At 53.2% G+C, this 60948-nt stretch overlaps 1 protein-coding gene across 2 annotated transcripts; it reads left to right on the top strand.

The window, feature by feature from the left end:
* The first annotated feature begins 13118 nt into the window (after positions 1-13118).
* Mn1 (MN1 proto-oncogene, transcriptional regulator) lies at positions 13119-57330 on the top strand. Of its 2 annotated transcripts, none has more exons than XM_004843359.4 (2): positions 13119-16932; positions 54526-57330. In XM_004843359.4, exons 1-2 carry the CDS (start codon positions 13119-13121, stop codon positions 54705-54707), a joined length of 3996 nt encoding a protein of 1331 aa, XP_004843416.2. In that variant the 3' UTR covers positions 54708-57330. The 2 variants fall into 2 exon arrangements, with proteins under 2 accessions (XP_004843416.2, XP_087054663.1); XM_087198537.1 differs by lacking the exon at positions 54526-57330 and adding an exon at positions 43637-54515.
* Positions 57331-60948: the final 3618 nt, after the last annotated feature.

The following is a 60948-nucleotide window of genomic DNA, read 5'->3' as shown; positions in this document are numbered from 1 at the left end:
CCCCCACCGGGGCACTGGGGATCCAGTGAAGAATGAGATAAAGACGTCAGTCATTTATTTATTCATGCTTTCATCCTATATTAGGTGAGCCAGGAGTTGGGGAATTCAAAAAAAGGAGTCATTCAGAAGGTAATGTGCTTTATACTCCATGTGCCTCGTGGTGTGCGGTGATACATAGACCTCAAGGGCTCAAGGAAAGGGGAGTTTTGAGTTTTTTTCTCTGTTGCTTTCATAGTGCTCAGCACTATGCCCAGCATATTGTAGGTGCTCAAAAAGAAACAACTTAATATACATGCATGTTCACAGCACTATTCAGAGTAGCTGTTGGTGGAAACAGCCCACATGTCCATCAGTGGTTGAATAAGCAAAATATGGCCCACCCATGCCATGGAATAGTATTCAGCCACGAAGAGGAACAAGGCACTGATACCTACTCTAATGTGTAAGAGCCTCGAAAGCATTCTACCAATGGGAAAAAACCTGCCACAAAAGGGCCTATCATGTAGGATTCCATTAATGTAAAGTGTCCAAAACAAGTGAATCCACAGTGACAAGGAGCAGATTGGTGGTTGCCAGGGGCTGGGAAGGAGGAGTGTGGGGTGACTGTTTAAAGAGCATGGGGTTTCCTTTTTCACACTAGATAGGCATGGGGCCAGGGATTTAGCTCAGTGGTTCCTGCCTTGCAAGTGGAAGGTCCCGAGTTCGATCCCTGGTACCAAAAAACCCCAAAAAACCAAAAAAATGAACTAGATAGACATGGTGGCTACAAAACATCATGGATGTACGAATTGCTATTGAACTGCTCACTTTGAAATAGTCAATATTATATGTGTTTTACTTGCATTAAAAAGTGACTTTTTGTAGACGTTTTAGGGATAGAATTTCAACGATTCCATCTTGCAGGTGAGGCAGAGAGGCTCTGGGAGGTCCTGGGCTGGCCCTCTGGCTGCTCCGTGGTCCGCGGTGGCCAGGCTCGTCTCCTGCAGGAGCTATGAGTCCCTGCCACCAGTCAACCCCTCTGCATGGCTCCCGGTGGGCAAGCTCAGGGCGAGGACTCATCTCAGCAGAGGATCTCGGACGTCTGGCAGGTCTTGGCTGTTTCATTGCGGTGTTGGGGATCGAACCCAGGGCCTCACGCATCCCAGGCAAGCTCCCCGCGCAGCCCTGCACCGAGCGCGTAAAGTCACGCCGCAGCGCCTTGGTGAGCCGTACTCATCAGCTGCTTTTGCGCGGGCCCATGATGGCCAGCAGCTGCCCAGAAGTCTGTGCTGGGGCTTTGCGTTTTTCTGGTAACCCCGGGCGGTGGCGTGGCGTCTCCCCTCCTAGCTGTGCTGGGAGGGTGCAGCCATTCTCTCTGCTCACAGCCGGGCCTTCCCCAGCGGGTATGGCGCGCTGTGGCGGCCCTAGGGGCAAATTAGGTTCTGCAGAGTGCGGAGCTGCTTGGGGTGGTTGGTATCAGTTGGGAGGCTTGTGCTGACAGCTCTCCTTTTTGGGGTTGCGAGGGGAGGGCTCTGATTTCTGGAAGTACCGCGTCAGGTCAGGAGGCGGGTCCAGCTGTGGTGCTGCGAGTCCTCCCTGCCCCAGGATGGCTGTGGACTCAGCCTGTCCTGCCCCGTGCCCTTCGCGGCAGCCATATTTTCACCACTCAGACCCAGCCCTTGTCCTGTCCAGGCCAAATTATTACGCACATTTAAAAAAGTTTTAGGATTTGTCCCATTTTCTGTGTTTGTACGGCTCCAAGAAATACAGTAACTTTTTTGGGGTGGAGATATTAGTTATCCATAGCATATGACTGATCAAAACAACAGAAATCAACTATATATTTTTATGCAATTATAAAAATATGTATTATGAATATTATAAATTTATAATAAGATATTTCTAAGTATTTTGAATAATAATCATTTATACTTAACCTGTCTGCAGTTGGCCTTGTATTTTTTCAATTAATAGGCTGATGTATGAGGTGGAAAGCAGACTGACTGTAACTGGAATGAAATTCTTTGTGATATCTCTGGATAAAATCTGCTTGAACACTTAATGGAATAGTGCACGGTGAGTCTGAACAAAGCTGCGTAACATTTTTACCCATCGGTTTGTGGGGATGGGTATCAGGGATTGAATGCAAGGCCTTCACATTGAGCTACATCCCAGCCCTTTTCATTTTTTATTTTGAGACAGGGTCTTTTTAAGTTGCTAAACTGCCTAGACTGAGCTTGAACTTGCGATCTTCCTGTCTCAGCCTCCCGAAGTGTCAGAATGGGAACACACAGTATGTGATCAATTAAAGCCTATTAGTTGAAATGAATTGTCTTGTGCAGCAGGCCTGACCTTGTTCTTGCTCTTCCCTGGGCCTTGGTTTGCTCACTACAGGGCCTCACTACAATCCAGTTCGTGCATTACCCAGAGATCGCTCACGTCTGGCCTATGTGTAGACTAGTGGCGGTCAGGCTGCACAGACTTCAGGGCTAGGAGGGCAGCCCAAAGTTGAGGTTATCTGGCCCAAGTGGCCAGGGAGGATTTCCCTGAGGCCCTTAGGCGGGGGATGGCTGGGCCTCAACTGGTCCAAAAGCCCTGCAGTCACTGTGATGGAGAGAAGAGCAGACAGGGCCGGTGTGGCTCAGCTGGAGGGACAGAGATGGGGCGGCAAGGTCACTGGACCTCACCGGCTGTGGTGAGGAGTGTATTGCTGTTTGAAAGCACCAGATACCCATGGTCGAGTTTAAGGATATGCGTGAGGGTGGGTCAGGGGCTTGTTCGGGACCTGACTTGATCAGATTTAGATCCTGGCTGTTGTCCAGGGAGGGAGGGTGGTGGTCGATACAGAGATTTCTACAGCACCTGAGAGTGGACAGGTTCAGTGTGGGCACCTGTGTGTGCATGCATGTGTGTGTGTGTGCGCGCGCATGTGCTTGTGTGTACACATAGACACACTTGTATGTGTGTAACCCGGTGAATGTCCAAGCTGAGGAAGGGCCCCAGGCCACCTTTCCTTTGTCTGAGACTCCCCTGGAGAAGTGGCAGTGGCCACACTGACAACCGGAGGAGACCCAGGGCCTGGGCACTCCCCTTCCCCGGACCCCTCCTTTGGAGCATTCTGGGTCCCCACACCCCACCTCCACCCCCACCTCTGATTCTCTCCCAGCTCCCTATGATTTAAGAGGCATTTTCCTTTTGGATGATATAGATTCCAAAACGCCGCATTCATCTCCTGGGCTTGGTGAAGCCAGCCTGCCTGAGTTATAGCAGATTGCCTTCTGCATGAGGAAGAGGGGCGGAGGGCACCCGCTTGCTCTTTATACTCCCTGGGCCTGGAACATTTGAGCAAACATTCCTGGCCGCTTTGGAAGTTACCAAACCCAGATGAGCTCATTGGAGCCAGAGGTGGGGGCAGCTGGCGCCTGGAGCCTGCCCGAAGCTCACCAGGTGGCCTGGTGGCAAACAGAGGCAGTGCCAGGGCCTCAGCTGGGGCTGAGCTGGCCAGAGAGGGTGGGTTCCCTGCCCAGCACTTCTCCTCATCGCTAGGGGCGTACTGGTGTGGCAAGGCCCTCTGACAGGAGCCAGGAGCCTAGGGTGGCACAGCCAGGGGCCAGGGGAGCGAACCCAGGCCAGAAGCCTCAACAGTTCTTCCCAGGGCTGGTGCAGGCAGCCACCTGCCCTTGGGGCCTCACTCCATGCAGTAGCTGCCGTTTATTGAGTGTTAACTATGTGCTAAGTGTTCTGCATGGGCTCACCCACCCCCTTGCTGATCCAAGGAACTCTTATTCTTCCCATTTGACAGATAGGGAAACTGAGGCCCAGAGAGATTGACAGTGACTGAGTGGCTGAGCCTGAGGCAGACCCCCATCCCCTACCTTCTGGGCCATACTGCCTTCCCGCTGTGCACAAAACAGCATCCCGAGGAAGAGCCGACAGGCGATCACCACTGAACAGCGGCGATGTGGGCACTTTTCCAAGGGTCTGCAGAAATGAGCGCATTACTGACTCTGGGCTCTGCGTCCTCAGCAAGCAGGGAGGGCATTCAAAGCCCAGCAGCCGTGTTGACTTTGCCATCCCTTAGCAGGCTGGGGAGGTGCAGGGGTGTTCTCCTTCCTGCCTGGCCCTTGGGCCTCTTAGGTCAGAGGATGTCTCCCCTGGTCTATGTCCATTCCCATCGTGAGGTCGGTGTGAGAATGCGAAATCTTCTGCCAGAAGGAGCCCAACATGCAGTGCACACTCAGAACCTGAAGACCCTGCCCTCATATTGTGGATTGCAAGTGTTCCACAAGGCACCTCCATCTCCTGCTTGCAGAAGCCCTACAGTGGACCATCTGTCTTCTTAGCCCCTTTCCTTTCTCCTGGGGCGACGCACGACTGTGATGCTTAACCCACACCATTTATCCCTCCTCCCAGCTGCCCTTCTATGAAGGTACTGCTGGAAACTGAGGCACAGAGAGGCGGGGTACTCTGTTGGAGCTTGCAGATCTCAGACCTGTGTGCCCCTCCCTGGTATAAAGAATAGGGTGATGCTGAGCTGACAAGGACCCAACAAACACCTGCTCCATCTCTCCAGCCACACTTGAGGTCCTTCCTGTGAGAGTGCTGAGGCCCAGGTGCTCCCAGGTGACCCCCTTGGCCCTGGGGGTGACTTTTCCCAGCATGTGCTCCTCACCCCAGCGGAGGCACAGCACGCACAGTTCTGCAAACTTCAGCCGTGGGCCTGGGGACAGAGGCGGGGTGGTGACGGCTGACAGGGTGACTTGAGAGGTGCTGGCCAATGACTGGCTTATTCAAGGTTTCCCCATCATATATGCTTATTTGGTTCTGTTTATGAGGCTGGTTTCCCAGTAGATTCTCCGTGGTAACAAGCCTGAATTGCTGATTGCTACAGGGATAGAAAATGAGGAGGTGGGAAGGGAGGGGTCACAATCATGCTAAGTAGGTTTGTTGAATAATTATGAGCTCTGCCAAACTTTTGCATTTTCTAGTTGTGTGGTATGTGATGTTTTATGTGTGATGCTTCGTTGTGTGTTTGTTTTTATTTTCCTTTCCTGCTCAGTGAGAACTTTTTAAAGGAGAGGCTGGCCTGAGCCTTGGAGTGTCAAGGCCTCACTTCCAGCCTGGGGGGCTGGTTTGAGTTATTTTGGGAGTAGGGCTTGGGTTCAGCATGCTCTGCTTAGAGAATGGAAAATAGAAGCTCATAGCTGGCTGCTGTCTGGAGGAAAAAAATCCATTTAGAAGGAGACATCTCCTAATGGCTTTAGGATCCCAGGGACCTGAGTTTGAAACCAGGCCCTGTCATGCACCAGCTGTGTGGCCTGGAGGAAGTGTTGCTCTTCTCGGAGCCATGGGTCCAGAGGATTGGGGAGGTGTAGACCTCCTGGAGTTGCTTTCAGGATGCAGTGAGGTCTAGGAGAGTTTGTATGCTTGGGAAAGGAGGTGGTTCTTTGTGCCTCTAAGCATAGTACTTTCTCTCTCTCTCTCTCTCTCTCTCCTTTCTTTTCTTTTTCTTTTCTCCTTCCTTCCTTCCTTCCTTCCTTCCTTCCTTCCTTCCTTCCTTCCTTCCTTCCTTTCTTTCTTTCTTTCTTTCTTTCTTTCTTTCTTTCTTTCTTTCTTTCTTTCTTTCTTTCTTTCTTTCTTTCCTTCTTTCTTTCTTTCTTTCTTCTTGGTGCTGGTGGTAAAACCCAGACCCTTCTGCATGCTGAGCATGCTCTAGTCCTGAGCTCTGAGCTCCACCCCAGCCCAATGATCCCATTTCTGATGCTCCGGGTCATAGCCAAGCGTGGTGATATGCAGTTGAGACATCGTATGAGCCCTGAGCTGGACTCAGGAGAACTGGATGTGCCCAGAGGAAAACTGAGGTGTCTTACAGAGCTGGAACCAGGAAGTCAGCCATGGAACCACAGCCCTGGGGATTGGGAGATGCCCCGTGGTGATCACAGCCCCTTCCTTGTGCAAGTAGCCTCACCTGACCAGGTGAGCTGGGCAACAGTCACTTCCTGTTCTGGGTGTCAGGCTCCCCCCAAGGCTTGTGGGAAGCAGGGAAGTAAATGAAGGAGTGGAGGAAGGAGGCCTTTGCCAGGGCTGGATGATTCCAGGAGCTCAGACCCAGGTCCAAGCCTCAGAACTGTGGGCCGGGCTTCCTCTTCCAGATGAGATCCCTGGGTGGGAACCAAGCTGACTGGTATGTGGGCTGATGATAGAGTCAGGCAGGGTCTAATTTGAGTTCTGACCCTGTCTCTCATTGCTGTGTGACTTTGAGCAGGTTTCTTCCCCTCTCTGTGCCTCAGTTTCTTCCTCTATAAAATGGGAAAGAGAATCTACTTTACAGGGTTTATTATATAATTATCTATCTATCTATCTATCTATATATCATCTGTCATCTATCATGTGGGCTGGCTGCTTTCCTGATACCCGGAAGCCAGGTGTTAATGTACCTGGTCAGGTGGTCAGGGGCAGTCCTGGCTTTGAACTAAGGAGATCAGGCTTCTTACAACACTTCCCCCAGCTGAGGGCTGGGTGGGAAATCCCAGTCATCAGGGAGCGCTGTCCATAGTCACCGAGCCAAGGTGGCTCTCTCTCACTGTGCAAACAGGACTGGGGCTAGCTGTGTGGGGACAGACTCAGGCCTCCTCCGAGGTTCTATTTCCAAGAAAATCAGGTCAAGGTGGTTTCTGGAGCCATCAGAAAGGGGAGACACTCAGGTGTCCAGGGACTTCAAGACATTTTATTAGTCCATGTTGCAGTACATAGTGATGACATTCATTGTAGGGAATTGTACATGTGCATAACACATCTCAATTCTCTTCCCCGTTCCCCTCCACTCTGCTTTTTTTTGGGAAGCATCAGATTCATTTATTTTTGTAAGTCCTTGTAAAGTTAATGATCATACACACAGATGAACAACCAGACTCACAGACCAAAAGCATATAAAACACATAAGACAATTATACTAAATCAAGGTATACTTTTAGATACATTGTCCATGCTGTATTACAATCACTCTCTCTCTTCCTATTATCTGTCTTTTATTTTGTACTTTATTTACATATTGTGTCTCTCATATAAGAGGAACCATGGAATACTTAAGCTTGTGTATCTGATTTACTTCACTGAACATTATGGTCTCAAGGTGTGTCCATTTGTCCAGGGACTTGCTTACCTGCTCCTGAGGTCCCTCTGATCCAGATCTCACTGACCTCTGGAGTTTCACTCACTGCTGCCTGAGCTTTCCACATCTCATCTAACCTGACTCTTCTGCTTGGAAAGTCCTTTGGCTATATCTGGTTGTCAAACTCCTACTCTACCTTCAAAACCTACCTTTAGGAATCCCCTCTCTATTTCTCCTCCCTCCCAACACAACTATGTTAGTTGCTTATTGATGTGGTTTTCATATCAACTACCAGATTTCCTTTGATCTGGTGTGAGAGGGACTGAAGTTTACATTATTTTCTGAGTTCCCAGACTGAACCCTGGCACACAGTAGGCACTGGGTATGTATTCATTCAATGGAAAAATGGAAGAAAAGAGACCCCCAAAACTATCAGGCATCATGTGTAGAGAGAAGGAGGGGATGCTATTGCTTAGCAACTGGCAGCCCATGGCTACCTGAGGGTTTCGTATGTTCTGACCCCCACTTAGCTCCTCTCTCTTATGTCCCAGCAACATGAAGGGCTTCTCTGAGGCTTCAGCACTGCATGTCACCTGGACAGGCACTAGGGTCTGCATTTGTCTACACCAGTAGAGGCCAGGAAGATTGGGGTGACCTGCAAAGGGAGTCACCCTTTCTCTTACAGCTTGCTAGTGAGTAAGGCTGGTTTGTCAAATAGATCAGATCTCTCTGGGATCATTATACTACTGCACCTTGGTAGATTCAAATGCTGAAGAAATAATGATGATAATAAGAAGGGCTACAATTTATGAATGCCTGCCATGTGCCATCCTCTGTGCTGCCCTATAAACATTGGCCCTAACCCTTACACCCTATACGAACTGTCTCTGATGTCCCTTTCCAACAAGGCAAACAGGTTCAGAGAAGGAAATATTTTGCCCAAGGTTGAACAGCTTTGAAGTGGTGAGGACAAGACTGAATCTAGGGCTGAAAGGCCAAAGTCCACTGGCTCATGGGAGGGCTTAATTTCTCATGGTTGCATGGGAGAAGATGACACAAATCTGCATCACACCCTTGATAACGACAGCAGTGGCAGTAAGTGGGCATTCACCATACTCCCCAAGCTGGGATGAACCTTTCCCTTTAACAATGACCTTCAGGAGGTTTGGACAGTGGTTGGGAGCCAGGCCCCAGTGTCAGCAGATCAGAACCCAGCCCTGCTGCCCATTCTGAGGCTCCATATCCTTATCTGAAAAATAGGCTCAGAGTCTTGACTCATGGGGTTTCAGTGAGGATGAGATGGGACCATGGATATAAGGCAGGTGATGCAGAGCTGGACACGGGGGAGGCTGCCATGCCAAGATGTGTGCTGATGGGTCTGCTGTGGAGGGGCATGTGTGTGTGTGGACACACCCCCTGGCAGATCACTGTGTGTTAGTGTGAGCCTGACAGGCAGGGGTACAGATGGTGTGCCCTAGGTGGAGGGCTTAGGTGCTGGTTGCATGTGTTTGGTTGAGTGAGGAGCCTCCCACCCCACCCCAGCAGCCTCTGGGGACCATTCCAGGTGGTGCCCCCCACACATGCCACCCTCTCCAGCCCAGGTGCTCCAGTCCAGCTGAGCCCCTCCTTCCACTGCCCGTGAGCTCCCTTCAACTGGTGCCATCTCTCTCTCCTGGGGGTGGTGCAGGGGAGGCGAAGGGAGGGGAGGCTCCAGGCAGACCCTGCCTGAGGATCCGGCAGCTCCGGGTCTGGCCAGCAGGGACTTTGAATTCAACTGAGCGCTAGGGGGCAATGTGTCTGTTTCCAAGAAGCTCCAAGGGCCCTTGCAGGTGGAGTGCATGCACAGGCACACGCAGGGGCGCCCATATCACGGAGGTGCACATTCCAGGGCACACATGGGCACAGATGGGCACAGGCAGAGACATGCGCCTTCACACTTGCAGTAGAAAACAGGACAGCAGAGGTAGAGGCACAAAAAGGCAGCTGGGCACACACAGAAACACATAGAAGGGTGCACACCCAGAGAAGCACAGGGCTGGGGCAACCAGCTTGTGCACACACAGACACCCAAAGATTCATGTATGCTTTGCACCTTCTGTGTACAAAAACATGGGACACACAGAGCTCCACCAGCCTAGCACAGCCTAAGACATGAAGGCTGGCACATGAGCACGTGTGCCACATTCATAGTCTTAAGGAAAGGGGATCCAGACACATGGCCTGAACAGCAACACAACCAGGCTCCAACTCACCCTCTTTTCAGATACTCACACACTGCAGAAAGCTTGGAAACAGCCCCAGAAAAATACTCCCATCCCAAGCCCACCCTGAGCACACAGAATTATTCCACAGGAAACCTGTCCAGGTGTTCAGGGGACCCCCGTGCAAGCTGATGTGAAATCATGCCACATACCAGTGCACACCCCAACCCGGGGCTCCCCAGACTGCAGGCCTGTGAGCCATTCTTCCCACCCAGCCCACCCCCGAAACCCAGACAGGTCCTTACTCCTCCCTATTCCCTGCAGACACAAGACCATTCATGCAGTCCCCTCTCCAGACACCCACAATCCACAGCCAAGTACGTGACCTGGTGTCACAGACTTTGCACGGGCCTTTGCCCATGTGGGATCCTCCTCTGACAACTGTTCCCACTAAGGGTCCCCTTTTCCACCAGGAGTTCTAGGGTCTCCCCTGCTCTGCCAGGAGACCCTGGACCCCTGGAGTGTGGGGGTCTCTGGGGGCCTGCCCAGGTCCTTTTATTTCTTTTTGCCTAAATCAGCCCAGCCTCAGTCTTTGCTCCAGCTCTCGCTTCCCTGTCACTTTGCTAAGTAATAATTTCCATGTCCAATTCCATTTCTTTTCTAGTTCTGAAACCTCTAAGCTATCAGCAAGAGGATAGTTCACATGAAAACTAATTACACAAAATCAATATTTAATCACAGACCAACAACCTGATCCTGCAGAAAAATCCTTTTAAAACTCCACCGCCCTGTACAAATACTTCTTCCCGTTGCTTATTTATGGACCCCATTTTTGGTGGGGGTAATTTTCATTTTTAATTTCAAAAAGAAAAAAATATATATCTGTAGACTCCAGAGGGGCTTGGATCTGAGGTTGCTTTAGCTTCCTAAGTTTTAAAGTTGTTTGGTTTTATTGTTTGTTTTCATTTGTGTGAGTGTGTGTGTGTGTGTGTGTGTGTGTGTGTGTGTGTGATGGGGTCCTTTGGAAGTCCCTGGAGACCTTGTGTCCTGCTCCCCATTTCTAAATTCAGCCCACTTCCTAGCTTGCCTTTCATGCAGCACCTCCCGGGAGTCCAGAGAGCAATGGCTCAGCTCGAAGAGGACATGGTAACTTTTAAACTCGTGCTCGCAATGGTGGAGTGCTTACTCTGAGGTTTTTAAATAAAAAGGGCTCAGGGGTTGGTTTTATTATAACGTTTATTTCATTTCAGATTTCATGCGCAATTTAGCAAACGCTAGACAGACTTGGGCGATAAACACTTTCTTTTGTGTGTGGGGGGGGAGGCATTTTATACAACATGCTTAATTTTATTTAGATTTAATAGCGATATCAGGGCCGCTTCAACGAAAGTTCTTTTTTTTCTCCCTTTCTCCTAAGAATGCTGGTCGGCCAGCAAAATTATTTCGTGCTACTTTATGGCAAAGAAAATTAAATGCTTTCCTTCTCTTCCTCTACTTACACTTTAGAAATGAAAATACACAGGAACGACCGCAGGAGCGGACACACACACACACACACACACACACACACACACAGAATAAACACTTCTACCCTCCATCACCTCTAACTTCCAACTTCTAATTGCAAGATAGATTTCAGTCTCGGTGGGGATCAGGAAGATCTAAACATTTTAACTAAGATTATTGGGATAAATATTTCATAAAGAGCAGGGCAGATATTAAATTACTCCTATTGATTTTAGTATCACAACCCAATTCTGCTCCTTGGCCTCTTCAGTTTAATTGATCTTTTAAGGAGGCTAACTTCGCTCCCTCCTGCAGAGGGCCTGAGGCTTGGGGCGGGTGGCCGGAGCCTGGTGTCCGGGCCAACCGGTGCACCCTCTTCTCCGAGTTCCCAGACGCTCCGCCTCGCAGTTCCCGCGCTGGGCTTATCCGATGTGCCCCCTACAAAGTGGCGGATTGCTGGAGGCTTCTCCGGGCAGAAGCCAGAGGCTGAGAACCGGAAACCCTGGACCTTGGAAATAGGGAACAATTGCGCGCGTCCTAGTGAGGGAGAAAGCAGGAGTCCGTGTCTCTCGAGAACCCTAACTTCGGGGTTTCCAGTCCGCTTTAACCTCCAGGAAAATCCCAGGGTCGACCACCTTGGGCGCCGTTAGTGGAGAGACTAGGGAGGGCTCACCCCAAGGGAAGCGCGGTAGACAGCGACTTTCCGCGAGTCTAGGGCCTTTGCTAGGCGACCTCATTGTCTGAGCGCCCCGCACAGCTCACCGCCCCCCCCCCCCCGCTTGCCACCCGGCGGGTCTTGCTTCAGTTGGGGGTGGGGAGTTGGAAACCGTGTGAATGGGGGGGCGGTGAACAAAGCCAAGCTCCCGCCATTCTCCTTTGCAGCCCCTTGCGCTCCGAGGCCAGGGCGCGCCCCCAGGGCAGTGGCGCCGGACTCCGAGGCGAGCCGAGCGCTGGGGACCCCAGAGCTGGGGTAGTTCAGGTTCCTGGCGGGGGCCTCCGTAGCCAGGACCCGGGACCACCTTAAGAGCGAGCCCCGCCCCTGGCCCGGAGCTTGGGCTGCGCTGATTGGTGCAAATGTAATGCCTGAAATTGATTGCTGAAATGCAAAACTTGTTGCTGCTTCTCCCGGTGCTGGGCTAGAGGCAGACACCGAGAGGGGAGCTGAGACCCTCGGAACGCCCCACGCAGAGCCCCCCCCCCCCCGCCATCCTGGAGAGGGGTGCGCGGACCCCCCAGAGCTGCCCCCGCCCCCTCCCATTCCCGGCTTGAACGCAGTCGGAACGCTTTAGCTCGCTGGCCCAGCGTGGCCCCCTAACCCGCGTACGCCCCCCTTCTCTGGGTCCGAGGGGGGACTGTCGAAGCACCTCGGCGCGGAGGCAGGGAACCGGAGCCTTGGAGCGACCCAGCCCCTCGCCTCTGTACTCGCCCGCGCCTGCAACCGGGTGCGGAGACTCCCGCGAACTCAGATCGAACGGCGGAGGACAGAAGCGGCAGGCGGCGGACGTGGCCGAGAAGCGGCGGGCTGGGGCGCAGCGCACCCGTTGCCGGGCAGGGGAGCGGCAGGGGAGCCGCGCCTTCTCTCAGACCCTCCGCTCCGACGCCGGCGCCTGCCGCCTCCTCAGTCCCGCTGCCTCCTCGGCTTGGGGGCCACCACAGCGATGCGGAGCGGAGCCTCTAGACCTCCGACTCGCTGAAGAAACAGCAGCCGTTCGCCCGGAGCCGACGGGGACAGTGCTAGCGGATCGTGCTCCGCGGAGGCTCGGGGCGCAGGGACTACGGGGGGAGGGGGAGGGACCGCTCTGTCGGTGCCCAGCGCCAGCCGCGGCTTTGAAGGGTTTTCCTCCTGGCCCTCAGCAGCTCCTCCGCGGACTCCGGGAGGCAGCGGGCGGCGTCCTGGGGCTCCCTTATCGACCCGATCGGACTTCAGAAGGTGATCGTTCCGCTTTCCCACTCCCCCTTCCCGCCCCGTTTCCCCCACTTAACTTTTTGTCTCTGTTCATCCGCGGCTCGATCCTCTCCCTGCAAATCCACCCGCAGCTGAGCCAACTGCCCGGGGCATGGGCCCCCCAACACGGCTTCTGGAGGCCCCGAGGCCTCGAAAGATGTGAGAGGCCCGCCCCGGGCTTATCCAGAGCTTTGCGAGAGGAGCTGATAGCCCCCGGCCTCCTCACGCCTGGCGGGGTGGCGGAGCGCGCTGCGCCCCCGCGGTGCTGAGCGTCCCGGAGCGCCCAATCCGAGGCTGGAAGGAGTCGCCGGCCGGAGGCGCGCGGCGGAGAGCAAGCTGTCATGCCCTATTGATCCCCCCCTGCCCCCCGCCAAGTATGTTTGGGCTGGACCAATTCGAGCCCCAGATCAACAGCAGGAACGCTGGCCAGGGCGAGAGGAACTTTAACGAGACCGGACTGAGCATGAATGCCCACTTTAAGGCCCCTGCTTTCCACACAGGGGGACCCCCTGGCCCCGTGGACCCTGCCATGAGTGCGCTGGGCGAGCCCCCGATCTTGGGCATGAACATGGAGCCATACGGCTTCCACACGCGGGGCCACTCGGAGTTGCACACAGGGGGGCTGCAGGCACAGCCTGTGCACGGCTTCTTCAGCGGCCAGCAGCCTCACCATGGCCACCCGGGAGGCCACCACCCCCACCAGCATCACCCCCACTTCGGGGGCAACTTCGGTGGCCCGGACCCGGGGGCCTCATGCCTGCATGGGGGTCGCCTGCTTGGCTACGGCGGCACTGCCTCGGGCTTGGGCAGCCAGCCGCCCTTTGCGGAGGGTTACGAGCACATGGCAGAGAGCCAGGGGCCAGAGAGCTTCGGCCCGCAGCGACCAGGAAACCTCCCGGACTTCCACAGTTCGGGCGCCTCGGGCCACGCCGTACCCGCCCCGTGCCTGCCGCTGGACCAGAGCCCTAACCGGGCCGCCTCTTTCCACGGCCTCCCCGCCTCCAGCGGCTCCGATTCCCACAGTCTTGAGCCTCGGAGGGTGACGAACCAAGGAGCCATCGACTCGCTGGAATACAATTACTCGGGCGAGGCGCCCTCGGGACATTTTGACATGTTTTCACCCTCTGACTCAGAGGGGCAGCTGCCTCACTATGCCACGGGTCGTCAGGTTCCCGGGGGCTCTTTCCCGAGTGCCTCGGCCATGCCCAGAGCTGCGGGCATGGTGGGCTTGTCCAAAATGCACGCCCAGCCTCCGCAGCAGCCGCCTCCACAACCCCCGCAGCCGCAACAGCAGCATGGCGTGTTCTTCGAGCGGTTCGGTGGGGCCCGAAAGATGTCTGTGGGTCTGGAGCCCGGGGTGGGCACCAGGCACCCGCTGATGCAGCCTCCCCAGCAGGCCCCACCACCCCCTCCGCAGCAGCCCCCGCAGCAACCGCCCCAACAGCAGCCGCCCCCGCCACCCGGGCTTCTAGTCCGACAAAATTCGTGCCCGCCTGCGCACCCGCGGCCCCAGCAGGGTGAGGCGGGCACGCCCAGTGGAGGCTTGCAGGACGGGGGCCCCATGCTGCCCAGCCAGCACGCGCAGTTCGAGTACCCCATCCACCGGCTGGAGAACCGGAGCATGCATCCTTTTTCCGAGCCTGTTTTCAACATGCAGCATCCCCCTCCGCAGCAGGCGCCCAACCAGCGGCTGCAGCATTTCGACGCGCCCCCCTACATGAACGTGGCCAAGAGGCCGCGCTTCGACTTCCCAGGCGGAGCGGGAGTGGACCGCTGCGCGTCTTCGTGGAATGGTAGCATGCACAACGGGGCTCTGGACAACCACCTCTCGCCCTCTGCCTACCCGGGCCTACCCGGCGAGTTCACGCCGCCTGTACCCGACAGCTTTCCCTCAGGACCTCCCTTGCAGCACCCGGCCCCGGACCACCAGTCCCTGCAGCAGCAGCAACAGCAGCAGCAGCAGCAGCAGCAGCAACAGCAGCAGCAGCAGCAGCAACAGCAGCAGCAGCAGCAGCAACAGCAGCAACAGCAGCAACAGCAACAGCAACAGCAGCAGCAGCAACGCCAAAACGCAGCTCTCATGATTAAACAGATGGCGTCGCGGAATCAGCAACAGCGTCTGCGCCAGCCCAACCTGGCCCAGTTAGGCCACCCAGGGGACGTGGGCCAGGGTGGTCTGGTCCACGGCGGCCCAGTGGGCGGGTTGGCCCAGCCGAACTTTGAGCGCGAAGGCTCCAGCGCGGGTGCTGCGGGGCGCCTGGGCACCTTCGAGCAGCAGGCGCCGCACTTGGCCCAGGAGAGCGCATGGTTCCCAGGTCCGCACCCGCCGCCCGGTGACCTGATGCCCCGCAGGATGGGCGGCTCGGGCCTGCCGGCTGACTGCGGCCCGCACGACCCGGGCCTGGCGCCTCCCCCTCCGCCCGGTGGCTCAGGGGTGCTGTTCCGGGGCCCTCTGCAGGAGCCGCTGAGGATGCCCGGAGAGGGCCACGTGCCCGCGCTACCCTCGCCGGGCCTGCAGTTCGGGGGCAGCCTGGCTGGCCTGGGCCAGTTGCAGTCGCCTGGGGCCGGGGTGGGACTGCCCAGCGCGTCCTCGGAGCGCCGGCCCCCGCCACCGGACTTCGCCGCGCCGGGGCTCGGGGGCCAGCCGGGCTTTCCGTTTGGCGCAGGGAGCAGGCAGGCCACTCCGCACAGCGGTCCCGGCGTCAACTCGCCCCCGAGCGCGGGCGGGGGCAGTGGAAGCTCCGGGAGTGGCGGGGGCGCGTACCCACCACAGCCGGATTTCCAGCCCAGCCAGCGCACCTCGGCCAGTAAGCTGGGTGCACTCTCCCTGGGCTCCTTCAACAAGCCCAGCTCCAAGGACAACCTGTTTGGCCAGAGCTGCCTGGCTGCGCTCTCCACTGCTTGCCAGAACATGATCGCCAGCCTGGGGGCCCCCAACCTCAACGTGACCTTCAACAAGAAGAACCCACCCGAGGGCAAGAGGAAACTGAGCCAGAATGACACCGACGGTGCGGCAGTGGCCGGCAACCCGGGCTCGGATTACTTCCCTGGGGGGCCTGCTCCTGGGGCCCCGGGACCCGGAGGCCCGGCAGGGACCAGCAGCAGTGGCTCCAAAGCCTCAGGGCCGTCAAACCCACCCAACCAGGGGGATGGCACTAGCCTCTCCCCCAACTACACACTAGAGTCCACATCGGGGAACGACGGCAAGCCGGTCCCCGGGGGCGGTGGCCGGGGACGGGGTCGCAGAAAAAGGGACAGTGGTCACGTGAGCCCTGGGACCTTCTTTGACAAGTACTCAGTGGCTCCCGACAGCGGGGGCGCTCCTGGGGTGAGCCCGGGGCAGCAGTCAGCTCCAGGCGCTGCCGTAGTAGGGGGAAGCTCTGTGAGCGAGGCTCGCGGGGCGCCCACGCCTCATGAGAAGACACTCACATCGCCGTCGTGGGGGAAAGGGGCCGAGTTGCTCCTGGGGGACCAGCCAGACCTCATGGCATCCCTGGACGGTGGGGCCAAGTCGAACGGTAGTTCGCCCCACGTGGGTGAGTTCACCTCCGACGAGGTGAGTACGAGCTACACCAATGAGGACGAAGTGTCGTCCAGCTCCGACAACCCTCCGGTCCTGGCCAAAGCCAGCAGGAGCCCCCTGGTGACTGGCTCACCCAAACTCCCTCCGCGAGGGGTGGGCACCGAACATGGACCGAAGGCGCCTCCACCCCCGCTCGGCCTGGGCATCATGTCTACCTCTACCTCGACCCCTGACAGCTACGGCGGGGGCGGGGGCTCTGGCCATCCGGGCACTCCGGGCCTGGAGCAGGTCCGGACCCCCACTAGCAGCAGCGGTGCGCCACCCCAGGACGAGATCCACCCTCTGGAGATTCTCCAGGCACAGATCCAGCTGCAGAGGCAGCAGTTCAGCATCTCTGAGGACCAGCCCCTGGGGCTCAAGGGTGGCAAGAAGGGTGAATGCCCAGTCGGGGCCGCGGGCACGCAGAACGGTGACAGTGAGCTGGGGAGCTGCTGCTCCGAGGCGGTCAAGAGTGCCATGAGCACCATCGACCTGGACTCACTGATGGCGGAGCACAGCGCCACCTGGTACATGCCAGCTGACAAGGCCCTGGTGGACGGCTCAGAGGACGACAAGACTCTGGCACCTTGGGAGAAGGGCAAACCCCAGAACCCCAACAGCAAAGAAGGTATATTCATACCCGCGGTCCCTTTCATTTCCTCTTGACCCAGCCATCCCCAGGGCAGACCTTAGCCACTGCCCCTGGGTCCCTCGGGGTTAGGAGGACACAGAGCTGTATACTCTGAGCTGGGTAACCCTACTTGGTTACCAAAAGGCTGCAGGGATGCCCATCAGCAAGGGTCGCCAGGTAGACGAGGGATCTACAGGATAGCACGAACTTAGCTGGCAGCTTTTGAGACTCATTGTAGAGTCAGCCCCACACCTGGTTTTAGCTGAGTAGCCCACCGTGCAGCACTCAGAGAAGGAGGCCCCTTCCCTTCCTCTCAAGATCCGTCCCCACCCTTCGTGTTCAGGCCAGTCCCCTCCTTAGGAGCTGTATGCCCCATTTCCTGGCAGGACACCTGGAAAGTTGTATTAATGCCTCCTCACCTTTTCCTAGTCAGCCAGCCTCCAGCTGGAGTTTTCTTAGGAGACAGCATCTTTACTAAAAAAGTTACCAGCGCCCGTGTCAGCAGCATCACTCGGAGGCAGTGCCCCATTTGACATTTGTTCCTAATGAATAGCTGTTTTGTCTCTTCTGGACTATTAGAGTTTTGTTGGAAAATGTAAAAATCAAAAAAGCAGAGACCTGTAGGTGTTGTCAGTGGTAGGCTACTTTTCAGGGTACATCTCCCTGACATTTGGTATGGAGGGGCTGGGGGTCTGTTTGGCAGACCCCAGACCCGTCCATGAGGACATCACTTGTGTATGGAGTATGGATATATATTCCTAAGACAAAAAGGACCCGCGTTTGTCAATATCTTGCTTGGCTTTGGTGACAGATGTCCAGTCCCAGTTCTAGTTTGCATCCTAAGCGCCCCTCCCCAACAGGCTTGGAGGCCTTTAAGGTGGGAGGGGTGGAGGTGAGTAGAGGGACCACCATTCCGGTTAAAGTCCTGAGAATTCTTTGAAACCAAAAGATGACTGGGCTGCAGTACATATCCATTTTATTTTAATGGAGCTTTTTATAAAAATAGAACTAATAGCTTCTGAAAATCAGATAACATCATGTCTCCCTCTCTTATCTTTTCTTTTAAACCCTAGTTGAATTCCTTGGGTTGCAGTGGGCAGAAGATTACTGTGGAGCTGGCGATTTAACACTGTCTTTTAAAAACGGTGCTTCTTGGTCCTTGCCATCTCTTCGAGTTTTTTCCTTCTCTTTCCCTAGGCCTCCTTACATCCAGCCATCTCTTAACCCTGGGATTAGGGTGAGGGTAGGTTTCAAGGGAACGAGCGGGGGTGGGGGTGGGGGCCGGGGAGGAGGGAGGAGCTGTCTGGGAACTGGGTGGTTCAGAAATCAGGGCTTCCAGGGCGGCCAGCCCCAGGAGCTTTCCCCCTTAGGTTTTCTAATTCATGAAAGCAAGCTTGCTGCTTTTCTCTTTGTTCGGATTACTGCCCAGCCCGGGACGGCGAGACGCACGCTCTCATTTGAAGACGGGTGTTTAGCATGCACAGCAGACACTGCGTCCATCCAGCATCGGCGTGCTCCGGGCTACTCCCAGGCAAGGCCGTAAATTGGTTAGTTTGGGACCCTCAGCTTTGTTTTTCCTTTTTAAAATGGAGTTGGATACACCATCCTGGTTGCTGCACCCTCCTCCCCTCTCTTTTATTTTCTTGTACACGACATCTTGATCTGGCCCGATCGATAGCTGGTTAGCACACATCTCAGCCCTGTCACCTCTACCTGGCCGGCCGGGCTGCCCCTTCCCCTTCTCTTTTTACCCCTACTCTCCAGTAATTAAGAACATATTGACCAAAATAGGGTGAGAAAAGTTAAAAAAAAACAAAAAACAGTTTAGTGAACTAATAAAGAAAACCAGTAATGCTGGTTCCATCCTCTCCTTGAAAGGGCTCTCCTAGGTGGAGAAGTATTGAGTGGTTTTAAGGAGATTTTCCTAAAGGAATCCTTCTAGCCTCTTGCCAGTTCTTCCTTTACTGGGTAGAGGGAGAAAGAGATGTAGGCTGTGAATGAAGAAATGTCATTGAAGAAACATTTTATTTTTTCATTTTCACAGTCAGATGAGCAAAAATAGTTTTTTGGAAACAGATGTTAGTCACTTCAGGGTTGATTTCCTCTATAAACTGAATGAAGCCCCCTCTGCATATGAGAAGACAGGGACTTCCTTCAGGGACCAGCGGGGCTGGCCACCTCCTAAGCACTGGCTGGCAGGGACACCCGTTTGACCTCCTTTGTTTTTCTCTCTGATGTGGGAAGGACAGTTTCCCAGATAAAGCCTGGAATTGAGGTCACTCCAAGCTTCTGCAGCCTTAGGCTGCTGTTGAAGGCTTTCTAAGGTTTCTGTGTCTGAGTCCTGCTCCCTTACTGGTAGTAAATAAGGATGATTAAACTTTTCATTATGATAACACCCTGCAGTTCCATCTGCGCACGTTGTATAAATAGGTATACAGAGCTTTCTACAGGTCCCCGAGTCCCCTGGCTGAAAATCAGAGTGAAGTGTGCCACTTTGAAATAGAGTCAGGGAAAAATTTCAGGCAAAATGTTCTGCTTTTCCTTAAAAACATGTCTTGTAGCCCCATTACCCAGGGAGCTGTGACGTCTGATGGCTTTGAATATACCTTCGCTAGGTTCCAGCCCCAGCCGGCACTTCCTCAGCCCTCTCAGCCCCTTTCAGGCAAAGCCCATTTTTGTAATGATATTTTATTTTGCTACACCCTAAAATACGCCAGTACTAATGTGATTAAACATTAACAATGTTTCTGAAATTCTTCATTCAGATGACGAAATACTCCTCGGTATTTAACAAAATGATCTGTGCTGGGATTGGAGGGAATGAATCGTGTTCAGAACTGTATGGGGCCTGCAGCCGCTGGGACGTGCCCAGCTTGTCTTAGGGGCTTTCGGTGTCCTTTGGAGGGGAGGGCACTTGATTGGCAAGTTGTAGCTCTTGTAAAGTCTAGGTCAGAATGACAAGCGATTATGATTTTTTTTATGTAACAGGAAAACAAGTTCTTCAAATTATTCTTCTCCTGACTTCTTAATCAACCCACCAAACAACTTTTATATAATGCAACTCTTTATCTGTCACAAGGCTCTGTTCACAGAAAGTTGGGGTGGGGGAAGGGTGAGATTATGAAAAGGGGAACCACACACGCACGCACACATACACACACACAACCAGTTTGAGTTTGTTCCTGTTCAGACATCTATTCAATCTATGTGTATGATGTGAATTTAAAAAGAGTTTGCAAAATCCTCTGTCCATCTTTGTAATAGTGTGTGTGGCTACCAACAAATTTCCAAACAGTGCCAAAAGGGCAAATAATGCTAGAGTATCGATAAGGATGTATAGATGATATATATTAAGGAAGATAAAGTATGCTTTCCCCTTTTGCCCCTTTACAATTTTCAAAACTTGAATAAATCTCTTCCCGTAATTATCCCTGCCAAACTTCCTTTCTGTTGGTCACTCTTTTTCTCAAAACCCAGAATAGTATAGGATAGTCTTTTGCACACTTTGAAAAGGGAGCAGCCTTGGTAGGCACTCTGCATCCAATCTTGCTCTTTTTGGAAGTCTGATGTTTTTCCAGCCATGTGGGGGAAATTTTTGGAATCTTGTGCCTCTCAGCATTCCATTTGGAACAGTTAAGCAGCGCTGAGAAATACTAGGTGGGCAGGAATTGAGCACTGCATTTCTTCAGCCATGGGGCAGACTTGGGAGGGAGGGAAGTCTTAGCCTCAGAGCAAAGCACTGTTGTTGTTTTTTCTCCTGAGTCTTCTTTTCTTCCTCTCTACACCATGCAGAGAATTTGTAAAGCTAACTTAAACTTGTTTGGGGAAAGCAAGGAGCATCTCAGTCCCTGTTTCTTCGCAGAACCACCCACTCTGGGACACATGCCTTCATGTGACTTTTGTGCCTCCGGAAGATGTAACCCAAAACTTCGCCCGTGTTAATCAGGGGTAATGTAAACAGATAGGGGCCCCCTTTGTGCAGCTGACGTTCGGGCCTGCCTGCTCTCTGGCTAGGCTAGGACATACAACTACTGTTCTTTGGTGCTTGTTTAATATTTCATGGCTGTAATAAACCTGTCTTCTTTGCCCGCCTCCCGACATAAAACCCCAACCTAGCACACATCTGCAATTATACATTTCCACTAAATATTAATAAAGGACAAGGATGTTTTAAGGGGCTGAAGCTTAACAGGGTTGAACTTGTCATGGTTTCTGCTACTGGATTTTTCTGGCCGTTTTGATTTTAAATAGCCAGTGCCTTCTAATATGCAATATATACTCATATATTCTCCAATATAGCCACATACACAACTTTTGTAGATTTGAAAGGCTTTCCTCAGGATAGCTTACTTTCTTATAAATTCATTTAGATTTCTTGTGAGGCTCCTTCAGACCAGAAGTGAGAGACTGTTAAAATGTTACTTCTATTTTATTGAGGGTTCTAGGAAAGGAGTGTGGGTTGGTTAATCTAATTTCTCTTTCTAGCAATGAAATTCTATGATTCCTGATATGATTTTGTTTGCCTGACAGAGGTATTTAAATTTCCACGAAGAATCTTAATAGATCCTGAAAATACAGCTGCCTTTGCCAAGAAGTTACTTGATACGCTCTGCTGATATAAAATATACATCTTTAATAAACAGTCCGGGAGGACCAGGTGAAATTAGAGGAGGAAAATTCTTCCCACTGTGGACAGGCAGACTTGAGTGTGTGGCTGGGATTTCACAGGATCTCCAAAACTCACTCAGTGCTGCAAAATTTAGCAAATCACTAGTGGCCCGTTTCTCTCCACTTGAGTGACAATAACGTTGGATTGTGTTCCTTGCCCAGGGAGCAATCTGCTTTGCCGAAAGCATTTAGGAGATAAATAGTCTCAGTCAGGAATACTGTGTTTACCTCTGTTTGGTTAATTTTAGAGATTAAAGGGATGTAGCTTTATAAAATAGGATCAGATGTCTGGGGAGTGTATGAGGACAAGCAAGACTCCCAAGCACATTACAGCATAAAAACACCAAATCCTTCCTACCAGAGGGGCCTTCGATTTATTAGGGGTCCCCTGCAACCAGTACATCTGCCTTGACCCTTTTCTCTGAGCCCCCTCCCTTGTCCTACCTAAAATCTTTGGACTGGAGGATCTGGAGTAGCCTGGCTTCAACATCTTGACTGCAGTCAGGATTTTGACTTGCCTGGGATGTGTTTGTGTTAGGACAGCGTCTATTTTTAGGTGCGTCTTGGGTGGACAGATTTGAGTGTGGGATTTGATTGCTTGTGGCAGAGATGTTGATATATACATGAGTATGTGACTGAGAAGAGAGACATTTGGAGGAATAATTTCAAGTGTCCTTTTCTTCTTGCACACTGCAGAGCCGAATGAAGTGGTCTGGGGGCTGCCTGAAAGAGTGTGGCCAGGGAGGGTGTGTGGGGGCCAGGGCAGGTGTCAGGTTTCTGGGTGAGGCAGCAGCAGAAGAGAGCAAAGGCCCGAGCAACGCAGCTCATGAAAGAGGCCCCCTCTGCCCAGCCATCCCGGGATGCGCACATATCCATATGCATGGCCAAGTGTAGTTCCCTGCAATCTGGAGTTACTCCTGTACTTTCCCTTAATCTGCTTTCCCAAAGGCGAGTGGGCAAAGGAGCTAAACCTTCTGTGTCAATGGCCTCAGCTGATAGATTCTGAGTCTGTAGAGGACTAAATGAGTGCAAGCCCTAAAAATAGAGGGAGGATTTTGAAGATCCTAATTATGAAATCTCGGCCTCCTGGGCCTCTTGGGCTGTGTGTGACTTTGATCTGGAGTATTTCAGTAGCAGACACACGCACGCATGTCACGCCTTGCCAGGTTTTGTGCATGAGCGTGCGTGGAGGTGCCTCTCCGCCAGGGTTCAGCCACCGATGGGGCTTCTGCATGGGGAGGAATCTTTGAATCAGCATCCCCTCCCCCATTTCTGCCCCCCCCCAATTGTGGGAAGCAGACGCTGCTTCTCATTTATGGAAATTCCTCTCCTTTATTGTAATCTTTTGGTACCACGACATGGTGGGGACAACACTGGGCTTTCAAATTAGTCACGGCCCTGCCTGCAGGGACCCTCTGTGTCCTGGTGCATAACAGCCCGGCCACATTCCCCAGCTCTGTCCGCTCAGGGTCCCAGAAGCCATGCATGCCATTTAAAGGCTGAGATAGTTCTGGGGTCCTGGCATATTGCAATGGATGAATCTCCCAGTGCAGAGGTGTCTGGATTGTTTCTTGCCATCTTCCACCAACACCCATTCAACATGTGGCTTTCCTGGATGTGTGTGGCGGGGTGGACAGTTATCAATTTGTAGGGTGTGAGTGAGAAGAAATCTTGTGGGTGTGTGGTTTGGGGGCCCAAACTCAAAACTCATTAGGATGGAAAAGCAGAGTTAAGTTTCATTTGCTTGAGTGGGGAGGGTTGTTTGAAAGACGTCATTTTCTAGGGGTGTGATGATTAGAAGTGCTGAGGCCGCTTTGTTTGCTGGGCTGCATTTTAATCAGCTGCCTCTGAGGTTTGGGAAGCAAGTAAAGTGTCTGCTCCCAACAGCTTTTGCCTAGAAGGCACACCCAGGGGACACACTGCCACAGCTTTCCTCAGGTCTTGAGACGCAAGGGTTTTTGTTTCAGGTCCCCAATAGTTTCCCGTATGAGCCTCGAAGGGCTGTGTAGGAAGGTACCCTTGGTACCTATTGAGTGAGCTTCATGGTAACCACGGCATCCCAGATTCCCAAATTCACAGTCTCCCTCTTGGCTGAGAAAGCTGGTAGGTCTGCAGAATCATCGCTTCCTTGTGAGGCTGGATCAGAGAGAGGGAGAGAAAGAACTTTATAGTGATCGTCTGCAAATCCTTTCACAATTTATACATCATTGGAGGGACCCAAATGCCCTTTAAACCTAAGGCAATTGAATTTAACAGTTTGGAGGTCTTAGCTCATTCATGCCGACATGCTGGCTCTTTCTAAACGCCCCAGAAGGGACAGCTAACATGAAATGGACTGGTCCAAAAAGTGGGGGGAAAAAACCATCCCAATAGTTGTCCCAGTACAAATTCACATTGTTAGTGGAGAGGAGTGGGCTTTTATGTTTTGATCTTCAAAGCTCAGAGGTTCAGAAAACTCATGTTACCTCACTTTCCTTAGAGTTTGTAGGATCAACTCTGCGAGTCCAAGCTGTGAATCCATCTTTCTTCTGTCTTTGGCCTTTCTGTAGAAAATACTGGACTTCTCCCAAGATGTTTGCTCCTGGGACTCTGATCCCTGCGTTGCCTCTGATTTTCTGGGTTGCAGTTTGACTTATCCATGCTAGTGTTTAGTTTGATTACATCAAGGTGTGCTAGAAAGGGGTTTAAGGAAACAGGGAGAGCCTATGACAGAAGTGTATGGGGACTAATTGCCTTTGAAGGTCTTTGGAAAATTGGGTACTTTGAAGACACATGGAAAAGAATCAGGTCCTTTTTTTTTTTTAGTCCTGCATGTCTCAAAAACTCTGTCCATAGCAGAAATTGAAAGCCATTGTGCCTTTGGAGGAACTTAAACTAACTCTGAGGAATTCCTGAACCTTTCTTCTGCTCTCTCTTCAAGTGGTCTGTTGTGTGACAACTAAGTTGCCCATAGGTGCATTCAATCACGAGGATTTAAATTTACTTTTTCTTTCTCAGCGGTGATAAGAATTTAAAGAGTCCTTGGGCATGAAGATTTAATTTGATCTTAAGGTTTGGGACAAAAATTTCACGGGAATGACATGATCTCAGGGCTTTTCTGATGCCACTGGCTTTGTATGGTATGATTGGGGAAATCTATTTATCCCACAATTGAGGGCCCCCTTGTGCTTCATCTGGTTTTCTTGGTTGTATTTGGGAGTTTCTGGAACGTGAGTTGATAGTTAATGAGTGAACTCCTCCACATATATGCGCGCGTGCACACACACACACACACACACGCACACTGTTACCCAGTCATTCAGGCCATGGTAAGGTGTCACAGAAAAGACATGACTCCTTTCAGTTCCTGGGAAGTTGTATTTTCAGATACCCTTGGATTTGGATACAAGCATTGTGGGATGATTGGCAATGACCACCAGGAATAAAACACTTCTGAGGGACCATCTTATGATCAGAGGGAGTGGTGAAGTCTTGCAGAAAACCCAGCCTACTACTTTGAAATCCCCAGGGCACAGTCTTCCACAGAAAGAAAGGGTTGGTTGAAAATTTGCTGAGAAATTAGTTGCTTCTCCCCTATCCTCGTGTGCCATTTGAAAAAACCTTGAAAATTTTAGGGCTTGAATCCTGATGTGAACATTCTGCCTTCCTTTGCTAGGAGCCAGAAAGAGAAACATCCCCAAGTTAGGAAGACTGGATGGAAACTGGGGTGCAGTTTATTTTCTTGGGATGAGGGCATGGTAGAGGGATGGATGGATCAGTGAGGGTGCATCCATAAGAGTTGAAATGTTATTTACAGAGCCTTGGGGTCTAGAAGTGGAAAATAATTTACAACTGTGGAAGTCATTATGACAGTACTTCCTGGGCAGGACTGGGGATGTATGAATGGCTTGGGGGCTGGTGTTGACCATCACAAAGAATGGAAAGTTCTTGGCTGAGCTTTCCCTACTGGGCTGGGGGCTGCCGTATAACCACAAGTGTGTAGGGGAAACAGGCAGAAGACCCAGCCAGGCTGAAAGCCCCCATGGTGGGTCTGTTAGCAATCAGGGCCCCTTTCTGCTTAGTTAGTGGCAAAGGCAGGCACAAGAGTGCTGAAGACCCAGCCGGGGAGTGTGTGGGTCAAGTCCCAATAACGTGGTACAGGACCTGACCTATGTGACCTGCAGCACATGCCTCCGAACATGTGCTCAGATCTGTCCATAAAAGACAGGCGACGAGGGTGGGAAAGGGGAGTGACTTTTCCACTGGTGACCTGTTTGGTCGCCACTGATGCTTCACTCTCAGCCCTGAACACCTCTGGCAAGATCTCTGCCTTTGCAGGCCTTGCAGGCAGGTTCCGCTGTCTTCCAACACAGGCACACCCCGGATGGTTCTCCCACTCCATAGACATTTTTTCTCTTTTCCTGAATGGTTATAAGTGGGGAACTAAAGTCAGTGGTGGATTCAGCAAGAGCAAGATTTCCTCAACTTGAGATAGGCCACATGGAGGAAGGAGCAGGAGAAATGAGAATCTGCTTGTCCCTCTCTTTTGGGGACCCAGGGTCAAGCCCTGGGGAAGTCTCCGTGCTTCTGTATCAAGGCCTAATTGGCTAAAAACAAACCGACCATTTTCATCCTCAGCAATATAACTTTTGGTGGTCTTTTAGTATCTGAGGGAAGGGAGGCTATGGACCCAAATTTGGCTTCTTTCAAAATGGGCGCAGTTTTATGATCCCTGCGCCGTGATTATTTCCAAATTGGGCAGAGAGTGGTGGATGCTCTCTGCCGGTTTCTGCTTGTGGGTATGATATGCACACACGCTCACAATCACACGGTCCTGAGAGGTCTTAATAAGAAATGAAAGAATAATTTTTTCCCTAAAGAAGAAGCTCATAGAAAGTTTTGCTCCTATTTGGTTTGAAGTAGATGCTTATTGATCTCTGTGTGGTCATTTTTTGCCGAATTTGTAATCCTGTTATGCCTCCGGGAAAGGCATGATGAATTTACTTGTACATTTCACTGTTTTGGGTCAGTTTAGTTAATAAGCATTTATTTTGTGCTCAGTGTGTGAGAAGCATTTTGCTGGGATTAGAAGTGTGTGCATGTGTGTGTGGGTGCGTTGCATGAACAAGGCCTGCTCACCCGTATGAGGCCTACTCACCCATCACGGAGTAGCAGCCCCCAGTCTCCGTTCCCACCAGCTCCCCAGGACAGGAAAGAGGGGGTGAGTGGTGCTCTTAGCTGTTGCTCATCAGGGTGGAAGGAAAAAGGCCCATTCGTTAGGGGCCCCAGCTTCCCAGAGCCTTGGAAGCTGCCAAAGAATATGAGCTTCCTTCTGGTCTCCGAGTGCTCGGACCCTCTGGAAGTTTCTAAGCATTAATTCTTAATAGACTGGGAGCTGGGTGCCAATGTGGACAAGAGGTCTCTTGATTCCAAGGAATCTTAAGCCTCTTTGGAGCACCTCCTTGCCTGCTGCTTTGACAAATGGAGGTGATGGCGGAGTGTGCGCGCGTGTGTGCGTATGTAACTTTTAAGAAATGCGTGGTTTGACTTCCAAAGAAGGAAGAAAACGCCTGCCGAAGTCTTAGAAGCTGGAAAAAAAAAAAAAAAAGAAAAACAAAGCCAAACAGCCCACGACTTTGGCCTTTCCTGCCACTGAGTCTCCAAAGGGGAGATGTGTGGGTACTTCAGCCAGGCTTCTCTGGATGCCCCCCTCTTTGTCTGGGGGCTTCCTGCAGCCTGCCTGTCTCTCTGCTTCCAGATGATGGGTTGAAATTCCACTTTTTAAAACCACCGCTGCCACCACCACCAAAAAAGCCAGGTTTGGCTCCTAACAGTTTTGAGCAGTGGTTTCCCGAGCGCCCCCACCCCTGCTAGCTTAACTCCTTACACACAGTTGCCACCGAGGCCTTGTCCCCGCAGAGCCAGGGCCTGGTGAACTATTTTCGGCACTGCGCCAGCCTGCAGTGAACTTGAGGAAACGCATTTGCAGCAATGAGGATACAATTTCTTTTTTTATGTGGGCCCGTTAAAGTGTAATGGACATCGGTGTCTGGCTTTAAATTTGGAGAGGGTCTTTATCTAACCCTTAAAGCCAGAGTCGTTTCCGGTAATTATGACACCCCAGGCCAGACCACTAAATCTTCCAGCGGCAAGTCTGGGGCCCTGTGGCAGGTGGGAGGGGCGGGGGCACACCTGTTACCTGGATCAGCTCTAATTATGACATTTCTGGACTCCTGGTTTTAAAGGAAGAATTTATGGGCCAGGTGATGCCGGAAGACAGCAGCCAGAGGCGTTCTGGCTGCTGGCAGTGAAACCCCAAGAGCCCCATGCCCAGTACCCATCTCAGCCCCTGCATTTCCTTAATGAATTAATTTAGTTCCCTGACGGTTGGTATTAGTTATTTTGAAAATCCAAGTGAGAAAGAGATGGAAGACTTTTTTTTGTTTTAAACATTTTGGACAAAAAGAAAAAGTACTGTAATCTGAAGTTTGAGATGACTGGGCGCTCAGGCACAGGGTGGTACGCGGAGGGCGCGTGGGGTGCAGTGGGGCCCAGTCTGTGAGTGGCCTGCCCCGGCCACCGGTGTCTGCTCGTCCCTCCGGAGGGGTTTTGCCGTCGGTTAACAGCGGTGGAGGTCATCACACCCCGACTCCCTGCAGCATATTTGGAAGTATTGTTTAGATTAATCTTGCTTTTCAAATTGAGAGAAGCTCGGTTTAATGGGAAAATAGCAGTATTGCTATCTTGGTGTGTTTGCTTTAGCATTTAAAAATAGTTTGTTTTGATATCCTGAATTTCATCCTTTCTCTGTTTGCTTGTTTGATGGAAACCTGTGTGTGTGTGTGTGTGTGTGTGTGTGTGTGCGTGTGTGTGTGCAAAACATTCCTGCACAAATATCTGTGAACATGCATAAGATGGTCAAATGGATACAATTGCACAACCAGAAAGGGATTGTAGTCTTACAGCTGGCTAAAGGGACCCAGAGCATTTGCTTTAATTTAAACCATCCCGTCCCTTCCTTCCTCATCAGCACCCCACCTCCACCCCGACACCAACAATATTTATTTCTTCCTTAAAAGAGGAATGTGGGCCTGTATGCTGAGGCCCCCGTTGGAATGGATTTCCAGGGGTCTGTATGAAATGTGTTTGAGCGTGATCTCAGCTCTCAGCCCGGTTGTCCCAGTACTAATGGTAGCGGGGCCTATTACAGAGAGGCAAAGAATATTGTAAATGGCTTATGCAGAAAAACCATTTAGATAAAAATGCAATTTTCCCTTCTGCATAGAGTGCTAAGAATTAATAGCACATTCTTTCTAAATGGGTATTTTTATATTATATTTTCCCCCTAATGAAATTCTTTTCCCAAATAGGAGCATGTTTCATTTTAAACTTTGGAGTAAAATTGATCTCTTTTTAAGCTGGTGAAAACTGGTGTCCCGGGTTTCAGCAGGCCCCTTCCTTGCCTGCTCTGCACATGATTTTGGAAGTTAGATGTCACAGCCATTGGAGAGGGGGCCCCGGCTCTACACTGTCCGCATCAAGGCTGAAAATCAGAGAGGAGCTGCCTTTGCCCACACAGAGGTGTGGGGGTCTTTGGTGGTTTCAGCAAATGGAGAAAGTAGTCCTGAAATTTGAGCCCTGTGTGCTGGGCTTGGCCTGCCCAGGAGAGAGGCCGGCTGCCTCTCCTGACCCAGGGAATTCTTGTGACCCTCTGAGCAGTCCCTCTCTCCTTGGTCTCTCTCTGTGTGACTGCAGGGGACTCCAGAGTCCCGTTCTGCTCCCCTTTGGGGACAGCTGGAAACCCAGGAGCATTTCTGTGGGCTGGCTTCACTAGGCCTGCCTACGCAGCCATCTTTGGGAGGAGCGGAAATTCAGAACTTCTTAGAAGGCACATGCTTTCGGCCATCTCTGTGGAAAGTCTTTGAGAGCCATTGCTGGCTGCCATGGGCCAGTGTCTGTGACCCAGTTTTCCCTGCCTGGGTGTGTACACTTGGAATTATTTGGTAGACTCGCCTTGGTGGGTTAGACATCCAGACTGGGTGACCTTGGACACTATGTGTTCCATTAGACAAATACCCTAAAACACCCCCTTATAGTTTTCACTGTTGAAATGGCTCTAAGGAGAAAGTTTAGGTAAAATTCTACAGTGTGAAAGAGCTCTCATTTCTGTGCCCTTTCCCTACAACAGTTCTCAGCAGGGACAACTAAAGCCCAGAGAGGGTAAGTAATCTGGCCAAGGTTACACAGCACAGCCACAAAAAGTGGGGACTGGCTTATAACGAACCCTTGGCTTTGGCCTTCTCTTCTTCTGCTTCTTGACACTCTGCTGGAGGAGCTTGGACCTGGTTTTCCTGGCTAAGCTTTGCAGAGACATAAACCAGAAGTGTCCAGACCCGTGTAGGCTGCACTGTGACACACGTCCCTGATGCCACGGCACCCCTCCATTCCCCTTTACGGAGGAGACCTGCTGCAGGTGACTCGAGCTCAGGGAAGCTGTGGCCCCACCACATCCCACTAGATGAGGTGTCTGGCTTTCAGGCTGGCCTTGTGGCTCTGCCCAGCTGTGCCTCAGACTAGCACCTCATTGCTCCCAGCCTGATCTCACTGGTAAAACTGAAAATAAAAACAATAACAAAAAACCAGTATCTTTGTCCTAGAAGTATCGTGAGGATAAGTAGGGTACTTGTAGCCAGCACTGTAAAACATGGTTAAGAGTGCAGGCTCTGGAGCCAGACAATCTGGGTTCAAACCCCAGCAACTCCACCTCCCAGCTGTGTGGCCTCAGACAGGTTACTTAACTCCTCTGTGCCTCCATTTCCTCACTTCTGAGAGATAGTAGTGTCTATTTCATGGGGCTTGGAGGAGTCAGCGAGTTAACATTCATGAGTTGGGCATTCACGGGCATTCATGGGCCAGATGTGTGCCCTGGGGCGGGGCAGTCTGTGTAGACCTGGCCCCTTGTTTGGAGCAGTCAGACCCCATGTGGATAGCAGTGGGCTGGCCACAGCCTGGCGCGGTCAGGCACTGTTGCTGGCAGTGGTTCCCTGATAGGCACGAGTCATGGGCAGCCTTCCTGTGGAAGGGATTCACGCGATGCACTGTCCGCAGCCTCTGACCACTTCGCAGGAGCCTGTGGCAGCCACAGCCAGACTGGGAGCTGCCAGAGGAACGGAAGCCCTGTGTCTGGCACCAGGTGGGACCTGGGGATCCTGGCAGGCTGGGACTGATCTGAGAGGGCAGATGAGGGGGAGAAGGACAGAGAGGCTGAGAGTGAGCATCCAAGACCTAGAGTTGTGTGGGCCTGGGTTCAAATCCCAGCTCTGCCACTTGATGGTACGGACTTAGGTGGGTGAGTCACCTCTCTGAGCCTCAGTTCTTTGCCTGTAACCCTGGGTGTTTGCCTTGTGTTTCTCTCTGAGTGTTGCTGGGAACACCCACTCTGAAGTTTCTGTGAGGGAGTCACTCCCGATCCCGTGGGGGACCTTCTACCAAGTCACAGCTGCTCCCTGAGCTTCAGTGTCCTTGGCTTCGAACTGGGCTGTGGGAATGCTCCTCACATGGCATGATGTCATCCCAGGGGACACTCTGCGATGTCTAGAGATGCTTATGATTGTTACAACTTCAGGGAGGGAGGATTATGCTGGCATCTCCTGGGGAGAGGCCGGGGATCTTGCTAAACCCTACAGTGCCCTGGACAGGCCTCATCATCCTCCCCCAACAGACCATCCAACCCCAAATGTCACTATTGCCCGGGCTGAGAATCCCCAAACTACCTTGAGCCATTGAGGTTGGTTCAAATAATACTCAAAACACGGTAGTAAAGTCTGAATCTGAAAGCACTGGCATATTCATTCATTTCATTCATTCATTCATTCATTCATTCATTCAACAAATGAGTAAGTACCCAGCACCTCACCACCAGGCCACGTTGTTCTGGGTGCTGGGCTCTGGTGCAGAGCCTGTAAGGAATTCACATGCTAGGGGAGGGGACAGATCGACAAGCAGATGGGCAAACACAGGGTGGGTGGGGCTGGGCAGAGAATCAGAGGGGACATGAGTGAGAGACTCCAGGCTGGGCCACCAGGAGTACTACTTCTCTGTGAAGTAGCAGCAGTGAACTGACACCCAAGTAATGAGGGACCAGCCAGTTGGTGACCTGCTGACCCCTAGCTCTGGGGAGGAAACCATAGCCTTCGTCCAGATCCCCAAGGTCTAAACACTGCCATTGTTATGGCCAATGTCATGCCACCACAGTGACTGCAGCCCTCACCAGGGTGCCAGCCTTCCTGTGTCTTTAGCAGTGGGCTCCCACATGCTGGAGCCCGCCATGCCAGGCTGAGCAGGAAGGGTGTTGGGCAAGGGAGGAGCAAAGGCAGGCCCCGGAGGCAGGACTGAGCTGGTGTGTTCTGGGAGCAAAGACTGGGAGGAGGGTGTGGTGGAAGTGGGCTGGGGGTCAGGTGGGAGACGAGACAGGTGGGGCCACACTGCTCAGGGCTGGTAGGCAGTCAGATGGGCCAATTGTGGACTATCCTGTCTGGTGGAGGGAGTTATGCACATTGAGGATGAACTCTGGCCCACATAGTAGATGTGCAATTAACAGTGGCTTGTCGGAGCCCTCAGTATCTGAGAAAATGTCTGTTTTCCTGCCCTGTGGCCCGGTCCCTTCTGGAAGGTGAAAGTGCTTTACTGATGGTTTGGAGCACCAGGTTTGAGGAGGGGATATCCCCGTGGTCCCCCCGGATGGGGCTCAGCCTGCTGCAGGTATGTGTGCGTGTACATGTGTGTGAGGGAGGTCTGTTTCCTCTCTGAGCTGGGCAGGCCACGATTTATGGCCCAGCTCAGGAGCCTCTGTCTCCCTTTATCCCCAAGCACTTCTCCGGGCCTGGTCAAGGTCACCGTGACAGGAAAGCACAGGACAGCTGAGGTCAGCCCAAGGAGATGTGCCAGCCTGGACCTCCTGCTGACCAGGGCTGGCGTCTGCCTCCTGGAATCTTTTCTTTCACTTTTCTCTGGGACTCTCTGCATGGCAAAGGAATCATAACAGGCTGTGATTATCGAGTGCCCATCCTGCCAACTCCCCACTTTACAGGTGAGAAAACTGAGGCTCAGAGAAGCAAAGTTAGCTCGTCAAGGCCACCCACCTAGGAGGGAGTAGAATGTAGATTCATTCCTGGGCCTGTCTGAGCTGTGCTCAAAGCTGCCGAGCACCCTGGCATGGAAAGCTGTGCTTCTCACCCGCAGGTGCTCAAAAGAAAAACCAACCCAGGTCTCATGCCTCCTGACATTTACTCTCAGGCCCTTGGCTATTTGAATCTTCATGCATTTCCCACAGGGAAGAGGCAGCAGTCAGGACCCCAGGCCTAGGGGTGACAGCAAGGTGTGATTAGAGCAGGTTGGTGCAACGTGGTCAAGCCTGCTAATCTGTCCAGTGGGTCAATCCTGGTGTCTCTAGGATTCCAGCGAGCTAGGGCATCTGGTGCCTCTTGTGCATCCAGGTGCACAGGTGCCTCCTGCCTGGTCTCAGGTTGGGCGGCCTTGGCAGCCTGTAGGGAGAGACGGGGTTTCCTCAGAGGGGCTGGGCCAGGGACCACACCCATGTTTGGCTGGCAAGCAGGGAAGGCAGGGCCCTGCACGTGGGAATCTTCTCCCCATCTTGAGCTGCTGGTCCTACCCATCTCCTCCTTCTGCAAGTTGTGCTTGCCTGAGACTCTGTGGCCTGGGACAAACCTCTGTACCACCCAGGCAAGGCTTGCTGCAGACATCAGGGACACTGGCCATGGTGGGATTTCCTGTGGGTCATCTGACCTCTGGCTATTGGAGTTGGCTTTCACGTCCTGGAGCTTGGGAGGAAGAAGGCACAGGATGCCTGGGCTGCAGCCTCCTGTTGGACCAACCTAAGTCCCCTCCCTAAGCCTCAGTTTTTCTATCTGTCCTTGGGTGAAACAAGGCATGGTAATAGATATAGTGAAAGGCACTCAGCTCAGTGCCCACTACATCACAGATGTCACTGAGCCTTGGAAAAACACACATTCTGTCCACCTCCTGGGCAGGAGTCAGGAACTCACCAGGGATGGAGTGGGACAGCAGGAAGTGGAGGAGCGCGGCGTCCCTGCACTCGACAGGAGAGCTCGCTCCCCAGTGGGCACTGAGGTTGCCTGCAGCTCTGGGGGGTGTCTCAGGAGCTGGGCAGGGTAGAGCCAGTGGGCGCCATGCTTGACAGAAACCCCCAGATAGCTAGATGGGTAGTTTTGAGTGTGAGTCAGTGAGAAAATGGCTCTGAGAGAAGAACCATGCACTTCCTGCAGCCCCCTCTGTATCCATGCATCCAGCCTGTAGGTCCCTGTCTGTGGGGTTTGGAAAGTCAGTCCTTTCTAATGTAAGAAAACTTTGCTGATGTCATGACGATGATGGTAATTATAGTTAAAGACATAGATGGCGGCTTGTTGTCCTCAGAGAGTTGGGAGGCAAACCACGTGTAGCCCTTGAAATACAGTGCCTGCCGGCCGGTCAGAAGCCTAAGAGCTGTTCCCTGCTGCTTTGTCGTCTGTCTGGGTCACCAAGGCAGGGCAGGCAGAAACAATGTTTCCTTGGGGCTTTTCTTCTTGTTTCTCCCCAAATCCTTACAGTGGTGAGCAAGCACATTGGACTGGAGGGTTCTTGGTTTTGCTTTTGGAAAAAAATTCTCTTCTGATTCATTCTCCATCTCAAGCATCCATTTACAATTTAATCAAACAAAGGTGGGGCGGTGAGAGGCCGGCGGGGCAGACTGTCCACACAGAGTGGGCCGTATCCGCACCCCCTGCCTGTGTGCTAGGGACCAGGGTGAAAACTTTCCACTCCAGTCCTTTCCTGGGAGACAGAAAAGTATCTGGGCTGTCGTTCCCCAGGTGTTTGCTGTGTTGTCGTCCCTGGTGTGTCCCCCCCCCCCCCCCCCGCTGTCTCCCTTCCTCTTTCTCCTTCTCTCCCTTTCATTCCTGGAACAATCATCTGGCCAGTTCCTTTGGACTCCTCCGCATTCTCTGCCCCAAACAAAAACCATTCTTAACCCCAGATGACCAGGCCTGCAATCGTTTTGTGTGGTATGTGGCTTTAGCCCGGGTTTTTGTGGGGGGGCATGCTTCCGAATTTATCTTCTGGCATGCCAGCTTTAGGGACTGTGGGGGAAGCTGCCTCAGGAAGGGGGAAGCCCAGAATCACTAGATTTCAAGAGAGAAGAGAGGGAAAGGGCGGGACCGCAGGTCGGGGTGATGTGCAGATTCTGGGTCAGGCCAGCCCAGTCCCTTCCATGTCCCCTCCCCCACCTCACTCTTGTTAGCCTCCTGGTGGACTTGGGATTTTACCCTGTATTCTATTTGGTTATTGTTATTTTTTAATGAGGTCAGACTGAAGATCCATCTGCCTGGTTCTGCCTAGGTTTGAAGGCAATTAAGCTGGAGACTAACCTCTTAATTAGGGTTTCCCTGCCTAAATCTCATTTGATAAATTCCTTATCATCTTTGGCTTTAACTATAGCGCATCCTGGAGATGGGATGGAGCTCCCCCCCCGCCCGAAATCCCCCCAGAGAGGCCGCCCTGCTTTGTGACCAGGGTTCTTCCAGCCAGAGCCTCCTCCAGGAAGGGCCAGGAGAGAGACCCCTTTCAGGGTTAATTAATCAGAAAATGTAGCCTTGCCTGGTGATTCAGGAGAACTTGTCTGCCACCTTTTAATTCTCCTGTTCCCCCTTCTAGGTCTTTCTTTTTTTAAAGATTATTTTTTGGGTGAACTGAACCCTGCTAAAGGAAACTGTAGCCCACACTCCTTCATTGCTGCTCTCCTCCCCGCCCCCCAACCTGTTTGTGCGTGTGCACCGTTCCAGTTTTTTCCTTCCCTTTTTTAAATGCAAGTGCAGCAGGGAGTGGAAATGTCAGGGGTCAGGCTTCAGGCAGCGGGAGCAGGGCAGCCTCAGCTGCTGCCTGTCCCCTCCAGAGAGACAGAGGCCTTAACCCTTTGGAGCCCAGCCCCTGCCTGCGGCTCAGGGCCACAGCCCTGGCTTCCCACTCTCTTCATGGCAGTCTGGACATTGTCCTTTCTTGGAGGTTTCAAGCTATGCTCAGTGGCCTCCCTTAGAATGCCCAACTGGGTTTTTTGTCTCTGTGATATGTACCAAGCACTGAAGGTATTAGGGACTGGGGCTGAGATACCAGTTGCTTCAATGTGGTGGCAAGGGGCAAGCCTGACCTCACCCACTGCTCTATCCCATCAGCATCCCAGGACACTTACAGGTGGGGAAACTGAGGCTCAGAGGTGGTGACAGGCTCCGTCTCCCAGCTGGTAACAGGCAGGGGTGGAATTGGGGTGCATTGTTTCCAGTACTGAACCCTTGATTCCTGCCTACCAGAGCTTCCCAGAATCCAGGGAGAGGAGAGGCCAGGCTCCAGTACAGCTTCTGAACTCTGCACCATTCTGGAACCACTGAAATAGTAGGGACAGGTCTGGAGAGCTCAGGGTGTCCCAGGTGTCACCTGCCACACCAAATGCCCTTGAGAAACCGTTGACTGGGTGAAGTGCAGAGAAGGAAAAGATCTGCCTGAGGGCTTCCAAGTGGCAAAGCTGGCTCTGCCTCCCGTGCTTTCTGCCCTCCGGGCCAGGCTGTCTCTGGCTTGGGGACACAGTGGGTCCATGGCAGTCAGGAAGAAGGCCACAAGCTCAGACCTCCTGTCACCTACCGAGTGACCCTAGGGCAACGAGAATTGGATGGTCTGAAATGGGGCTTCGGAGAGGGTGTGTGGCTGGGGCCTTGTCCAGGTGACGGGATAGTCCTAGGGGCATAGGTCGGTCCCCAGCAGCACTGCCCTGGCATAGAGGCCCTGTGTAAGTATCAGGCATGTTGGACCTGGAACTTCATTTCCTCATCTCTGAGTAAAGACAATGGTGGTGTCCACCTGTGAGTGCTGTGGGCACTAAACCTTGCCTGCACCCGAAGCCTCATGGTCATCGACCACACTGGGTAAACTTCAATGCAGGAACCATTGCTGTTATTCTTTATTCCCAAGGGTAGAGAAGAAAAACATAGGTGCCAGCCAGGTCCCCAGAGGAGGAGGCTCTGTTATGATTAGCACCTGTGTGGGTGCCCAGGAGTGTGGGGTCCCCAATGTGAGCCAGAAGCAGGAGGCCCATGGCTGTGATCTCTGAACTGGGCCTGTGTGACCTGGGCCAAGCGACCTCACCCCTCTGTGCTCCAGTGGTGAGAGCCCAGTCTGAGCCAGAGTCTGTGGTGGAGGGAGGGATGTCCTCATGGCTTCATCCTCAGCGGAGCAGTGGCTTTGGGATCCACCCTGATGGCTGGGCCTCAGTTTCCTCATCTGGAAGAGGGATGCTGCGGTACAGCGTGGAGGAAGCCATATGCCCAGACATGTTTTGCAGCCTCTGAGAAGGCTGTGCAGAAGCCATGGATTATTATTAGAATAATAGAAAGTGGAATGGGCGCTCCAGGGAGGGGGAAGTCTGAGCACAGGGGAGGCAAAGCTCTTAGCAGCTCCGGGTGTGTTCGGGGCTCCATGTGCTATAATTAGAGGACCAAGGTGATGCCTGGGGGCTGGGTCCGAATTCCAGCTCCCTCTCCTGTGTTGCCTGGAGTGGGTCAGATTGCTTCTATCTGCCTTAGTTTCCCCTTCTGTAAAATGGGCACCAGGGAGTTCCCACCTCCTGGAGGAGCCATGAAGACTCCGAGAAGCAAGGGGCCAGCCGGGCCCTCAGGACCTGCGCTGTCATCCGTCATCCTGGTAACCACATGGCCTGGCCACCTGGAAAGGTTTGGAGCTGCCTCCGGCAGAACTCGAGTTCTCCCCTCGCTGGCCCACAGCCTCCCTTCTTCCCTCAAGCTGAAACCAAAGCCCAGCATCTGTTTCCCCAGGAGCTGTTTAATATTCTGCTGTGGTAAAATGAACTCATTGGAGCCACCCGAAAACAGCTGAATGAGCCCCCGGCGCCCAGCGGCCTTTCAGAGCAGCTCCGGGCCCCCTCAGGCCTCAGGGAGGCTGGCAGCAGCAGCAGCGGTGGGGGAGGAGCCTCTTTTTTCTTCTTGGTGCCTTGGGGGGCCTGCACCCCCAAATAGGGCTCCTGGAGGGCTGGATGGGGAGCCGGAGTCTGGGAGGGGCGGCCTGGGCTTCCCAGCCCTGCAGAGCCTTGTTCGTGCTTGGCTCAGAGGCTCTCAGAGGCTCTGCGTGGGGGGCCTTCCAGGGCAGGCTGAGAAAGTAGGGCCTCCCCCAAGGTCTCCCCCTGCTGTCCACCCTGGCCTCTGATGGGCCCATGAGGGCAGGAAGCCCGGCTGCCAGTGGTCCTGCCTCATGACAGTGATGGAAGTGGTAGTGACCAGGAAGGTGGTGGTGGCAGTAGGCAGATCAGTAATGATGGCGATGCGATGGTCGTGATGAAGGCGATCACAGCAGCAGCTGCCAAGGGCTTACCCAAGACTGTGCCCAGTGTGCTGGCTGTGCTCTCACAGGCTGCTTGGAACCACCACGGGAGACTCGCTAGCCCCATTCCCATTGACAGCTGAGGAAACTGAGGCCCACCCAAGAGGTGAGCCAGCTTGGGCACGCTCACGAGGCTAGGAAGTGGCCGGGCAGGGCTTCCCAGTGCTGGCTCGTGTGCTGTGCAGCTGGCCTTGACAGACAGGCCCCTGGTGCGGCGCGCAGGCGTGCAGTCGGTGCCGCCCAAGTGCCAGCACCCAGGCCACCGGGTAACTTGGTGGCAGCTGTGGCCTGCTCCCTCCAAAGCTTGGCCCTCCCACTACTCCCCACACCCCACTGCTCCTGTGTGCCTCGACTCTGCCCCGGCTCCTTGGAAAGGCAGATGGTAACAAAGTGCTTCCAGGTAGAAGTCGGATTAATTTCATGTAATTATCCATGATAAAATTAAATATTACTTGCAATTAGTCTTGGGCAATTTCTCTGCTGAGACTCAGCGAGGCAGCGTGGTGAAAGCAGCTGAGTTGGTGCCCACTGGGCGGGGTGCAGGGCCCGTTGCTGCTGGGTGTGCCCTGCCCTGAAGCCCCATCGCTGGGCCCGAAACTCATAGCAGTGATATCTGCCCAACACAGCTCCGGAGAGGGCCAGGCAGGCAGAGGGACATGACAGCCCATTTCCTCGCCCTTATTTTATATCTCGGAGGTCGCAGCAAATAGGACTGGGCTTAGATTTCTCAGCAGGTGGCCTGAAGCATGCATTGGGTCACAGTCTGTCTGGAAGATCCCAAATCTCTATCTCCAGCAACCCAATCCCAGGTTCAGCATTTCCTCTCCAGGGTTCCAACCCCAGCAACACTGCTTTCCTGCCTTGGGGCCTTGGGCAAACCACTTCCTCTTTGGGAGCCTCGGTTTTCTTCATCTGTAAAATGGGGACAATTTTAATCATTCCATGAGTTAACCCAGGGGTTGGCATTTTTCTCTGAAGGACCCAACAGTAAATATTTTGGGCTCAGCAGATCCTAAGGGCCCAGTCATTACCTCCTCACGCAGAAGTGGCCACCATGTGATAGCAAATGGGCATGGCTGTGTTCTGACTTAGCTTCACTTATGGACACTGAAATTTGAATTTCATAAAATTTTCATTTGTCATGAAATAGTCTACTTTTTATTTTTCTCAATCATTACAAAATGTAAAACAAAGATTTTTAGCTCTTGCATTGCAAGAAAATCCCTCAAACCCCCAAACCAGATGGTGGACTGGATTTAGCCTTCAGGCTGTAGTTTGCTGGGCCCTCCTTCCCAGTTCCACATCAAAATGCCTTTTATGGGTTTATTTCAGGGTAAGTTAAGACAGGTTTGTACTGTGCAGTTTATTATGACGACCATCCCTCTTTAAGGTTTACACCTATGTCTTACATTTTTGGGCGCATTCTTTGACTGAGGCAGGACTGTTGCTTCCACTTCGGGGAGACCCAGGCATGAAGAGGGAAAGGCTTTGTCCGAGGTCATGTAGGTGGGAAAAGGCAGGAACAGGGCTGCACCCACACAGTCCCCTGCCTGGTTTAGAGTCCTCCTGGGAAGGCCCCAGAGTCCTGTCCAGCAATTGAAGCACCCTGGCCCGGGACCCCCATCCTTTCTTCCCTGAGCCTCAGTTTCTCCACCTGGGAGTGGTTGTCCTTCAGACCTCTTTGTAGATACTGGATGGTTTACGCTAGGTGCTCACTGGATGGCAGGTGATGAGAATCTCTTCTCCCTGTCCTTTCAGTGGTTCTAATGTCCAGGCTCACCAGGCATGCGGTTGTGCACGCTCGTAATGCCAGCTACTCCCTAGGTGGGAGGACCACAAGTGGAAGACCACCCTGGGCAGCTCAGTGAGGCTGTGTCTCAGAATCAAACAAAAGCGCTGGGAACGTGGCTCAAGGGTGACGCACTGGCACACCGAGCATGTGCCAGTGCTGGTGGGGGCGCTGGCAGTGGGTGATTTGCGGGGCCTTGTGGCTTGGGGTCATGGGAGTGTGTGCTGCACCCGACAGAGAGTACTTGAGTCCGGGGTGCTGTGAGATGAAGGTACGCGTTAGGGTACAGACTCTGAAATTGTGTGCTGTCAATGGTGACTCGCTGATCTATATCGGCATTTGGTGACTGTGTGACCTTGGGCAGGTCCTCTTGGGTCTTCAGCTCTCCCTTTACTCACTGTCTGGAAAATGAGGAGAATAATACATACAGTATAGACTGTCATAAGAACAAAGGAAGCCACAGTGAAAACTAAGCCTGGGGCTGGCCATATAGCAAGTGATCGATACATTGGCATCACTGTTATTGTTATTGTCATCACTTTTTTAGTTTTCAGTCACTGAGTTTCCAGGCCTCTTCTCTGAGGATTGTGGATTTCAGCCATCCAGAGATTTAAGCGGGGAGGCCTGAGGGGGAGATAGGAGGCAGGAAGTATGAGTTTTAATCCTGGCTTGGCCTTGACCTAACAACTGACCTTGGGCAGGTCACTTTATTTCATTGGGTTTCAGTTCTTCCTTTGAAATTGGACTAGGTCAGATTACAGATTCCGAGTCAAGTGCTAATCTGGATGGATTAGTTCTGGCTGCCTGTAACATTGTGTTGAGAGAGTCAGAGGCTCCTGGATTCCGTAGGAGGCAGTGCTACAATTGATTAGCAATGCCTGCTGTGGGCACAAGAAAGAAAATATGATCTGCTGGGCATTTCATGTGTTTGATAATTCTAGAAAGAATCTTTTGTGGCTTCTCCTCAGCCCCACTCACCTCAGTCTATTTGAAAATGATGGAGTTGCCTTTTTGTAAAGAAAACTGGTTGTCTCGGCATTGATGCAGATTGAGAGAGATTGAAGAGCATCTTCTATGCTGTCCCATAGAACTTCCCGCAACAATGAAAATGTCCTCTCTCTGCCCTATCCAGTGTACAACCCCTGGCCACAGGTAGCCGACAGACACCCGAAATACAGCTAGTTGAGAGTGAGGGATTGATTTTAAAATTTCATTTCATTTAAAAATATAAAAGCCACCTGGGCTGGTGGCTACCTGATTGGACATCACAGTTCTGGATTTGCAGGGTCCTGGAGCTTGTGAGAGCTCCCTTGGTCATCAGTCATCGGTCATCGGTCATTGACTAGTGATGCCCCAGGAACTCTGGGCAGGTCCTTGGGTAAGAGCCTGTTGCCTGGCAACAGAGACAAGCAGGCTTTGGTAGCTCCGCCCACAGGAACCGCCTCTGCAGACTTGCTCAGTGGGTGGGCTCTGCACAGGAGGGGGATGCTTTTCTCTTCTGCAGTGCTCGCTTCTGTGGGTGGGGGCCTGGACTAGATCTTCCCATCAGAGGACACATGCTGGGCTGTCATCCTACTGCAGCCCCAGGAAACAGGCAGATGTTAGCAGGTGCACAGTGGGCAGGCCACAAAAGAAGGCAGGGTGATGGGCATTTAGGACGGAGGAAAGCATATTTATCCTTTTCTTGCCTCCTCTCTCCCTTCTGCCCTCTCTTCTCTCTTTGTCTCTTTGTGGTGTGGGTCAAAAGTAGAAGAGGCTTTGGAAACTGACTTGTGGAAACTGGATCTTCCCTCAGCTGCTCCCTTGCTGTGTGATATTGGGCAAATCACTGGACTTCCCTGAACCTGTGTCTGCCTCTTTAAAAGGGAACAACAGCCCCTTCCTCTGACGGGGGGATTCTATATAGTGATGTGTGTGAAATGTTTAGGATGTGCTTCTTTCCCTGGGAAAGATTCAGTTAAATTACCCTCCAGGGCTCTAACACCTGCCACTCCCAACAATGTCAAAACAAGAACCAAGCAACACCCCATCCAGCACCCCTCCTCCCACCCAGAGAGGGTGTCAGGGCAGTGGAGGGTCATTTCTACCTGGAGTCCACTTAAAACTCACCCCAGACACTGTCCCAGTAGGCCGGTCTCAGGCTGGAGAAGCTGACAGCTGGGTCCTGGGTCAGCCTCCTGGTGCAGGAAGAAAGGGCTGGCACTTGTCAGCATATCCCAGGGACAGCTGTGTTGTGCTGTCCATTTTAAAAGCATCTTCATCTTAAGGCTTCTTCACCTACCAGCAGAGTCTCAAATCAACTGGGAGAAGCCTAACTTCCAAACGTCCAGGCAAGGCTGTTGGCTGGTTGGGATTCAAAAAAGGGAGTGGGTGTCCTCCTTGGCCCCGGTCAGTTTGGGAAGGGGCAGTCTGCATCCCTGCCAGTGAAGCCCTGGGTAACTGCCCCTAGGGAGCGCCGGGAGGCTCCTTTCCAGGTTTGTCTGCAGGCCCGGGCCTTGTGCTCTGAGTCTGTCTCTTTCCTTCTCCTTCAGAGGTTTTTTCTGTCCCCAGGAACTGGTGTGGTCAGGACAGAGGTGGAAAGCTTTTTAGGAGCTGGGTGTCAGGGCCACGGTGCAAGAGATGAGGCCCCCAGTTTCATGGCACTCAGGTTCTTGGGGCTGTGGCAGACAACAGGGCAGTTATAAGAAGTTGGGGTTCATGTGAAGTGTTACAGTGCAGGGGGCACAGAGCCCACTGAGGGGCCTGGGGAGGCCTCCTAAGGAGGAGGACGCAGACGAAGTACCCGTGAGTGTGGGGGGGGGGGACTGTGGTCCCAGGCGTAGGGGAGAAGGGCAGACATGGTGCTGCCCCTTGGTGACGAGGACTGCAAGCTCCAAGATGAGGCAGACACCTGGTGCCAGCGGGGGCTGAGCTAGTCGCGCTTCTGCCCCTGAGTTACCCTCCTCTGGCCTCAGTTTCCTGGGCACAACACCACCCAGCCCTGTCTTCTAGGGTCTGGTTCTGTTGTCCTCAGAAGACCACAGAGCCAAGGGGCTGTGACCTCTGCCCGGGAGGGGAGGACCTGGGTTTTAATCCTGCTTCTTCATCCCCAGCCAAATACAGACACTCCTCCTGTGAGGTGGGGGGTGGGTGTTGAAGCCTGTGTCGGGAGGCGAGGCCAGGGCTGACTCACTCACCCCCACACTCCCTGCCTCCCTCCCGCCCCAGCCCACACCCCGCCTTCCCAGGTGGTGCAGGCCCAGGGGGAATGGTAGAGCCCAGCCAGTTGGCACTACTCGGTCCTCCCACCCCGAGAGCGAGATCAGCCAACGCTTCCCAGCAGTCCACAGTGAAATCTGGGGGTTGGAACACCTACTTGGTGGCCTGTTTATGTCATCGAGCCACAGTCCTGGCGGGTGGCTCTCCTGCCATGTACAAAGTGGATGGCAGCACAGAGAGGGCAAGTGGTATACCTGAGGTCACACAGCCAGCTTTGGGCAGAGCCAGACCCTGGAGTGGAAGAGCAGAGCCTATCCTGGAGGAGAACCAAGCTGGGGATTGTTTGTGGCCGTGGTGGTGGGCCACCTTCTCCCCAGAGGAACCCTCTGGAGGTAAGAACCAAGGATGGGGGTTCCAAACACAGGTAACCTGGGGGATTTTTTTCCCTTTGCAATGATGTAATCATCCTCTTCTAAGCCCAAAATGGCTTCCACTGCTCCACCCATCTCATTGCTCTCCCCTAGGCCAGGCAGACACCAGGGACTGGTTAAGCTAACACAGGCACTGGACTCAGACAGACCCAGATTCCAATCCATTTCTGCCATTTTTCAGCTGCGCTGTGTGGCTTTGGGCCTCGATGGAGGAGTCAGGAGGGTAAGATCAGCCAGCAAGCGAATCACAGGGTCCCAGGTCAGTGCTCTTGCCCTTTTGTCTGCTTAGGCCCCACGTGTGCTGCTCGTCACTGTCCACTTCGCCCTTTCCAGAGCCATGCTCCCGACCTGCTGCTTGCCTGCCCAGGCCCTCCCACTCCCAGAAGTTCCTGGACTTGCCACCTTCGTTCTCTGCCCCAACGAGGTGGCCTTGTTGTGCACCACAGAATCCACCCTTTTCTTCTCAAACCCAGGGCTACTCTGCACTGAACTACATGCCAGCCCCCTTTTTATTTTGAGACAAGGTCTCACTGAGTTGCCCAAATTGAATTTAAACTTGTGATACTCTTGCCTCAGCCTCTCGAGTAGCTGGAAATACAGGTGTGTATAACCACACCTGGCCCTTTTCTTATTTTATTGCCTCTGTGGACACATCCTGAAATGATTTGTATTTTTATGACTTTTATAACAATCGCCTGCCCATGACTTCATTTAACATTGCATTGCTTTTTAAGTAGGAGGGCAGGAAGGTTTCCACTATATCCCAAGAAGGAACACCCGGGCCTCAGTGAGCAATAAGGACACTTTTGGACCCCCAAGGGTCATGGTGGGAATCCTCCCGACCAGGAGCACATATTGAGTGCCCACTGGGTGTCTGACTGGTACTTTCTAGGCCTGTGAACTTGGACAAATGACCTCTGTAAGGGTCAGATTCAGGGCTCAGCAAACTTTCTCTACACAAGGGGCGCTAGCGAATGTTTTAGGTTTATGGTTTATACAATGTGATGGTAAGTTTTATGTGTCAACTTGACCAGGCCCTGAGGTGTCCAGATATTTGATTGACCATTTTTTCTCTGGACCAATAAGAGCAGTCACTGTCATAACTCCATGGAAACAGCCATAAACAACACATAAACACACGAGCATGGCTGTGTTCCCATAAAACTTTATTTGCAGGCACAGGTGGGGCCTGGCTGTGAGTGAGGCTGTGGCCTGCTGACCTGGAAGTTCTGCAGATGTGTCTAGACGCCACCCCGGGGTTATGGTGAGGATTGGTGAGAGGGATGGGTATCGCTGCCATTGTGACTGTTCTGAATGTCACCCTCCCCTTGGGTGTATGACTTCATCTCACAGGAAACAGTGATGGACCCTCGCCCCTCTGCTTCCTCAGAGACAACCTGGGATGCAACTTCACGCTTCCTTGGGCCTCAGTTTCCCTACCTGTAACCTCAGAGAGGACTCATATATGTGGCTCATGATGATCACATCCATTGTGTAGAGGGGAGGTGGAGGCATGGGAGGTAGTGTCCCTTGAGGGGTCCCCATCTGAGATGTGGCAGGGTTAACTAGGAACTGAGCTGGGTTTCTTGGGGACTTAAGTTACCACTGTGACTCAGAAGCAGCCCTATTAGACCAGAGCTTTCTCAGGGTGCCATTCTGGGGGGGGGGGTGTTGGGGGTCTCTTCTCTCTCTACTGGCTTAGAGTTAGAGGACCTTGTGTGTTTCTAAGTCAGGTACCCTGTGCCAAGGCCAGAATGAATGAGGTGGAGACCTCCTAGTCATTCTGAGATTCCGAATACCCTGGGCTCATAGGTAATGGGGAAGAAATAAGAACCAAGATACATCATGTACAGGTACAAGCACCCAATGATAAATGTAAATGTATTGTATACCTAAAATGTACCAATAAAAGAATTTAAGCAAAAAAAAAAAAAGCCTTCCATGGCTCCCCATTGCTAGCAAGAGCAAGGCCATACTCCTTCCTCCTCTGAGAAGTCTTTCCAGGTCCCCGGGTTCCTCCCCAAACACAGGTGGCCTTTTGTTTTGCTTTGCAGGTGTGTGTGAACACCTCACAGCCAGACTGGGAGCTCCGGGGCCAGGCCTGCCCGGGGGCACCTTCCCGTGCCTGGCACACAGCTGGGGTCCACATTGGGTGTGGGGCGTGTGCTCCTGGCCATGCTGTCAGTCCCCTCCCATGGATTCTTCTGTGGGCTGCCCAGGCCAGGATTGGGGGAGCGATGGCAGCAGCAGGACACTGAGTGGCACTTGGGAACCAGAACCTTCACCCCCTCTTTCCAGGCAGGAATGGTGGAAACTGCTTTACAGAGGAGGAGATGGAGACTCAGGGAGTCAAGGCGGCTGGTCCGGGGTCACAGCCTGCAGGGTCAGCGGTGGGCCTCGATCTCCAGAGTGTGTGCTGTTCCTGTGCAAGTCCTTCCTGGGGGACACAGGGGCTGTCTGGGAACCTAGATGCACAGCAGGCCAGGTGCCATCCCTACTCACCCGAGAAGGAAGCAGGCCCTCGGGTGGGGTGAGGCAGGAGGCTCCAGAGCTCCGTGCCGAACATCTCCCTTTGCACTCTTGCTTTCTGAGGCTCAGACTTGTGGCTGGATGTACCCTTGCCGCCAAGAGCTGAAAGTTATGAGGTGGGGTTTCTAGAGGAATGTATATATTTTTCTTACTTAATAAAAATAAGTATTTGTTGAATGGCTTACTCCATATCAGGCTGAGTGCTGGGAGCTCAGGGAAAGGTCAACTTGGCCCAGTTTGCTTGTAGGGTGTTGGGCTCAGAGATGTGCAGCCTAAGGCCAGCGAGCATCCGGTCTAACACCCTGTGGGCAAATCGTAGCAAGAAAATGGAGAGGGGAGAGCTGGGCGGGAGACAGGGTTCACGACAGCACTGGTGAACTAGGTAGCAGGAGCATTCCATACTCTGCTGAGCACTAAGTTTCCAATATTGCTGCATTCCTGTCCCTGTGACAAGGACACAGTCTTCATCCTCATTTCCCTGGTGAGGAAACTGAGGCATGGGGGAGTTAATGTTCCCCTCCCAGAGAATGCTTCTCAGAAGGGAAGGTGCAGGCTGGGGAGGGGGTGTTTCTCCTTGGCTCCCTGGGCTGTCACATCTCAGCAGCAGCAGCAGGTCAGGAGCAGCCGGGGGCATGCAGGCTGCAGCTGTCACGGGTCACTGGCCTGGTGGCTGGAGGCTGCAGGATGAGAGGCCACTCTGGTAGCGCTCAGCCTCGGAAGAGGAGCCTGCCAGTCCCTCGCCCACCCTGCGGACTGAGGCCCTGGCACCCACCTGTCCCCCACAGTGAGGGAACTGTCCCTGTGCCTGCCCCTGCCCCCAGCTCTGGGCGGCCTCTTTGCCTGTGCCCTTGATGCTGTTCCTTCCCGAGCCCCTGGCCAGCTCTCAATCTAGATGACAGCTGCCCTCAGCCAAGTCAGCTCGCATTAACTTTCCAGGCACACGCCACTCCACCCTCACTGTCACCATGGCCCTGGCTTCACTCTCTGAGGCCCTGCGAAGGGGGTCATGGGCCCCTGACCACCAGTGGGGGCTCCCATGGACCCAGCACTGTTTGAGTGCAGAGGGGCCCGCTGGGCTGAGTGCTGCCTGTGCCAGAGGGGCTGGCGCGTGACCGGAGCTCCTAGGCAGTGGCAGCACAGTAGGGGCAGTGGGTGTTGTCCCCAGCTGCTTTGTCATCCTAGATAGTTTTCATCCCGTTGTGAGCCTTAGGGTCGTTCTCCAAAGAGTGAGGAGAGTGTTGACCAGAGAGAGAGGAGGGGAAAGGAAATAAGGGGGAAAGAATGAAGGAGAGAGAGAATTAGAGAGATGGAAAGAGGGAGAAAGAGGGCCAGGAATGGTGGTATGTACCTGTAATCCCCACACTATGGGACGCTGAAGCAGGAGGATCATAGGTTTGAATCCCATCTGGGCAGTGTAATGACTTAGTGAGATGCTGTTTCAAAAAAGAGAGAAAAAAATGGCTGAGGATGTAGTTTGGTGGGAGAGCACCCCCAGGTTGAATCCTCTGACCTAGAAACAGAAAAAGAGAGAACAAGAGGCAATCCCAGCACTTGGGAGGCTGAGGCAGGACCATGGCAAGTTTGAGGCCAACCTGGGCTATGTAGCAAACCCTATTAAAAAATCAGCAAATAGCAAACCAAAACCAAAAGGAGAAAAAGAGTAAGAGGGAGAGAGAGAGGACGGATAGAAGCTGAGAAGGTGGAGAGAGAGAGAGAATGATATAGAAGGAGGGAGAGATTGGCTACGAATGAGAGGGAGGAGGAATGTAGTACCCGCCAGAGACTTTTAGGGTTTGGGCAGGGACATTTTCCTTATGTGACATTGATAAAGCCATACAGTTACCAGATAGCCATGTAGCCATGGGCCTCCGGGATGCTGGAGGATCTGGGCCGCTGCCCCAGTGTTGGGATGGTCTGGCTGATCAGCTGGGTCTGTGGCCCACAGGCTCTCTGTTGTCATGGTGACGCTCATCAGTGACAGGAGCGCAGAGAAGGGGCTGGGGACGAGGGTGGAGGGCTGGGCTGCTGAGCAGCTGCTGGCTGCCATCCCTCCACCCCTGATCCCAACCCCCGGAGTTGTGGGTGTGCATCACTGGGCTTAGGTTAAAGTGTCTGATGTTCCCTACTTTGGAGGGCTCCTGCCAAGCAGGGATGAGGATGTGTCTTTCACGGGAACACTTAACACCCTGCTGTATGGGGTGTCAGGCTTGTGTCTGTCCTCTGGGTCTCCAGGTGGCTCCTCGGCCTTCCCTGGGGCCATTGTTATGGGGAAGCAGAGGCCCAGCACCTGACTCCGCTGAGATCCTGGAGCTGGCAGAGCTGAGATACAGACAACCAAGGTGGGACTGGAGCCTGGGTCCCTGAACTCCGGGTTGGGGCTGCTGGGTGTGGGGAGGGGAGGCTGTGGCAGGTTCCCTGTTTTCCCACCCAGTGGGTGGCCAGTGGACCTTGAGGTCTGCTCTTCCTGCCCCCAGCCAGAGTGCATGAGGCCCTGGGCTCCGACCCCTGTTGGAGGCCAGGCAGCTGAGCTGGGGTCCTCTGTGGAAGGGTTCCAGTTGGGTTTGGGGGCCACCTGCATAGGGATTGGGTCCAAGGTAAGCCTTCTCGGCGGAGCTGGGGTGTGGCTCAGGGTTGAGGTGCTTGTCCGGCGTGTATGAGGCCCTGGGTTCCATCCCCAGAACCCCAAACAAACACAATGCTTCGTGACACCTGTGACACCGCTTCCACTGGGCAAGACTCCCCACCCCGGCGACTTCCACCTGACCTGAGAGCTGGTGCAATTTCCCGAGCACTGGCCCCACAACAGGCCCCATGGATCCCGTGTTGTCCTACAGGAGTGGGTGCTCTCCTCGGCCCATTTCCCAGAGGAGGAAGCTGAGGCTGGGGAGGGAAGGTGACAGGCGCCCAAGTCGGCCAGCAGGGAAGAGTGCCGGGCACCTAGGTACAGACTGGGCCATCTGCTCCCAAACCCCCAGCTGTTTCCCATCTTTGGGAGCCTGGGAGGGAGGGGCCCTGGCCCTGACTCCGCCTCTACCTGACCCAGATGTCCAAGCTGCCCTCAACCAGTAGCTGGCGGGTGTGAGAGGTGTGTGTGTGCTGGCAGGGGTCACGAGCTCGAGTGGGGGGTGTCGGAGTAGCATTGCTGTGCCAGCCAGGTGGATGGTGGAGTGAGCAGGGGTGAGGAGGGAGGGTGCTTCAGACTGAGCAAGCGGCACAGGTAAGCGCAGAGGTGGCAAGGATCAGGACTTTGTTGAAGGACTGCACAGCTGGGGCCCCAAAACTGGGAAAGACACTGGGACATGAGGCCAGAGGTGGCAGCAAAGCCGGGGACTGTATCCCGGGGGCCTGGAAAGTTTAAGCAAGGAATCAAGCTGGCTGCTAAAGGCGGCAGTCAGTGGGGGCCAGGACCAACGTGGGGCAATGAGGCAGGAAAAAGTAGATGGATTGGAGGCAGCCTCTTCCCTCACTGGTACCTGGGGTGACTGGGGTGTGGGATGAGTGAAGAGCACCCGAGATGCCCGGGGCTAGCTCGGGTGGGATTGGCCCAGCACGACTTGTACACAAGTGGCAGGAACTTCAAAGGTCGTGGGTCATGGATATGCTTGTGGCTTGGGGTGTTGGGGGGTTCCAGGAGTCTGTGGCTGTAAGACGAAGGCCCCAGAGGAGGGGGCCCAGGCCTCAGTGACAGGCCCAGCAGTCCCCAGGGTGGCAGCTGTCACCGAATCCAGCATCTTTCCCCTCACCCCTCCTGGGCCCAAGCACAGGAGAAACTGCAGTACATTAGAGCTGCAGGGCTCCAGCAGGTGAGCCAGAGAGTGTACCTCTACTGTGTTCCGGGGCCCACACTGCCTCTTACATAAGCTCTGAGTTAAAAATACGCTGGGAGTTCTGGTTCGCCTGCTCTGCTGGGGGGCAGGCCCCACACCCACACAGCCAGGGAAACTGCCCCATGACAAGGAGCTGGCACGTGGTGGTTCCGCCTCCATGGCTGCTCCCAAGCCTTGAGCCACTGGGGATCTGAGTGGCCCAGCCTCGGGCGTTTCCCGGGCCTTCCTCTCAGCAGCCAGGAGGCAGGTTTCTGACTGTTCCCAAATCCCTGACCAGTTCAGCCCCAGCTGCACTCTGCCCTCCTCCCTGTCCTGCTGCACAGGTTGCCACAGCGGACTCCACATGCCCGGTGCTCCACAAGCCTCAGTCCCGATCCTCCTTGTGCCTCTACCTCCATTGTCCCATTATTTCCTTGGAACTCAGGCTCTGAGCTCTGCAGTCATGTGCGCGCAAATTCTTTGCCGTGCTGCGATGCCCGCTGCTGCCCTGGCCGAACCCTGTAAGAGGGACACAGTGACTTTAGATATCCATGCAACTGCATTTTCGGCACCAGCTTCCTGTTCTGTCCTTCCTGACGTGGAGCCCACTGTCCCCGTGTGGACTGAGGGGTAAATGGGACAAAATCTGCTGCAGGCCTCTCGATGGCAGTGGGGAAGCAGGAGGTAGCTCTGACCTTGGTGGCGTGATTCGAAGTTGGCTGGCAGAAATGACCCTGTCAAGGGCTGTGGCATTACAGGAGGGGGTGCAGCATAGTGGCGAGGGGTCGTGGACTGAGGCAAGGCTGGGAAGGGGCTTTGGGAGGAGGACAGAAGGGGTGTCCAGTCCTGGCCTTGATCATGGCCAGTGCTGGGCAGCAGATGGCTTTGAAACTGTCCTGTGGTCCTTCCTGTGGGCAGCCACACACTCCTGCTCCCCAGGAACCAGAGGCCCCTCCTCTCAGGCCCCTGTGTAGCCCTTTAAGACCAGGATGTCCCCGCCTCGGGCCTGGCCCCACATGTGCTGTGGCTCAGTCTCCCCCTTTCCCTTCCTCCCCCTTCCTCTTGGCTGCCCCCTTCCTTTTGTTGCAGTGCTGAGAACTGAACCCAGGGCCTTCGCGTTGGGCCACATCCCCAGCCCTTTCCTTTTGTCTTGATACAGGGTCTTGCTAAATTGTCCTGGCTGGCCTCAAACTTGAGATCTCCCTGCCTCAGCCCCCCACTCCCCACCCCGCCCCATTTTGGGATATTGGATCATTGTACCTAGTAGCTCTTTCTCTCCCATGAGGCCCCAAGCTGCTCTGAGCCAGGCCTGCTGGGAATCCCTGTCTCCTGGAACTCAGCTGCAGGTTGCAGATGAGGAAACTGAGGCTTGACAGATGGGAGTCCAGGCATGGAGATCCAGAACCATCCTGACCCGAAAGGAGGGGGCTGACCTGGCTGGGGGGGGCCTCAGTCTCCCCACCTGTCAGATGGGGATGGGGAGCACACTGAAGTGAGCTCCGCTGAGCACCTGCTGTATACCAGGCCACCTCAGTCTGCTGCTGGCAGAGGCCAGCAACCTACAAGGGAGGACGTGAGGACATCATGGCCCATGGCGACTGTGGCGCTGAGTAACACCAGGGCCCCAGCCCCTGGGCTTGGTGAGGGGCAGGGTTATCTCTGGGTGCTGGAGTCGGGGGCTGGCACACTCGATACCCTGAGGCCTGGGGACAGACGGCCTCTCCCTGGCTGGGACAGGCTGGGGCTTGTGGCAGCTCCCATGGGCCTGATTTATTGGCAGCGGCATGGCAGCCCGAGGGAGCCACCGTTCCAGGGTGTGCTGGGTGAGTCGGAGGGGGGGATGAGTTCGGTCATGCTTGGTTGTCAAGTACTAAAGCACAATGTTCTTTCTTCAGAATATTGCCTGTGGATACAGACTGCAGGTGGCTTCAGCCTCTCTGAGCCCCAGGTGCTTCTGCCAAAGTGGGGAGAAGGGTCAGCAGCATGCTGGGCTTGCTGGGGTGGAATTAGATAACACATGAGGATGTTGGTTTCAAGACTGGCGTGACCTTGTGCAATCCAGCCCGAGTCGGGAGCGCCGTCCCAGGACCGGGGTGCAGCTTAGGAGGGGCCATGACTTGGGAGGAGACAGCTCAGGCCATTTGGCCCTTGGTGTCTGTGTGCGTCACCCAGCAAACCCTGCGTCCTGGAGTTCAGGCCCCTTTCACCTTCTGGCTGCTTTCTGCCACAGAGCATGGGGACTGGACCTGGTCTTGTCCAGGCTTCTGCCTGCTGGGCCTCTGCTTTCTCAGTGGTGAGTGGGTACAGGCGTTGCTATCTGTGTGGCTCCTTGAGGCGATGTGTGTAACGCTTTCAGAATCTCTCTTTGCTAGATCCTATCCCCAACCCTGAATTAGATTTTGCAGTGCTTGGAATAAAACTCCTTTTGGGGCTTTCAGCAAGTGAGTGTTTCTGGGAGCCAGACATGCATGGGCTCATGTATGGGGGCTCTGCGTTGGGATCACTGGAATCCATGGCCTGCTGGGTGCTGAGCAACCCTGCACTCAATGCCTCCAGTTTCCAAGGCCCCTGCTCCCAGGAGTCCCTGGCTGTGGCTTCACCACTGCCAACCGGCTCTACCACCCTGTGCCTCAGCTTCCCTGTCTGTGGAAGGGGGCAGAGACGCTGATGTCATGAGCAGGAAGTGCCCCTCAGTTCCCAGAAAGGGGGGCTTTGGGGCTTCTAGGTGGCTGCAGGGACCCTTGGCCTCCAGACCATCCAGATCCTGTGAGGCAACCTCGCTGGTCCAGGGTGTGACATGGCCGCAAGGGGCATGATGGCTCCACTCTACCCACCAGACAGCTGAGGCTCAGGGAGGACACACAGCTGGGAGCGGTGACTCTGTGCTCTGGTCCCAGTGACACTGCGCTGGCATAGCCATCTGCTCCAGGCTGTGCCTAGCGCATTGCGGGTCCTCCCTAAGGGCTTATGAATGAACGAGTAAATGAAGGTCAGGAGGAAGTGGGGCTCCCTCCCCCCCAGCTCTGGGTCTGCCCAGCATGTGGGTCCCAAAGCCCCTGGTGGAGGGTCCCAACGTCATGGACTCTGGCCTGGCCTCGGCTCCCGGAGGGCCGCAGGTGGGCAGGGCACTGCTGGGCTCGCTGTGTGCAAGGCGGGCGAGTGTGAGTCTAGTATCTGGGTGTGCTCCCTCTGTGGAAGCTTGGCCCCCGGCCCCAGTTTCATTTCTAATGAGGTGGAAATTCACCTTCAGCCCACTTTGAAACGGCCCTTTCTGGCCGTGTGAACTCTGATGGATTACCTGCCCTCTCTGAAAAAGGAAAATAATAAAATAACCAGTGGGCCCTTGGCAGCCAGTCCTCCGAAATGACTGCTCCATTCCTTTCCTGCCTCATAACTCCCACTTCTTGTGCTTGTCTGGCCCAGTTCACACTCAGGTATGAATGTTTGTCAGGCCCCTTCCCCCTCAAGTGCATCAGACACAGACATTGCTGTGATGCATGGTGTTTCTGGGTCTGTGTGCTGAGCGGGAAGGGAATCCAGGGGCTCTTTATAGAGGAGGAATAGATTCCCCCACACCAGTCCTCAGCACCCATCACCTGGCCGCTGGGGCTGGGGCTTGGTGCCGCTCTGGTTAGGGCATTCAGACTCTGACTTCACTGCCGAGCACCTCGCTCTGTGCTGAGAGCCTTGTGCACACGAGTGGCCTGGTCAACTGGTGCCCTGGACTGGTCGCTGTGTGCCTGGCAGACACTTCCACTGCCAGGGCAGGGAATCTGACTTGGGTCCCTTTGTGGGGCTGGCACTTGAGTCCCCACCCTCAGGTCAGAGCTGTGTGACTCCAGCGGTCTCTGGGCCGCAGACTCCTGCTCCCTGAAACAGGATGAGAAGGCTAAGCCCAGAGGATGGGAGGGAATAAAAGCCAGAAGCAGGTGCCCCTGGGCTCCTCCCTTCCCGTGCTTTACCCTCCAGACCCCTCTCCGGAGTCTCAGCCCCTGCACAGTTAGGAGTGCAGAATCTCCAGGGGCAGAGTGCTGGGACAGGAGGGACCAGAAATGGGGAACCACAGCCCTCAAACCTCCGCCTGCCCCTCCCAGTGCCGGCCTGGGTGCCCCCTTCCATCCTGCCTGCTCCCCTGGGCACGATACCACATCTTTTCTCCTGTGCAACCTGGGGCAGCTCATTTTCCCTCCTGGCTCTCAGTTTTTTCTTAGCTACAGAGGAGTAGCTTGGCACTTTTAAGGAAGTTCCCAGGACATGGTAGCTAGCCCCTCAGCAAACATCTATCTGCAAGATAATAAGAAAATGATCTGTGTTCTAGACATGTACAGTCTGTGCCTCCACACTTTCACTGGATCCGGTGAACTCCTACACACCCTTTGAGGCCCAGTTTAGACACCCCTCTTCCTGGAAGACTTCTTAAGTTACCTCATGTCCAGTCAATCTTTTGGAAATGCTAGACCATCAGAAATGGCTGAATCCTGTCTATCCTGCCCAACTCTCCTTCTTTCCAAGGGAGAAACTGAGACCCAGTGAGCAGGAGGGATTGTGTTGGCTGAGGCCTCCCAGCCAACATCTCCAGAGCCTTGCTGAACCATCTGTGTAGCCAGGAAAAGGGAGCGTGGCGCCACCTCTGCTCCCCTGCATCCTCTGCTCCCATCCTCCTCCTCTCTGTCCTCACCAAGGCCCCTCAGAGCCAAACCTGCCGCTAACGCTTCTCTTCCTTTTTTCTCTGCAGCCCTTGACCTCCCGGCCAGCAAGGCCTCGGCCACCCAGCCCGGCAGCCACTTGCAGTGCCTGTCCGTCCACTGCACCGATGACGTGGGCGACGCCAAGGCCCGTGCCTCGGTGCCCGCCTGGCGGTCCCTGCACTCCGACATCTCCAACAGATTCGGGACCTTCGTGGCTGCCCTGACTTGAATCGACAAGGAAGGGCCCTCGCCCCACAGCCCCTCCCTCTCCTCCCCCTCCCCTCCCCTCCTCCTGCCCCCACCCCGCTGTTAATTTGAAAGGGCCACTATTGCTGAGTGGATGATTTTCTTTTCTTTTCTTTCTTTCTTGTTTTCTTTTCTTTGGTCTAGATTGGTACCTGCTTAGTGGCACATGGACCGGAAAGGGTTAATTTAAAGGGGTGGGGAAAAAAACCTCAAAGTTTTTTTTTAAGAAACTGCCACAGTATGTTACCAGTGTTAACCCTCCGCAGTTAGCAAACTTTTGCTGAAGCCTTTTTCCTGCTAGAGACTCCCCCGTTTTTCTGTCATCTTGGCATACACTTTTAGATGACCTCTTTCTTTGTTTTATTATCACGCTGCTTGTGTGTCCAAGTATTTCATAATAAGAAAAGAATTGCTTCCCTTTTTTATTCTCTTTTATTCTTTTTCCTTTTCAGCACCCTGCCCTCACCCTTTCTTTACTTTTCCCCTTCCTCTTTGCTTTGTTCACTTCTTATGAGAATGGTAACCCTGGAGAATAGTAGTTCTGGACTATTGCCGGGTGAAAGTCAGATTGTCATCACGATATTATATATTGACATCCAAATGTCATCAGTCAGACAGGAGCCAAACAATTAATACCCCTCTTAAGTATTCTGCCTGTGATTTTGTTTTGTCTATTCCTTAAGGAAATGAGAGAGAGAGAGAGAGAGAGAGAGAGAGAGAGAGAGAGAGGGAGAGAGGGTTTTCTTTTTGACAAACAGAGTCTGGGCCTAGGCTGGGGCTCCATTCTGTCCCTGCCATGGAAACACCCAGGCTGGGAGGGAGGCAGGAGGTGGGATGCCGGATGGGAGGGCTCCTCTCCTCCTTTTGGGCCTCTCTCCCTCCTTTGCTCCCTCCACAGGGCTCCAGTTCTGCCTTTGCAGGCTCTGGTCAGCCAGAGGATGGACCCTTCCAGCTCATGAGGCCTTAGGCTCTGTTGTGTTCACTGGCTCTGGGTGCCCAAGGGGGAGGAAGCGGCCCTTCTCAGCCTTTGCTATTTCCTGGCCCTGCATTCCAGGGAAGAAGGGGGCTGGGGGAGCCCCCCCCCTTCTCTCATCCCCTCCCTAGCCCAATCCTGGGAGGGGTGAGGCTCCCAGCTCAGCCTGCAGCACCCCCTTCCTCACGTTTTCTTTGCAGACTCCTGGAGACCTAGAGGAGGGAGAAAGAGAATACAACTAATGGTTTTGATTCCTGGATCTTTTACTTTTAATCCTGAAAGTCCCCCCTTCGGTTTGATTTCACCTCATTTTAAAACTAGCGCCATGTCCCCTGTCTCACGAGGAAGCAGAGATAAGCGTGGTCCCTGGAGGCCCAGTGTGGGCAGGGATGGGCACCTCAGGGTGCCGGCGATGTCCACGCAAAAGGCATTTGTGACTTGTGGGGGGGGTGGAGGCGTGTAGCTTCCTGGGTGGGCCAGATGAGAAGTGACAGACATCACTTCATCCAGATCAGAGACTCTTCACATTATATTTCAGTTTTAGTTACCGAGCACGACTCAGTAACTGCTGCATTTTGAGCCATCCCTCTCTCCCAGGTCCCCAGAGTTTACAGATCCAGCATTTTTTTTTTAGAAAGTGACCTGAAGGATTGGGGCTCACTGCGCAACACCCATATTGTTTATTTCAAAGAACTTTTCAGCAAAGAGAGAGCCGCGTCCAGAACACCCTCGCTCTTCTCTCTCCCTCTCCCACTCTTTCCTTGGCTGGCCCTTTTGGCTGAGGTCTGAGTTGCCTGTGGTTCTTGCTGGGCAGACTGGCCAGGGGCAGACCCCGACTGCAGAGGGCAGACGGAGCAGGTGGCATTCAGGTAACAGCAAGAAGGTTCGAGCTGTCACAGTCTCTGTGACCTGCTACCACGGGCATGGGGAGGGACGGATAGGCTTCCCCCTGCATGCGCTGTGGGAGAATAGGCCAGATTCTGGGCAAAGCTCCACCCCCCATTCTGCTATGTACAGCTGTTTGAGAGTTTCATCCTTTCCCTTTTTAAACAGGAATGATTTCTCCTTAATTGCTTAAGGCCGGGGAGCAAAGCGTCTTAACTTCTGTCTTTGACTTTCCCAGCATTGAATCCATCAGCATTTGGCCATGAGCTCAAAATCTTGGAAACCCCTGAAGTTTTAAACATTCTCGCTCCCCACGACCCCAGAATGGAACAGCTTTTAAAATAGCCTTAAGCAAAAGGATGTAATTTCATTAAATTTGGTTTAATGGAAAGAATAAAAGCAAATGTGAAACACACCCAACGCACGAGACCCCGAACACTGGTAATCGGTACTGCATAGCGAACTCTTCGGGAACGAAACTAAAATGTTGTTGCACATGTAAAATATGAAAACTTAACTCTGCTGTGTGTTAGGCAATCCTGTCATCTTTTTTGACTCTTAAAAGAAATTCATTTCTGAAATGCTTGGTTGGAAGACTGTGACAATAGCTCATGAAATTGAGTGTTATTTTTTCTTTCTTTTTTAAAAAAATATGTAAAGTGCAGTCTTCCTTATTCATGCATATTGTATATACCTGTATATGTTTTCCTGAGCAGCTAAATAACAATAAATATGACGTTAATGGTGACTGTGGTACATTTGTGGGTGGGGCTTTGCTCCCCCCCCATCTCCTCCCTTTTTTTCCTTAGGGTGCTTCTCATTCCCTGGGTTATGGAGGTGCAGGTCTGGATGCTGGAGTGCGTGTGTGTGTGTATGTGTGTGTGCACTGTTCTAAGTTAGGCCACTCCAGTGTTTGTCTCCATTGACACTTGTCACTTTGGGTGTGATAATTCTTTCTCTTGGTGGGCTGGGAGCTGACTGTCCTCACAGCATCCCTGGCTTCTGCCCATGAGCTCTCAGTAGCACCCCAACCCCACTGTGATGACTAAAAAGGTCTCCAGCATTTCTCCATGTCCCTTGGGGGACAAGACTGCCTGGGGCAAGAGCCTCTGGTCTCTGAGAGCATGGGAGGGAGGGGACAGGGTGACTGCGTGGTGTGGCAGTTACTCCTCTGGCTCTGGCCCACAGCTTTGTAACTTCTTGCAAGTTATGCAGGTTCTCAACTCTGCTTTGTCCTCATCTGTGAAGTGGGTGCAACTCATTGAGTTGTCACAGTGACAGTGCATGTGGACGTAACGTGTGGGAAGGGCCCCAGATGTGTCAACCTTTAGCATCAGGATCGCCACTGGGGCATCCAAGAGGATTCAGGTGACGCCCCGGGCTGGACACTGCTTCCCCCACTTAACAGCCATGATCCCAGCCAGGTCACACGCTTTAACCCCAGACCCCATTTCCTTGTTTCTAATGTGGCCTGGGGGTGCGACTCAGTGGTAGAGTGCTTGCCTCACATGCATGAGGCCTGAGGTTCGTCCCCTGGTGCAGACACACGAGGAGCCACCTTTCCCACAGCAGTGTCACCTTGGCTTCACCTTGGCACATGCTGCCGCAGGCACAGAACCTTCTCTGCCCCTCCCTTTCACACCTTAATGCTCCTCCGTGTTTCTCAAAGTGTGGTCTGCAGGACAGTGGCAGCAGAAACACCCAGGAGGTTTTTGAGCACCAGATTTCTGGCCTCGAATCAGATCCTGTGAATGCTTACTTTATACATAATCACAACAGGTGCCGTCACCTTCTTTCAGAGTCCACAGCAGATTGGAGAGCTGCTGCAGGTGGGTTCCCTGGCAATTTTTGTTTTATTTTATTTTGCTTTTTTTGAGGCGGAGGCTCACTATGTAGCCTAGGCTGACCTTGAACTCACAATCCTCCTGTCTCAGCCTCCTGAGTGCTGAGATGACAGGTGTGCGGCACCACGCCAGCTCCCCCATGCCAATCTGAAGTGGGGATATGAGCAGAGTGAGAGCTGAACTGTAGCCGTTCAGTGTGGAGGCAAATGGCTTGCAGACTTCCGAGTGTGGCTCTGCTGTGGCTGTGACCCCACCCAGAAGCACCCCCTAATAGCCCATGCACAGAAGCTCCTAGACTGACACCGAGTTGGGGAGCAAGCTTAGCAATGCCCAGCAGTTCTGCATCTCAGGAGCAAGGGTACCAGTGGAAAGTCATTCCCACAGCTATTCTGCTGTTGGCTCCGGAACCCAAGTGGAGAGATGGCTGGGGTTGCTCTGTCTCGGGGGCAGGCGGTGACCCTGTCTGAGCCTTAGTTTCCTTGGTGGAGGAGTGGGCACAAGAGTGTGACCACCCCACAGAAGTGCCCATGGACGCATTGGAGTTTAGTGCCAGGTACGGCAGGGAGCAGTGGGAGGTTTGCCTCCCTGGGACAGCTCTGAGACTTGGTCCCACTCCTCAACAGGGACCGAGAACACATGCAATGGCAGGGAATGCAAACTTTTTTATTCAGCTCAACAAACAAATGCACTCAGCTCCTGCTATGTGTTTGCCTGAAGAGCTATGTAATAGCACTGCTGGGAGCTGAGACAGACTCTTGGCCCTTTCTCACTAAGATCCTTTCATCTTGTTGCTCAGGCAGCCCGTCTGGGGCAGAATGGTCCCATTCTTCAGATGAGAACAGCCTTGGGGAGCTGAGGGACTCATGGATGTAAGCTTAGGACCCGGCCTTGGGCCTGGTGGTCACTAACATTGCAGGTCACCCTGCCCAAGAATATTCCCAATCAAGAAGCAAAGTCATGCCATGTTAGTTCAAATTAGCAGAGTCACAGATGCACACAGATTCAGGGATCCAAAGAAGAATCCCAGATGAAGAGGACAACAAACTGCTGTGGGAACAACATGCTGTGAAGCAGAGGCACATTTTGAGCCTTTGTTTGGACTTTGAGTTTTGAAGGATGAATAGGAGTTTTTTGGACCCTCATAGTAGGCCACTCAAAATCTGGAGATGCAGGTGGCTTACGGTGACATTAATCTTGGGTAATATTGTGCTATAGTGTAGTTGCTCCCATTGGCAAGAGTGCCACTCCCAAAAGGAGACACGCCATTTGACATATGAATCATCAAACTCCCAACCTGACTTGTATCCACAGATCAACCTTCTGATTGAGGCTAGCCTTTCCATGCACTTCTGCCTGCAGGGACTCAAGGAGCTACTTTGACAGCTTTTGGTGTATCCAGGTCTCAGAAAACTGTGCATTAGCTTCTGGTTATAGTTTGACATCTTGTTTATCTTGACTACATGAAGAAAACTAATTGGTTACATGAACTTAAAAAAATATTCCCAATCTAGAACAAGTACTTGGAGAAGGTGGATAAATAAATTGACAGTTAAACATCAGGGGAATATGCCTAATAACCCACTGTTCAACAAGGGGTAAATGTTACTTATGGGAAAGGCTTCTTTCAGCAAGTCATGTCTAGGTAGGGTTTTGATGGATGAATAAGAGTTTATCCTATTCATACAAGCATATAAAATGATGCTAATTTTTCAGAAGGTTCATTGATTTCTTTCTTTCAATTTTTAAAGTTTTCTTGACATAATCACATAGTCATCAGAATATAAGATTTTAAGGATAAACCCTCTGTATTCACCTTAATTTGGAGAAGCTAAAAAATCTCTTTAAACCTTGAAGGACTCCTGAACAATGTGACAACAGAATATGTTCATGTTCGGGACCCAAGGGAGGAGGAAAGATGGAAGGATGATGGTACTGGGTGTGGGCATTTGGGAGACTTTGGGCTGATGTGAGAGGAATGGATGAGTGAGTGAATGAATTCCCAGAGGGCCTAAGAACCAAAGGGACCAGGCTGCCACATCACTGGGGACAGGTGGGGGACATGTGACGTGGGTGCAGGGACACGGCCCAGCAGCTGGCTGGCGCACCTCACAGGCTGGACCTTTTCTCAGATGGACAGAGGAACACCATCTCCATGTCTCCCCATCCCATCACAGCGTGGTGGTCTCTTCTGTTCACCAGTGTTGACCGTCCTGGGGCACAAGGGCTGGGGACCCTGGCCCAGGTCACAATGGAAGCTGGGCTATGAACCTTGCTTGGTGGCAAAAGGTTGGAGCTGTAGGAGGGGGTTGGCCTGCTCACCTCACGCACGACATCCAGGATACGTCACTAATGTATGGAGGGTGGATGGCAGGTGAGCTCCATTTCTGCAGCTCCAGAAGAAGCCATGCTCTGCAGAAGATTCTAGAATGAATATGGCAGGTGATGTCAACTGTATCCTGGAAAGCTGCTGCTTCGGGCCCCGGTTTTACTTTCTGTGAAATGAGGTGGCAACACAATGGTTT

Source organism: Heterocephalus glaber, unplaced genomic scaffold (assembly GCF_053883595.1).
Source record: "Heterocephalus glaber isolate CG9 unplaced genomic scaffold, H.glaber_assembly_v1.0 deba00001687, whole genome shotgun sequence".
Classification (NCBI taxonomy): domain Eukaryota; kingdom Metazoa; phylum Chordata; class Mammalia; order Rodentia; family Bathyergidae; genus Heterocephalus; species Heterocephalus glaber.
Note: the sequence above shows the minus strand (reverse complement) of the source record. Positions and strands in the feature narration are given on the sequence as shown.

Coding starts and splice junctions, on each gene's coding strand:
- Mn1 (XM_087198537.1), top strand. CDS start 13,119: ATGTTTGGGCTGGACCAATTCGAGCCCCAGATCAACAGCAGGAACGCT. Junction 16,933..43,636: donor GAACCCCAACAGCAAAGAAG/GTATATTCATAC, acceptor GCCATTTTTCAG/CTGCGCTGTGTGGCTTTGGG.